Consider the following 62,725-nt stretch of genomic DNA (forward strand, 5'->3'; position numbering starts at 1 on the left):
CAAATTTGATCAAATTGTCTACTCAGATTATTGCAAACCAATAGTGTCACCAGGATTACCCTTTACATCTTGCTCTTAACTTTCCAGGTTGTTAACTTGTTGAATGCCTTGAACACGCTGTTCGACGCCATCATTTCCAACTATGACGTCTACAAGGTAAATATTCCATATGACCCAGCAGATTGTTTTAACCAGTTCGCGCTGGACTATTTTGACATTGACCAGACCAAGACTTGGGATTGTTTTCATGAATCTGGATGCCAGACGGCTTCAGGCTGTCATCTACGGGTAGCTCGCTGCAAGCCGGCCACTGACAGACATTTTAGGCCTCGCTTGTTGCGTGTTTATCCATCATCCATTCCGATTACTGCAAAACCTTGCGTGTATTCACATTGTCTGATGTGAACTGGTTAAGCCAAACGTGCCATATCACAGGAAGTTATTTTAAAGGGTACTTGCAATAGATTATACTTAGTACACTTATCCAGGTTCATTTATTATGGTTAATATGCAAACATGAAATGATCAACAATACATTGACAGAAAGCACCTTACCCGTTACTGCTTGGCTTGATTCTACCATCTTAGATCTGTTTTACTTTCAGAGTACTTTACAAGCTATGCTTATAATTTGTAGTCTTGCATATTGACTGCTTCAAGTGGCATTATAAAACAGGTCTAGGAGGCTACCGGTAGTTTGATTATGCCACTCAAAGTAGTCAGTATTAAAATGGAAGGTGCCATAGTCCTTTTAGCCATGAACATGTAGACGGAAAATAGCAAATACTATGTGATGCACACTCTCGGCCACTGAAAAACACAGAATCTGTGGGTGCGGTGATATCATTACAAAAAGTCACTTGCATTATCATTGTCAACATTACTCGGCTGTTCGCAGGCGTAGTCATGACAATCACTCAGAGGTTAAGTTGATGCTACCATGGTTACTAGTTCAGGCAAAAACCACGCAAATATGTATGTTCTATTATAATGTCTGAAAGCAAAATTAACCAGTGTTAAATAATAACATCTTGCCAAGGTTGAAAGCATCGACGATGCCTACATGTTGGTCTCTTGCCTACTGATCCGTAATGGCAGCCGTCATGCTGGTATGATTGTCTCCGCTGCATGGCATCTCCTGCAGGGCGTTGATAGTTGATCATGCCACACAAACTGACAAGATGAGAAACTCAAACTCCTCATCGGTATTCACTCAGGTAAGATCATTGTCTTTGCTTGTGGTCGAGATACTTAAGATTGATAAATCACAAGTACATCACAAGTCCAGTCACAAGTACATCACAAGTCCAGTCACAAGAACATCACAAATCTAGTCACAAGTACATCACAAGTCCAGTCACAAGTAAATCACAAGTCCAGTCACAAGTACATCACAAGTCCAGTCACAAGTGCATCATAAGTCTAGTCACAAGTGCATTACAAGTCTAGTCACAAGTACATCATTAGTCTAGTCACAAGCACATTACAATTTCAGTCACAAGTACATTATAAGTCTAGTCACACGTACATCACAAGTCCAGTCACAAGTTCATTCACAAGTACATCACAAGTACATAACAAGTCCAGGCAAAAGTACATCACAAGTCCAGTCACAAGTACATCATAAGTCCAGTAACAAGTACATCATAAGTCCAGTTACAAGTACATCACAAGTCTAGTCACACATGCATCATAAGCCCAGTCACAAGTACATCACAAGTCTAGTCACAAGTTTAGTCACAAGTACATCACAAGTCCAGCCACAAGTACATTACAAGTCTAGTCACAAGTACTTCACAAGTCCAGTCACAAGTACATTACAAGTCTAGTCGCAAGGATATCACAAGTCCAGCCACAAGTACATTACAAGTCTAGTCACAAGTACATCACAAGTCTAGTCATAAGTACATCACAAGTCTAGTCATAAGTACATTACAAGTCCAGCCACAAGTACATCACAAGTCTAGTCACAAGTACTTCACAAGTCCAGCCACAAGTACATTACAAGTCCAGTCTCAAGTACATTACAAGTTTAGTCACAGGTACATCACAAGTCCAGCCACAAGTACATTACAAGTCTAGTCACAAGTACTTCACAAGTCCAGCCACAAGTACATTACAAGTCTAGTCACAAGTACATCACAAGTCTAGTCATAAGTACATTACAAGTCCAGCCACAAGTACATCACAAGTCCAGCCACAAGTACATCACAAGTCCAGTCACAAGTACATTACAAGTCTAGTCACAAGTACTTCACAAGTCCAGCCACAAGTACATTACAAGTCTAGTCACAAGTACATCACAAGTCCAGTCTCAAGTACATTACAAGTTTAGTCACAGGTACATCACAAGTCCAGCCACAAGTACATTACAAGTCTAGTCACAAGTACATCACAAGTCCAGTCACAAGTACATCACAAGTCTAGTCACAAGTACATCACAAGTCCAGCCACAAGTACATTACAAGTCCAGCCACAAGTACATTACAAGTCCAGTCACAAGTACATCACAAGTCTAGTCACAAGTACATCACAAGTCTAGTCACAAGTACATTACAAGTCTAGTCACAAGTACATCACAAGTCCAGCCACAAGTACATTACAAGTCTAGTCACAAGTACATTACAAGTCCAGCCACAAGTACATTACAAGTCCAGTCACAAGTATATCACAAGTCCAGTCACAAGGACATCACAAGTCTAGTCACAAGTACATTACAAGTCTAGTCACAAGTACATCACAAGTCCAGTCACAAGTACATTACAAGTCCAGCCACAAGTACATCACAAGTCCAGTCACAAGTACATTACAAGTTAAGTCACAAGTACATCACAAGTCTAGTCACAAGGACATCACAAGTCTAGTCACAAGTACATTACAAGTCCAGCCACAAGTACATCACAAGTCCAGTCACAAGTACATTACAAGTCCAGCCACAAGTACATCACAAGTCTAGTCACAAGGACATCACAAGTCTAGTCACAAGTACATTACAAGTCTAGTCACAAGTACATTACAAGTCCAGTCACAAGTACATTACAAGTCTAGTCACAAGTACATCACAAGTCCAGTCACAAGTACATTACAAGTCTAGTCACAAGTACATCACAAGTCCAGCCACAAGTACATCACAAGTCTAGTCACAAGGACATCACAAGTCCAGTCACAAGTACATTACAAGTCTAGTCACAAGTACATTACAAGTCCAGCCACAAGTACATCACAAGTCCAGTCACAAGTACATTACAAGTCTAGTCACAAGTACATTACAAGTCTAGTCACAAGTACATTACAAGTCCAGTCACAAGTACATTACAAGTCTAGTCACAAGTACATTACAAGTCCAGTCACAAGTACATTACAAGTCCAGTCACAAGTACATTACAAGTCTAGTCACAAGTACATCACAAGTCCAGCCACAAGTACATTACAAGTTAAGTCACAAGTACATCACAAGTCCAGTCACAGGAACATCACAAGTCCAGTCACAAGTACATCACAAGTCTAGTCACAAGTACATCACAAGTCCAGCCACAAGTACATCACAAGTCTAGTCACAAGTACATCACAAGTCTAGTCACAAGTACATTACAAGTCTAGTCACAAGTACATTACAAGTCCAGTCACAAGTACATCACAAGTCCAGTCACAAGTACATCACAAGTCTAGTCACAAGTACATCACAAGTCTAGTCACAAGGACATCACAAGTCCAGCCACAAGTACATTACAAGTCTAGTGACAAGTACATCACAAGTCCAGCCACAAGTACATCACAAGTCTAGTCACAAGTACATCACAAGTCCAGTCACAAGTACATTACAAGTCTAGTCACAAGTACATTACAAGTCCAGCCACAAGTACATCACAAGTCCAGTCACAAGTACATTACAAGTCTAGTCACAAGTACATTACAAGTCTAGTCACAAGTACATTACAAGTCCAGTCACAAGTACATTACAAGTCTAGTCACAAGTACATTACAAGTCCAGTCACAAGTACATTACAAGTCCAGTCACAAGTACATTACAAGTCTAGTCACAAGTACATCACAAGTCTAGTCATAAGTACATCACAAGTCTAGTCATAAGTACATTACAAGTCCAGCCACAAGTACATCACAAGTCTAGTCACAAGTACTTCACAAGTCCAGCCACAAGTACATTACAAGTCCAGTCTCAAGTACATTACAAGTTTAGTCACAGGTACATCACAAGTCCAGCCACAAGTACATTACAAGTCTAGTCACAAGTACTTCACAAGTCCAGCCACAAGTACATTACAAGTCTAGTCACAAGTACATCACAAGTCTAGTCATAAGTACATTACAAGTCCAGCCACAAGTACATCACAAGTCCAGCCACAAGTACATCACAAGTCCAGTCACAAGTACATTACAAGTCTAGTCACAAGTACTTCACAAGTCCAGCCACAAGTACATTACAAGTCTAGTCACAAGTACATCACAAGTCCAGTCTCAAGTACATTACAAGTTTAGTCACAGGTACATCACAAGTCCAGCCACAAGTACATTACAAGTCTAGTCACAAGTACATCACAAGTCCAGTCACAAGTACATCACAAGTCTAGTCACAAGTACATCACAAGTCCAGCCACAAGTACATTACAAGTCCAGCCACAAGTACATTACAAGTCCAGTCACAAGTACATCACAAGTCTAGTCACAAGTACATCACAAGTCTAGTCACAAGTACATTACAAGTCTAGTCACAAGTACATCACAAGTCCAGCCACAAGTACATTACAAGTCTAGTCACAAGTACATTACAAGTCCAGCCACAAGTACATTACAAGTCCAGTCACAAGTATATCACAAGTCCAGTCACAAGGACATCACAAGTCTAGTCACAAGTACATTACAAGTCTAGTCACAAGTACATCACAAGTCCAGTCACAAGTACATTACAAGTCCAGCCACAAGTACATCACAAGTCCAGTCACAAGTACATTACAAGTTAAGTCACAAGTACATCACAAGTCTAGTCACAAGGACATCACAAGTCTAGTCACAAGTACATTACAAGTCCAGCCACAAGTACATCACAAGTCCAGTCACAAGTACATTACAAGTCCAGCCACAAGTACATCACAAGTCTAGTCACAAGGACATCACAAGTCTAGTCACAAGTACATTACAAGTCTAGTCACAAGTACATTACAAGTCCAGTCACAAGTACATTACAAGTCTAGTCACAAGTACATCACAAGTCCAGTCACAAGTACATTACAAGTCTAGTCACAAGTACATCACAAGTCCAGCCACAAGTACATCACAAGTCTAGTCACAAGGACATCACAAGTCCAGTCACAAGTACATTACAAGTCTAGTCACAAGTACATTACAAGTCCAGCCACAAGTACATCACAAGTCCAGTCACAAGTACATTACAAGTCTAGTCACAAGTACATTACAAGTCTAGTCACAAGTACATTACAAGTCCAGTCACAAGTACATTACAAGTCTAGTCACAAGTACATTACAAGTCCAGTCACAAGTACATTACAAGTCCAGTCACAAGTACATTACAAGTCTAGTCACAAGTACATCACAAGTCCAGCCACAAGTACATTACAAGTTAAGTCACAAGTACATCACAAGTCCAGTCACAGGAACATCACAAGTCCAGTCACAAGTACATCACAAGTCTAGTCACAAGTACATCACAAGTCCAGCCACAAGTACATCACAAGTTTAGTCACAAGTACATCACAAGTCTAGTCACAAGTACATTACAAGTCTAGTCACAAGTACATTACAAGTCCAGTCACAAGTACATCACAAGTCCAGTCACAAGTACATCACAAGTCTAGTCACAAGTACATCACAAGTCTAGTCACAAGGACATCACAAGTCCAGCCACAAGTACATTACAAGTCTAGTGACAAGTACATCACAAGTCCAGCCACAAGTACATCACAAGTCTAGTCACAAGTACATCACAAGTCCAGCCACAAGTACATCACAAGTCCAGCCACAAGTACATTACAAGTCCAGCCACAAGTACATTACAAGTCTAGTCACAAGTACATTACAAGTCTAGTCACAAGTACATCACAAGTCCAGTCTCAAGTACATTACAAGTTTAGTCACAGGTACATCACAAGTCCAGCCACAAGTACATTACAAGTCTAGTCACAAGTACATCACAAGTCCAATCACAAGTACATCACAAGTCTAGTCACAAGTACATCACAAGTCCAGCCACAAGTACATTACAAGTCCAGCCACAAGTACATCACAAGTCCAGCCACAAGTACATTACAAGTCTATAGTCACAAGTACATCACAAGTCCAGTCACAGGAACATCACAAGTCCAGTCACAAGTACATCACAAGTCTAGTCACAAGAACATCACAAGTTTAGTCACAAGGACATCACAAGTCTAGTCACAAGTGCATCATAAGCCCAGTCACAAGTACATCACTAGTCTGTTCACAAGTACATCACAAGTCTGGTGGCAAGTACATCACAAGTCGAGTCCAAGTATATCACAAGTTTAGTCACAAGTAAATCACAAGTCCAGTCACAAGTATATCACAAGTCCAGTCACAAGTTCATCTCAAGTCTGGTGGCAAGTACATCACAAGTCCAGTCACAAGTACATCACAAGTCCAGTCATAAGTAAATCACAAGTCCAGTCACAAGTACATCACAAGTCTAGTCACAGGTACATCACAGGTCCAGTCACAAGCATATATCACAAGTCTAGTCACAAGTACATCACAAGTATTGTACTTTAATATAGCTCTATGAGAACATCAGAGTCCAGCCACAAAGGATCGAGACCCAAGTAGGAAAATTACTATAAAAATAGAAAAACAACCCTTAGTACAGCTAGTCGGACTGCCTGTGAAATTATTCTCTCTGGCATTACATGTTGTCATTGTGAAGAACACAATAAAAGAAGGCCATTTCTAAATAGTGTGTCAAACGACACATTTTTTTGAAGTTTTTGTTTAGTTGGTTTGTGATCGGACTAATCTGTGAATGGGTGTGCACACGCGTTGACATGACTCATTCAGCGGTTTAGTGTGCAACATTGCAAAGCTTCAATCAGCTGAATGAGAACAAACGTGTCTCAGCAACTTTTGAATAGAAATTGAGATCCTAGAATATTGTTTCCTCTGAAAACACAGCATTCAAATATCTTTTATCATTTGGGGTAGTTGTTAAGCACTTATCTTTAGATTTTGAGCACGTTTGTTGCTTCAAATGGGAAAAAAATCACAAATGACAAATGATCTACCCTTCCTTCAATTTTCACTGCTGCAAATTCTCAAGTCCATCATATTTCAAAGGAAACATGAGATAACTGTTTCAATCAATCTCTTATCTTTTTCCTTTCTTTTATTTCAGGGCAAAGGTGAAAGCCTGACGTACTGGCTCGAGGGACATGATCCAAGCTACAAGATCGACCGAATCAAGCCACCCAAACAAAACTTGTAAACAACCAGAATATTATCCCAACATTATCTGCAACGCATTTGGATCAGCAATTTTTTGTAAAGAGGTAAAAAGCATAATCAGCTATTATATCACAGCGTTTGTTTGTCTATTTGAAAAACCTAACAACAAATTCAAATTAACACCCAATTGTGTGTTTACCAACAGATTTGTTGTTCGCGATTACAGCTTTCATTTAGCAACTTTAAGAAAAAGATTCAGGAAAAAAAAGGTTTAGGCCTAATCGCACTTGTACAATAAGTAACTTTGATCAAGTCGCCTATTTTTTTTTTTACACAGACTGAAGTATTTTGTAGTCGCCTTTTAATCTACTACCATGTGGAATTTGTAACAAAAATTCCGTCATCAAACAAACATTTAACTATACTGTTGAGAGTCACTAATTTGGTATTAAATTGTATTCAAACTAGTGATGCGTTTAAAAAAATATTCTTTGTCTGTACCATCCAAGCTTGGGAAAAAATAGCAAAGTGGTACTGCTTTGTTTGTTTGAGTTCTCATATGGGCTTACATCATTTGACTTGGTGCCCTATCATTTGCCTTGTTGCCCTTGTGCTCCTTAGTGCTAAATATTTGAGGCAGTGCAGCACTAAAGGGCACTGTTGTAGCTACAGAAAATTTTAAAGAAAAAAAGAAATTGACTTAACAGATCAAAATTGACGCGCAACAATTTTTTATGGCTGAATGGACAATAATGTAAGTGGGGGATTTTTGTTTTCTTTTTATTTTCAGATTGAGTGATATTAATAACCTTTGATAGTTACTACTTATGTTTTAACTTTTTTTAAGGAAATTGTATAAAAAATATGGAGTAAGGTCTAAGGCATGTTTAAAGTAAAACCAATGGGCTTTTTTCATTGTTTTTGTCATGTAATGCTGCGGCCGGGTGAGGTGGCGTAGAGGGCGCTATTCAGGACTTTCTTTTGTCACCTTGCAAGATGTAATGATGCCAAGTCACTATAAATTTATATTTCCCGGATTCGTTTGTATCAAAGATATATAACCAGGCATCCTATCCTATGTACAAGGATGGGACTAATAAGGGAGCAAAGACACTTCTTCTTCAGTGAAACAATAATTTATTCTTAAAAACTCTAAGAGTTCTCTGAACCAATTTGACATCTGTATTTATAGGACTCAGCTATCATTCTTGTTCATCTGGCATCCGCTACGAATACCGCAAAATCTTTGTTTGTATACACGTTATCCGATGCAAACTGGTTAACCTATTTTTTTTTAACCTTGTTCCACTCGAATTTGCAGGATAGCTAATAATGAATACAAGTAAATGTCTCAATCAGTATCAAACATTTTTTCCCAAATTGACAATATTCAAATTTCTTGACCAGGTGATGGCAGATCTACCAGCTCACTTCACATCAGAGAGCTCTCTTGAGAAGCACTATAGAAGCACTATAAGGCCCAGGAGAAGGACTGCTTCTCACGGCTAGAACAGACTCAGACCAGAGCTCTCTTGAGAAGCACTGTACGGCCCAGGAGAAGGACTGCACCAAGTACATCACTACCTTGCTGATGCTTCACAGGGATGGAACAGACTCAGACCAGAGCTCTCTTGAGAAGCACTGTACGGCCCAGGAGAAGGACCGCACCAAGTACATCACTACCTTGCTGATGCTTCACAGGGATGGAACAGACTCAGACCAGAGCTCTCTTGAGAAGCACTGTACGGCCCAGGAGAAGGACCGCACCAAGTACATCACTACCTTGCTGATGCTTCACAGGGATGGAACAGACTCAGACCAGAGCTCCCTTGAGAAGCACTATACGGCCCAGGAGAAGGACCGCACCAAGTACATCACTACCTTGCTGGTGCTTCAAAGGGATGGAACAGACTCAGACCAGAGCTCCCTTGAGAAGCACTATACGGCCCAGGAGAAGGACCGCACCAAGTACATCACTACCTTGCTGATGCTTCACAGGGATGGTACAGACTCAGACCAGAGCTCCCTTGAGAAGCACTATACGGCCCAGGAGAAGGACTGCTTCTCACGGCTAGAACAGACTCAGACCAGAGCTCTCTTGAGAAGCACTGTACGGCTCAGGAGGAGGACCGCATCAAGTACATATACATCACTACCTTGCTGGTGCTTCATCACAGGGATGGAAGAGACTCAGAACAGAGCTCCCTTGAGAGGCACTATGCGGCCCAGGAGAAGGACTGCACCAAGTACACATCACTACCTTGCTGGTGCTTCACAGGGATGGAATAGACTTGAAGTACTGCAAAGTAAGACTTTTCATATTTGAAGAGAAAATCATACTGTACTTTAAAACGGTTGAGGGATTAACAGCAAAAGATCTTTCTTCAGTGCTTAAGGGTTATTCAGGTAAGCTTTGCTTAATTTTAGTGCGTTCGATTACTTCCCCCACGCTTACTCGTGCAAGCACGACAGCATTCGATTGACCTCTCACGTGACTTCTCGTGCTTACTCAAGCTTGGCCCAAGTAACCGACTCACCGAGCCAGTCACTTGGGTAAGTATCCCATAAGGCCATACAATGAACACGGCTGCCAACGTGACGTTCGGCGGGCGCCTCAGGCCGTGTCCGAAACAGGCTTCCAGAGCCACGGCTACGTCTATTGTCAGTGCGTACCCGCCGCTATTTTCAGTGGGCGCAGAGCTAGACACTTGATTCGGATGCAGCCTCAGTGTCATGTCAAAGTTCAACTTTCCAGCTCCTTGCACAAAACTTAACCCGGAACCGTTCGTTTATTTAGCTCCACTGCGCATGTCTGTCATCACGCGAGCCAAGTGCGAGTAAGCTGGGGAAAATAATCAAACGCACTCAGTGTGTAACATACAGTCATCCATATTGTTGAAATGAGGCTGATAGATGTGCATTCTGATGGTTATGTAACACTCCAGACTTCAACAGATTCCAAAATTATTTATTTCATAAGTCTCTAGTTTTATAAGTAACTATAAAGTATCTGTGGTTTCATGGTTTGAACGGAAAAAAAGAGGTAAATTTATTTCCCAGATGCGAAGGGAAATGTGTAGAGAAGAAAACTATAATTGGGATAACACTGAAATTATGTTTGATTTTTTTTATGAAAAAATGACGTTTAAGTTTTGAGGTTAGTTGAAAAACACCTAACATGCCTAATGTTAGAAACTAAGTGCATTTGTCAGAGGAATCAACAATAATGTACATTATATTGTTTTTGTTCAGCGAAACAAGCAAAATGTGCCTTTAAACGTTAACAGGAAATTAGCAATAATGAATGGGACAGTTTTCAGTTTAAATCTTACACTTTTTTGAAGGATTAATATTTTATGGACCAAAAAATGACCAACCATAGCTACACATGGAAGTATTTCAAATGATTTTATTGAAATTATCCGTTAAAATTAACTACCAATGCTGTGTTTATGCACATTTGTATAAAAGCTGTAAATAGTACTGTAGAATAATTTCAGAGTACATATTAACAATGTATGAAGTCTGTACTATGTAACATTATTGAAACTGCCTTTCTAACTATCCATGGCATTGCAAGGCAGTGGTTTTCTGTACAAATTATTCCTGTTATTATTTACTTTTCTCTTGTGTATGAATTGTTCTGTCGGTCATAATTATTTCAATAAATCAAATCAGTCATCAGTAATTACAATGTTTTTGTTAATGCGTCTTCTCTCGAGATGTGTGGAATTGAACTGTAGCCAGCTGAAAAACATGATCTGTTAAGTTCCAATGCACTATTAGAATAATTATGATTGGATCAAACAATTTGATTTGTAGCTCCAAAAAAACACAATTGTTTGCCTTTTTTTGTTTGTCAAAAAAAAAGAAAGAGCAATCTGGATGGTAGATTTTTTTTTTTTCAAAAAAATAAATAGACAGGAAGTTGAAATATTAGAATTTGTAAGAGAGTTTCAGAGTTGTGTGTGGCTAAGTGTGGAAGCACTGTTATTGAAATTTATTTAGGGAACCTAAGAGCTAAGTTTATAAAATAGGGAAATGTACTGGGGGGACCCAAGTAGTGCCCTGGTTAGTAGTTGTGACTGGAAACCCAGGCGTTGTGGGTTCAGGTCCTGCATGCATCAAATTTTGGGTCCGAATTTTGGGTCCGAATTTTGGGTCCGAATTTTGGGTCCGAATTTTGGGTCCGAATTTTGGGTCCGAATTTTGGGTCCGAATTTTGGGTCCGAATTTTGGGTCCGAATTTTGGGTCCGAATTTTGGGTCCGAATTTTGGGTCCGAATTTTGGGTCCGAATTTTGGGTCCGAAACCACTTTTCAACTATATCATCATTTTTTTCATACTCATTATATATTTCGCCTTATGAATATTCATTGATTTCCTGATGAATATTCAGTGGTGAAACCACTTTTCAGCTATACCATCATTTGTTCATACTCATTATATATTTCGCCTTATGAATATTCAGTGGTGAAACCACTTTTCAGCTATACCATCATTTGTTCATACTCATTATATATTTCGCCTTATGAATATTCAGTGGTGAAACCACTTTTCAGCTATACCATCATTTGTTCATACTCATTATATATTTCGCCTTATGAATATTCAGCTATACCATCATTTGTTCATACTCATTATATATTTCGCCTTATGAATATTCAGTGGTGAAACCACTTTTCAGCTATACCATCATTTGTTCATACTCATTATATATTTCGCCTTATGAATATTCAGCTATACCATCATTTGTTCATACTCATTATATATTTCGCCTTATGAATATTCAGTGGTGAAACCACTTTTCAGCTATACCATCATTTGTTCATACTCATTATATATTTCGCCTTATGAATATTCAGCTATACCATCATTTGTTCATACTCATTAGATATTTCGCCTTATGAATATTCAGTGGTGAAACCACTTTTCAGCTATACCATCATTTGTTCATACTCATTATATATTTCGCCTTATGAATATTCAGTGGTGAAACCACTTTTCAGCTATACCATCATTTGTTCACTCATTATGTATTTCGCCTTATAAATATTCATTGATTTCATGATGAATATTCAGTGGTGAAACCACTTTTCAGCTATACCATCATTTGTTCATACTCATTATATATTTCGCCTTATGAATATTCATTGATTTCCTGATGAATATTCATTAAATCATTCTTTTTCCTTATTTTAAGCTATTAAACAATTGCTATTGGACAAATGCTAAATAAAGTGAACACACAAGGTATAAAAGCTTTTATTTCCATTTTGTTTCTCTTTATTTCTTCAATAATCACATCATTACTCTGACAAGTTCTTGAATTTTAAGCACCAAAGCACAAGGTAAAAACACATTTTTATCCAAAATTTACAACGGTAAGGGGTTAGCCTTGCATTTTTATCCAAAAGAGGCAAACTAACACGTTTTTATCCAAAATTTAAAACGATAAGGGGTTAACCTTGCATTTTTATTAAAAAGGGGCAAAAACACGTTATTATCCAAAATTTTAAACGGTAAGGGGTTAGCCTTGCATTTTTATCAAAAAGGAGCAAAAACACATTTTTATCCAAAATTTACAACGGTAAGGGGTTAGCCTTGCATTTTTATCCAAAGGGAAACACTTTTTTATCCAAAATTTAAAACGGTAAGGGGTTAACCTTGCATTTTAATCAACAAGAGGCAAAAACACTTTTTATCCAAAATTTACAACAGTAAGGGGTTAGCCTTGAATTTTTATCAAAAAGGGGCAAAAACACAATTTTATCCATAATTTACAACAGTAAGGGGTTAGCCTTGCATTTTTATCCAAAAGAGGCAAACTAACACGTTTTTATCCAAAATTTAAAACGATAAGGGGTTAACCTTGCATTTTTATTAAAAAGGGGCAAAAACACGTTATTATCCAAAATTTTAAACGGTAAGGGGTTAGCCTTGCATTTTTATCAAAAAGGAGCAAAAACACATTTTTATCCAAAATTTACAACGGTAAGGGGTTAGCCTTGCATTTTTATCCAAAGGGAAACACATTTTTATCCAAAATTTAAAACGGTAAGGGGTTAACCTTGCATTTTAATCAACAAGAGGCAAAAACACTTTTTATCCAAAATTTACAACAGTAAGGGGTTAGCCTTGCATTTTTATCAAAAAGGGGCAAACACACATTTTTATCCAAATTTTAAAACAGTAAGGGGTTAGCCTTGCATTTTTATCTAAAAGGGGCAAAAACACGTTATTATCCAAAATTTAAAACGGTAAGGGGTTAGCCTTGCATTTTTATCCAAAGGGGCAAACACACATTTGTATCCAAAATTTTAAACGGTAAGGGGTTAGTTAGCCTTGTATTTTTATCAAAAAGAGGCAAAAACACATTTTTATCCAAAAATTTAAAACGGTAAGGGTAAGCCTTGTATTTTTATCAGAAAGAGGCAAAAACACATTTTTATCCATAATTTACAACAGTAAGGGGTTAGCCTTGCATTTTTACCAAATAGAGGCAAAAACACATTTTTATCCAAAATTTAAAACGGTAAGGGGTTAACCTTGCATTTTTTATTAAAAAGGGGCAAAAACACGTTATTATCCAAAATTTAAAATGGTAAGGGGTTAGCCTTGCATTGTTATCAAAATGGGGCAAAAACACATTTTTATCCAAAATTTACAACGGTAAGCATGGTAAGGGGTTAGCCTTGCATTTTTATCAAAAAGGGGCAAAAAAACATTGTTATCCAAATTTTAAAACGGTAAGGGGTTAGCCTTGCATTTTTATCAAAAAGGGGCAAAACACATTTTTATCCAAAATTTAAAACGGTAAGGGGTTAGCCTTGCATTTTTATCCAAAAGAGGCAAAAACACATTTTTATCCAAAATTTACAACAGTAAGGGGTTAGCCTTGAATTTTTATCAAAAAGGGGCAAAAACATGTTTTTATCCAAAATTTAAAACGATAAGGGGTTAACCTTGCATTTTTATTAAAAAGGGGCAAAAACACGTTATTATCCAGAATTTAAAACGGTAAGGGATTAGCCTTTCATTTTTATCAAAAAGGGGCAAAAACACGTTTTTATCCAAAAATTTAAAACGGTAAGGGGTAAGCCTTGCATTTTTATCAAAAGGGGCAAAAACACATTTTGATCCAAAATGCCCCACCCGCGGCCGGACGGACTACCCAGCTTTCCTAACGCTCGATACCGATTCCGAACATTCCGAACATCATTCCTAACCGATTCCTAACCAATTCCTAACGCTTTCCTAACGGCGCGTTAGGAATTGGTTAGGAATTGGTTAGGAATTGGTTAGGAATTGGTTAGGAATTGGTTAGGAATTACAAGTGGGCGTTAGGAAAGTGATATCGGATTTCGGCAAACGTGACCTTTAACCCGAGTAAAAGATGGCGGCCTCCATGAGTCCGCCATTGCTCCGTGATTCAGGTAAGAGAACGTATATTTTAACTAAATGTTCACACTTCCAAATACATTAGGATTCATTTTTATCCGGTGGGTTATTGTTGGATGTAATTTTGGGTTGACTAATATGCAGAGATGTTGAGACTAGGATAGGTAAGAGCGATGTTTTTGTAGGGAAATTAAAGTAATGCTGCGGCCGTCATGGCGGCGTAAATCAGCGCGCATAACGCAATGAAGGTGAGTGCGTACCGCGTAGCTTCAGGGGGATTGACGATATCGGGAACATGAATCGCTGTTGTTTTTATGGAATGGACATGAACTTTACTGCTCTTTTTTGGTGCTCCTGCCGTTTTACTTGTACATGCTTTTTTATTATCAGCAGTCGCATGGTTGGTACTTTTTGGGGGAAAGACTGTTGCAACCTGACGCTACTTTTTTCTTCATACATCTTCTCAATGAAGGTCATAATGGTTATTCATTGCAAAAATGATGATAAGACTTGAATCTGGGACTGAAAAACATTTTCCAATTTTGTTAAGAAATACCGGCACATACCGGCACATGATAGATTTTTCACACAATCGCAGAAGTGGCATCCGGTTGCAATATTTTGGTTTTTACTTTTTGGTAGGGCATGTAGGGATAAACCTATTACTACTAGATTTGGTGCTAGTCTGTGCTTGGTGAGATATGTTCTAACCATAGAATGATAGAGTTATGATATTAATTACTATATTACTAAATTACTAGAGCGCTGACTCGGTCATAGTCATACTAGGCCTACTACTACTACTACTACTACCGTTTCACGGATACCGTACACCCCTCTTTGAATTACTTTGGGGGGGGGGTCATAACAATTTTCGAGGGCATAACGACGACGATACTAATTCTCATCATGCAACTGTAGATGAGCCTGATGGGACGTGTATTTTCATTTTGATGTTCCCCCCTCTCCACTCCCCACCAAATTTCAAAGATGCATGCGGTACAAAGTGATGCCTGCTGGGTGCACTGTGCACAAACATATGGAAAACCTGAAACTTTGTAAATATCTTGTATAAGTAATTTCCTCTCCCTTCCATCCCTGCATCAGAATTTGGCTATACACAAGTCACAAGTGAGGCGAGGTCATCATGTCTAAGATGGGGCGGCTACATGATGCTGCATGTATAGATGAAGTGATGTTGGTGTTCAGCGTGTTTGGTGAGTCCTATTTAGTCACGTTCATATAGGAAATTTAAAAGACCCTGGAGATCTCCCCTCCCAGTCTTGGTAGTGTGCCCCCCCTGTTTGTTTACTTTAGCCCACAAGTCCCCCTAGACATGCTAGATTATAGTTCTTGCCTCCCATTTTTCCTTGGAAAGAATGTTGCAACCTGACGTGATGCTATTTTAGAAACAGAAAAGTCACAATTTTTTGGGCTTTCCTTGTACCTCAGATATTAAATTCATTTCAGCATTGTAAGGAATGTCTGGATGAGGTCTTTCTTTAGGAGAGATTTTTAGACGAAAAGTTGACCTGCAAATAGAAAACGTAGGCCTTCTGCGGTTAGCAAGGTTGGAGGAGCGCCTACACAGAAAGATATACATTTTCAATCTGCCTAAATCTCTCTTAAACTGTCTTAAACAATAATAATAATAATTTCATTCAGTAATAACATAGTCTTTATGTTTGTTTCTTTATAGCTATGCCTATAAGAAAGGAAGAGGTGATGCATATTGGTGGCATATCATGCAACAATATGCCAATGGTTGCTACCAATTTGGCATTGGCCAAAAGCCGGGCAGTAAGAGATGGATGGCGGAACTAAAGAAGGTTGAGAGTTGCCCGCGCCACTACACCCCCAGACCACAGATCTGACGGGGCGCAGAATCGTCTGCAACTGCTCTTACCATGAGGTATGTTATTTACAAATCATTCTTCATGTTTCTATAGAGGACTCAATTTTTTTCATAGAATTGTCCTAATGAAAAATTGTAGGCACTTTTGTTTGGCGAATATTGTAGTGCCTTGGAGTGTCAAATAGAGCAAGGGTTAACAATTTAAAACTGCGGAAGGACCCCATGCCATCCATCGAGAGGAGACTGCAAAGCAAGCTCCTTTCTGTTCAGCGTTCCAGCATCATCCCACAGCCTCTGTACAGACAGCTACGACCATCTAGCTCCAAGTGCCCCAGGTTCTTCGAACAGCCCAAGATCCACAAGAAGGATGTAGGGGGTCCTACATACATCACAGCCAGGCATCTTGCAAAGATCCTCCACCCCTTGGTAGCAAACACCGAACACCACATCAAGAACTCCGACCAGTTTGCAGCATTCATCCAAGACCTCACCCTCCAGCCGGACGACATCATGGTCAGCTTTAATGTCGTCTCCCTCTTCGCCAGCATTCCCACCTCGGACACCTGCACCATCGCCAAGGACAGACTTCAAGCAGACACCACTCTCCAAGACCGCACCAACCTCACCCCTGACCAGCTTCAAGATCTGCCCCTCACATGTGTCAACTCATCCAGCTTCAGATGGCGGGACAAATCAAATTCTTCGAACAGTCGGCTGGAACTTCCATGGGATCTCCTATATCCCCGTTGCTGGCTGACTTGTTCATGGATGAATTTGAACAGACCGTCATCGCAACAGCAGATCACCAACCCAAGGTTTGGCTCCGGTACGTGGATGACACCTTTGTCATCTGGCAACATGGGCAAGACAACTTCCAGCTCTTCTTGGTACACTTCAACAAGCTTCACAGCAGCATCCAGTTCACCATGGAACAAGAAAGAGATCGCAACATCTCATTTCTTGACGTTGAGGTGTCCAGAAAGCCAGACGGAAGTCTTGCTCTCAGTGTCTACCTGCACAGCAGCTCTTTCCACCACCCAAGAATCAAGTCCTCTGTCAAACGAGCCCTCATCCACAGAGCATACAACGTCTGTGACGATGAATGCCTACCTCAAGAACTCCATCACATCACCACAGCACTGCAGCACAACGGATACCAGCCCAGCCAAGTCAAGACACAAGACCCAAGAACCATTCCCGGCCGTAGGGTCTCCTATACCCAAAGCCAACTAGTTAGGGCCCCTAGTTCCATCACCCTCCCCTACTTAGGCACCACTTCTCATCACATCCAACGCATCCTCCAAAAGCATGAAATTCGAGTCTTCCACACAGCCCCTCTGAAGATGCAGAACCTGCTGGCTTCACACAAGGATCGGTGTGACCCAGAATGCAGACCAGGGGTGTACAAGATTCCATGTCAATGTGACAAAGTGTATTTTTCAGTCATAAACGTATTTTGGTGTTTTATTTTCTGTACAGGATACTACAACCTAACCACAAGTGGTCCATCCAGGCCAGCCACAAGTGATGCGTCCAGGCCAGCCACAAGCGGTGCGTCCCCCCCAGCCACAAGTGGTGCGTCCGGGCAAGCCGCACGCCGTCTGTCAAGGCCAGCCACCGGATGTCCATTCAAGCCAACCAACTTTTGAATGCCCGCAGTGTTTCTAAAGAGTAGGAGTGGATGCATTTACTGACCACCACAAGAGTCAGCAAGTGAAAAGCACACCCTCCCGTCAGGTGAGCCAGCCCCCCTCTCGCCAGGAGAGCCAACCAGGAGAGAGCAGCCCCTATGTCCCACCGCCTTCTCGTCAGGTGAGCCAGCCAGTCTCTTGCGAGGAGAGCCAACCAGGAGAGAGCAGGCCCTCTGTCCCCCTGCCCTCTCATCAGGAGAGCCCCCCCCCCCTCTCGCCAGGAGAGCGAACTAGGAGAGAGCAGGCCCTCTGTCTCCTGCCATCCTCCAGTCCTCCCCTCCAACCAATTGTATCGCCAACTTTCCAGATGAGGCAGCCTTCATTGGACTGGGCCAGGTTTTTTTTTTTACATCGGATTGACACTTGATACACCGGTGTGTAGAATACTCCTTTACATGTTCATTCGACTTGGATGAAACTCCTTTAAGGCAGTTATTAATAAAACAATTAATAAAACAGTCGAAACAGCTCAGTGCTTGTCCACAAAACACATTTCTAGCTGAAAATTTGATATTTTCTTCTAATTAGCAATACGGTCCTAGACCAGGCCGAATGTGGTAAATTCCAAATTCTTGTTGCAAAAGGTTCATTAGGTCGTAGATAGATACAGAAAATTTCGAAGAATGTGTGACATCACCATGACGTCATGAAAATTTGTTTTTTTACATTGGATCGACACTTAGACCACCATGTATAGAATGTTCATGTACTTGTTCTTTTGACTTGGATGAAACTCCTTTACTGCAGTTATTGCTAAAACCGTCGAAACAGCTCAGTGTTTGTCCACAAACACATTTCTAGTTTCATCATGAAACTAGAAACTGGTGTTTCCTTGATTTCTCCACGATTATTAGCCCTGTCATGCCTGCAGTTGAGCATTTTATAGGGTCATATTTCAAGATTTCTTTGACGTGAACCATAATATGCAAGTGGGGAATGATTTTATTCCGAATAAATGTTTTTACTTGATTGGTGCATCAGTAATTAAAAAGTGTATAAGAAGTGTTTTAAAACTTGCATGTACACACAAACATATAGTTAGATTATGTATAGTATAATTATAATTGACACTTATAGCAGTCTTATCTCATGCTGTTGAAAGCATAGGCTTTTGCAACTGATCAGTAAATTGTGTTGTCCCTTATTTTTGGGGTTCTGTGATGTAACTTTTGATTTTCTGAAAATGTTGAAATTGCTTCTCTCGATTTGTGGCGTCTGCAACCCTCTGAAAAAAATGGTTTTCAATGGTTTACTTTATGCTTGTACATTGCATATTAGATCACATTAACTAATAAATGTTTGGTATTATTACACTACACAAATTCTTCTGTTTTACCTTTTGGTGTCCATTCACACCCCCCCCCCCATTTTACACATAATACGATTATAGAAAATATACAGAATAGTTTCCAATAGAAGAGCGCGGTGTTCAAAAAGACAACTTGCAGCCCAAACTGTATAATTATGAAGTTATACTTATTGCAAAGATATAATTTATTCGGAAATATTAATAATTAACAGTAGGGGTCACTAATTTGCTGTTAATTTGATGGGGGGGGGGGGGGTTAGGGCAAATGCTCTCACGCTCGGAAAAATGATGAATTGAGAATATAATGAAAAAGTTAAGGAATTTTGGGGACATATTTGCTTTAGGGCCCCCCCCCCCCCGAAAAATCCTGACAACACCCATGAATATTTATGCCAAATTAAAAAAAAAAATAACATTTTCATCAATTTAACTAAAACTACTGGTTTGCACTAAATTTATTAGATTTAACCTCAATTTACGCCCCCAAAAATATAATTTACATTAATTTTGCAATATATATGCAACAAAGTACAATTAATTTACCTGACATTGCATTAAAATCCATTAAATTTAAATAATTTACACCAAAAAGTACTCGTTTTACACTGAATTTTTCACGATTTAACACCATTCTGTCAACAAAAAGCAGTTTTCTTCATTTTCTCTTACTTCTCTCTTTCCCCCTCCTTTTCCCCCCTTTCCTTCCCCTCTTCCCCCGGGAGGGTAGTCCACTATGCCCCTTTTCATGCCCAAACGGTAAGGGGTTAGTTAGCCTTGTATTTTTATCAAAAAGAGGCAAAAACACATTTTTATCCAAAAATTTAAAACAGTAAGGGGTTAGCCTTGCATTTTTACCAAATAGAGGCAAAAACACATTTTTATCCAAAATTTAAAACGGTAAGGGGTTACCCTTGCATTTTTATGAAAAAGGGGCAAAAACATGTTATTATCCAAAATTTAAAACGGTCAGGGGTTAGCCTTGTATTTTAATCAAAAAGAGGCAAAAACACATATTTATCCAAAATTTAAAACGATAAGGGGTTAACCTTGCATTTTTATTAAAAAGGGGCAAAAACACGTTATTATCCAAAATTTAAAACGGTAAGGGGTTAGCCTTGCATTTTTATCAAAAAGGGGCAAAAACACATTTTTATCCAAAATTTACAACGGTGAGCATGGTAAGGGGTTAGCCTTGCATTTTTATCAAAAAGGGGCAAAAACACATTGTTATCCAAATTTTAAAACGGTAAGGGGTTAGCCTTGCATTTTTATCAAAAAGGGGCAAAACACATTTTTATCCAAAATTTAAAACGGTGAGGGGTTAGCCTTGCATTTTTATCCAAAAGAGGCAAAAACACATTTTTATCCAAAATTTACAACAGTAAGGGGTTAGCCTTGCATTTTTATCAAAAAGGGACAAAAACACATTTTTATCCATAATTTACAACAGTAAGGGGTTAGCCTTGAATTTTTATCAAAAAGGGGCAAAAACACATTTTTATCCATAATTTACAACGGTAAGGGGTTAGCCTTGCATTTTTATCAAAAAAGGGCAAAAACACATTTTTATCCAAATTTTAAAACAGTAAGGGGTTAGCCTTGCATTTTTATCTAAAAGGGGCAAAAACACCTTTATTTATCCAAAATTTACAACAGTAAGGGGTTAGTCTTGTATATTTATCAAAAAGAAGCAAAAACACATTTGTATCCAAAATTTACAAGGGTAAGGGGTAAGCTTTGCATTTTTATCAAAAAGGGGCAAACACATTTTTATCCAAAATTTTAAACGGTAAGGGGTTAGTTAGCCTTGTATTTTTATCAGAAAGAGGCAAAAACACATTTTTATCCAAAAATTTAAAACGGTAAGGGGTAAGCCTTGTATTTTTATCAGAAGGAGGCAAAAACACATTTTTATCCATAATTTACAACAGTAAGGGGTTAGCCTTGCATTTTTACCAAATAGAGGCAAAAACACATTTTTATCCAAAATTTAAAACGGTAAAGGGTTACCCTTGCATTTTTATGAAAAAGGGGCAAAAACACGTTATTATCCAAAATTTAAAACGGTAAGGGGTTAGCCTGGCATTTTTATCAAAAAGGGGCAAAAACACATTTTTATCCAAATTTTAAAACAGTAAGGGGTTAGCCTTGCATTTTTATCTAAAAGGGGCAAAAACACGTTATTATCCAAAATTTAAAACGGTAAGGGGTTAGCCTTGCATTTTTACCAAATAGAGGCAAAAACACATTTTTATCCAAAATTTAAAACGGTAAGGGGTTAACCTTGCATTTTATTAAAAAGGGGCAAAAACACGTTATTATCCAAAATTTAAAACGGTAAGGGGTTAGCCTTGCATTGTTATCAAAATGGGGCAAAAACACATTTTTATCCAAAATTTACAACGGTAAGCATGGTAAGGGGTTAGCCTTGCATTTTTATCAAAAAGGGGCAAAAAAACATTTTTATCCAAATTTTAAAACGGTAAGGGGTTAGCCTTGCATTTTTATCAAAAAGGGGCAAAACACATTTTTATCCAAAATTTAAAACGGTAAGGGGTTAGCCTTGCATTTTTATCCAAAAGAGGCAAAAATCACATTTTTATCCATAATTTACAACAGTAAGGGGTTAGCCTTGCATTTTTACCAAATAGAGGCAAAAACACATTTTTATCCAAAATTTAAAACGGTAAAGGGTTACCCTTGCATTTTTATGAAAAAGGGGCAAAAACACGTTATTATCCAAAATTTAAAACGGTTAGGGGTTAGCCTGGCATTTTTATCAAAAAGGGGCAAAAACACATTTTTATCCAAATTTTAAAACAGTAAGGGGTTAGCCTTGCATTTTTATCTAAAAGGGGCACAAACACGTTATTATCCAAAATTTAAAACGGTAAGGGGTTAGCCTTGCATTTTTACCAAATAGAGGCAAAAACACATTTTTATCCAAAATTTAAAACGGTAAGGGGTTAACCTTGCATTTTATTAAAAAGGGGCAAAAACACGTTATTATCCAAAATTTAAAACGGTAAAGGGTTAGCCTTGCATTGTTATCAAAATGGGGCAAAAACACATTTTTATCCAAAATTTACAACGGTAAGCATGGTTAAGGGGTTAGCCTTGCATTTTTATCAAAAAGGGGCAAAAAAACATTGTTATCCAAATTTTAAAACGGTAAGGGGTTAGCCTTGCATTTTTATCAAAAAGGGGCAAAACACATTTTTATCCAAAATTTAAAACGGTAAGGGGTTAGCCTTGCATTTTTATCCAAAAGAGGCAAAAACACATTTTTATCCAAAATTTACAACAGTAAGGGGTTAGCCTTGAATTTTTATCAAAAAGGGGCAAAAACATGTTTTTATCCAAAATTTAAAACGATAAGGGGTTAACCTTGCATTTTTATTAAAAAGGGGAAAAAAAACGTTATTATCCAGAATTTAAAGCGGTAAGGGATTAGCCTTTCATTTTTATCAAAAAGGGGCAAAAACACGTTTTTATCCAAAAATTTAAAACGGTAAGGGGTAAGCCTTGCATTTTTATCAAAAAGGGGCAAAAACACATTTTGATCCAAAATTTTAAACGGTAAGGGTTAGTTAGCCTTGTATTTTTATCAAAAAGAGGCAAAAACACATTTTTATCCAAAAATTTAAAACAGTAAGGGGTTAGCCTTGCATTTTTACCAAATAGAGGCAAAAACACATTTTTATCCAAAATTTAAAACGGAAAGGGGTTACCCTTGCATTTTTATGAAAAAGGGGCAAAAACATGTTATTATCCAAAATTTAAAACGGTCAGGGGTTAGCCTTGTATTTTAATCAAAAAGAGGCAAAAACACATTTTTATCCAAAATTTAAAACGATACGGGGTTAACCTTGCATTTTTATTAAAAAGGGGCAAAAACACGTTATTATCCAAAATTTAAAACGGTAAGGGGTTAGCCTTGCATTTTTATCAAAAAGGGGCAAAAACACATTTTTATCCAAAATTTACAACGGTGAGCATGGTAAGGGGTTAGCCTTGCATTTTTATCAAAAAGGGGCAAAACACATTTTTATCCAAAATTTAAAACGGTAAGGGGTTAGCCTTGCATTTTTATCCAAAAGGGGCAAAAACACATTTTTATCCAAAATTTACAAGGGTAAGGGGTAAGCTTTGCATTTTTATCAAAAAGGGGCAAACACATTTTTATCCAAAATTTTAAACGGTAAGGGGTTAGTTAGCCTTGTCTTTTTATCAGAAAGAGGCAAAAACACATTTTTATCCAAAAATTTAAAACGGTAAGGGGTAAGCCTTGTATTTTTATCAGAAAGAGGCAAAAACACATTTTTATCCATAATTTACAACAGTAAGGGGTTAGCCTTGCATTTTTACCAAATAGAGGCAAAAACACATTTTTATCCAAAATTTAAAACGGTAAAGGGTTACCCTTGCATTTTTATGAAAAAGGGGCAAAAACACGTTATTATCCAAAATTTAAAAAAAAGGTAAGGGGTTAGCCTGGCATTTTTATCAAAAAGGGGCAAAAACACATTTTTATCCAAATTTTAAAACGGTAAGGGGTTAGCCTTGCATTTTTATCAAAAAGGGGCAAAACACATTTTTATCCAAAATTTAAAACGGTAAGGGGTTAGCCTTGCATTTTTATCCAAAAGAGGCAAAAATCACATTTTTATCCATAATTTACAACAGTAAGGGGTTAGCCTTGCATTTTTACCAAATAGAGGCAAAAACACATTTTTATCCAAAATTTAAAACGGTAAAGGGTTACCCTTGCATTTTTATGAAAAAGGGGCAAAAACACGTTATTATCCAAAATTTAAAACGGTTAGGGGTTAGCCTGGCATTTTTATCAAAAAGGGGCAAAAACACATTTTTATCCAAATTTTAAAACAGTAAGGGGTTAGCCTTGCATTTTTATCTAAAAGGGGCACAAACACGTTATTATCCAAAATTTAAAACGGTAAGGGGTTAGCCTTGCATTTTTACCAAATAGAGGCAAAAACACATTTTTATCCAAAATTTAAAACGGTAAGGGGTTAACCTTGCATTTTATTAAAAAGGGGCAAAAACACGTTATTATCCAAAATTTAAAACGGTAAGGGGTTAGCCTTGCATTGTTATCAAAATGGGGCAAAAACACATTTTTATCCAAAATTTACAACGGTAAGCATGGTAAGGGGTTAGCCTTGCATTTTTATCAAAAAGGGGCAAAAAAACATTGTTATCCAAATTTTAAAACGGTAAGGGGTTAGCCTTGCATTTTTATCAAAAAGGGGCAAAACACATTTTTATCCAAAATTTAAAACGGTAAGGGGTTAGCCTTGCATTTTTATCCAAAAGAGGCAAAAACACATTTTTATCCAAAATTTACAACAGTAAGGGGTTAGCCTTGAATTTTTATCAAAAAGGGGCAAAAACATGTTTTTATCCAAAATTTAAAACGATAAGGGGTTAACCTTGCATTTTTATTAAAAAGGGGCAAAAACACGTTATTATCCAGAATTTAAAGCGGTAAGGGATTAGCCTTTCATTTTTATCAAAAAGGGGCAAAAACACGTTTTTATCCAAAAATTTAAAACGGTAAGGGGTAAGCCTTGCATTTTTATCAAAAAGGGGCAAAAACACATTTTGATCCAAAATTTTAAACGGTAAGGGGTTAGTTAGCCTTGTATTTTTATCAAAAAGAGCCAAAAACACATTTTTATCCAAAAATTTAAAACAGTAAGGGGTTAGCCTTGCATTTTTACCAAATAGAGGCAAAAACACATTTTTATCCAAAATTTAAAACGGAAAGGGGTTACCCTTGCATTTTTATGAAAAAGGGGCAAAAACATGTTATTATCCAAAATTTAAAACGGTCAGGGGTTAGCCTTGTATTTTAAATCAAAAAGAGGCAAAAACACATTTTTATCCAAAATTTAAAACGATACGGGGTTAACCTTGCATTTTTATTAAAAAGGGGCAAAAACACGTTATTATCCAAAATTTAAAACGGTAAGGGGTTAGCCTTGCATTTTTTTTCAAAAAGGGGCAAAAACACATTTTTATCCAAAATTTACAACGGTGAGCATGGTAAGGGGTTAGCCTTGCATTTTTATCAAAAAGGGGCAAAAACACATTGTTATCCAAATTTTAAAACGGTAAGGGGTTAGCCTTGCATTTTTATCAAAAAGGGGCAAAACACATTTTTATCCAAAATTTAAAACGGTGAGGGGTTAGCCTTGCATTTTTATCCAAAAGAGGCAAAAACACAATTTTATCCAAAATTTACAACAGTAAGGGGTTAGCCTTGCATTTTTATCAAAAAGGGACAAAAACACATTTTTATCCATAATTTACAACAGTAAGGGGTTAGCCTTGAATTTTTATCAAAAAGGGGCAAAAACACATTTTTATCCATAATTTACAACGGTAAGGGGTTAGCCTTGCATTTTTATCAAAAAAGGGCAAAAACACATTTTTATCCAAATTTTAAAACAGTAAGGGGTTAGCCTTGTATATTTATCAAAAAGAAGCAAAAACACATTTTTATCCAAAATTTGCAACGGTAAGGGGTAAGCTTTGCATTTTTATCAAAAAGGGGCAAAAACACATTTTTATCCAAAATTTTAAACGGTAAGGGGTTAGTTAGCCTTGAATTTTTATCAGAAAGAGGCAAAAACACATTTTTATCCAAAAATTTAAAACGGTAAGGGGTAAGCCTTGTATTTTTATCAGAAAGAGGCAAAAACACATTTTTATTCATAATTTACAACAGTAAGGGGTTAGCCTTGCATTTTTACCAAATAGAGGCAAAAACACATTTTTATCCAAAATTTAAAACGGTAAGGGGTTAACCTTGCATTTTTATTAAAAAGGGGCAAAAACACGTTATTATCCAAAATTTAAAACGGTAAGGGGTTAGCCTTGCATTGTTATCAAAAAGGGGCAAAAACACATTTTTATCCAAAATTTGTATTTTTATCAAAAAGGGGCAAAAACACATTTTTATCCAAAATTTAGAAAGATAAGGGGTTTACCTTGCATTTTTATTAAAAAGGGGCAAAAAACACGTTATTATCCAAAATTTAAAACGGTAAGGGGTTAGCCTTGCATTTTTATCAAAAAGGGGCAAAAACACATTTTTATCCAAAATTTACAACGGTAAGGGGTTAGCCTTGCATTTTTATGAAATAGGGGCAAAAACACATTTTTATCCAAAATTTAAAACGGTCAGGGGTTAGCCTTGTATTTTAATCAAAAAGAGGCAAAAACACATTTTTATCCAAAATTTAAAACGGTATGGGGTTAACCTGGCATTTTTATGAAAAAGGGGCAAAAACACATTTTATCCAAAATTTAAAAGGGTAAGGGGTTAGCCTTGCATTTTTATCAAAAAGGGGCAAAAACACATTTTTATCGAAAATTTAAAACGGTAAGGGGTTAGCCTTGCATTTTTATCAAAAAGAGGCAAAAACACATTTTTATCCAAAATTTAAAACGGTCAGGGGTTAACTGCATTTTTATGAAAAAAGAGGCAAAAACACATTTTTATCCAAAATTTACAACGGTAAGGGGTTAGCCTTGCATTTTTATCAAAAAGGGGCACAAACACATTTTTTATCCAAAATTTAAAACGATAAGGGGTTAGCCTGGCATTTTTATCAAAAAGGGGCAAAAACACATTTTTATCCAAAATTTGTATTTTTATCAAAAAGGGGCAAAAACACATTATCAAAAATTTAAAACGGTAAGGGGTTAGCCTTGTACATGTACATGTATTTTTATCAAAAAGAGGCAAAAACACATTCGTATCCATAATTTACAACGGTAAGGGGATAGCCTTACATTTCTATCAAAAACATGAATAAGGGTAAAGCTTTGCATTTTGATCAAATGGGGGGAAGTTAAGATTTTATCACAAAGTTGTAATGGTAAGGGGTTAGCCTTGCATTTGTATCAAGAAAAGGATGAAAACCAACTTTTTTATCCAAATTCAAAACGGGCAAGAGTAAACTTTTATCACAAATTCAAAACAGTAAGGTGCCTTGCATTTTTATCGAAATGGGGGAAGTTACATTTTTATCACAAATTCAAATCGGTAAGGGGTTAGCCTTGCATTTTATCAAAATGGGAGAAAAGTTAATTTTTATCACAAATTCAAAATGGTAATGCGTTAATAGTCTTGCATTCTGATTAAAATTGGACAAAAATTTAGTTCATTATAAAAAAAATTGAAATGGTAAGACCTTGTTTTTTCTTTGTTAAACCGAACTCCATCAACAGAACATCAAAGAAAGAGAAATAACATTGTAAAGTACGGGTCAAAAGTTAACTTTTTATCACAAATTCAAAACAGTAAGGGGTTAGCCATGCATTTTTATAAAAACTGGTCAAAAGCAAATTTTTATCACAAAATCAAAAAGGCTAGGTGTTAGCTTTGCATTTTTATAAAAATGGAGGGAAATGTACTTTTTAACACAAATTATAACGGTAAGGGGTTAGCATTGCATTTTTTTTCAAAACGGGGTAAGCGTTAACTTTTGATCACAAAATCAAAACGGAAATGGGTTAGTTAGTGCAAGTTAGCCTTGCATTTTTATCAAAAACGGGGCAAAAAAACCTTTTTATCCTTGCATTTTTATCAAAATGGGGGAAAGCTAAGTTTGTATCACATATTCAAAACGGTAAGGGCTAATGAAGGGGTTAGCCTTGCATTTTATCAAACTGGGGGAAAGTTAACTTTTTATCACAAATTCAAAACGGTAAGGGCTTATGAAGGGGTTAGCCTTGCATTTTTATCAAAATGGGGGAAAATTAAGTTTTATCACAAATTCAAAACGGTAAGGGGTTAGCCTTGCATTTTTATCAAAATGGGGGAAAGTTAACTTTTTATCACAAATTCATAACAGTAAGGGCTAATGAAGGGGTTAGCCTTGCATTTTTATCAAAATGGGGGAAAATTAAGTTTTTATCACAAATTCAAAACGGTAAGGGGTTAGCCTTGCATTTTTATCAAAATGGGAGAAAGTTAAGTTTTTATCACAAATTCAAAACGGCAAGGGGTTAGCCTTGCATTTTTATCAAAATGGGGGAAAGTTACGTTTTTATCACAAAATCAAAACGGTAAGGGGTTAGCCTTGCATTTTTTTTTTCAAAACAGGGCAAAATTTTTTTTATCACAAATTCAAAGCGGTAGTGGATTAGCCTTTCATTTTTATCAAAAAGGGACAAAAAGAATTATTTATCACATATTCGAACCGGTTCGTGGTTAGCCTTGAATTTTTATCATAAACTGGTCAAAAGTTAACTTTTCATCAGATATTCAAAACTGTAAAGGATTAGCCTCGCATTTTTATCAAAAAGGGGCAAAAACAAACTTAGTTTTTATGGTAGTTTTTATCAAAAAATAGCACGAACGTAAATTTTCATCAAAATTTCAATACGGTAAGGGTTAGCCTTGCATTTTTATAAAAATGGGGAAAGTTAAGTTTTTATCACAAATTCAATACGATAAGGGCTTACCATTTACTTTTTATCAAAACATGTTCAACTTATGCCTGTGCAAATCCGAAGGTAAAAGTGGCGAACAAGACATTGTTTAGACTTACCACTTAGACGACTTGCATGATGTCAGACTTCTTGGGTGTATTGTTTCAAAATGAATGTGTAAATTGCAAGTTTGCATCGACAGGTCTCGCATATTACCAAGAAAAATTACCGCAAATAAATGTTTAACTGGAAAATACAAGACTACCTAGTCGAGCCTTAAGCCGAACTGTTTACAAAATCAGTCACAAGTCATCACAAGTTAACTAAGAGTCATTCAGTCTCAAATCTATTCAACGTGACTGATCTGGTTACATCTCTGCCCAAAACAGCCAAGTCCAGTTCTGCCCTCTGCAAATCTTGGGTGTCGGCAAGCTCACCTTGGCCCCCTCTCCAAGTCTCTTGTCCAGTTTTTCACACTCCTTGTTGACAATGTGATCAACCTCATTCTCATCAATCTGAATGGAAAAAAAGTAACAAAAGTTTCATTTAAAACAACATTTTCTCTGTATCTCTGGTAACTGTGATTTTACAAAACTTGCCACAAATTTGTTTCCATGTGATACTTCAAATGCTTGGCACTGAAAGCTTAGTTCTTTATTTTTCTGCTCCTGTAGTATTGAATAGTTATCTTTGGTTCAAGTTAGGGCACATCTTAAAAGTTGAAATGTTCCAATTCCATAAGCTTCTTTTTGGAGCACTGTGTGTTCCCAATGTGTTCCCAACTGTGGCCTAATTACAGAAGTTATTTCTGCACCAGGCGATTTTGACTTTGACTCAACCATGTGTCCCGTCCGAAATTTCAAGTTAGAATGATTTGCTCTTCTTTTGACATTGACCTTCAATACTTTAAAACATAAATCAAATGGCCATTTGTGCTCGTTTTGTTTTGGCATGGTACAAAAACCTGGCTACACTTTTAAAACAATTTGGAACAGCGACTCAACTTCAAAGTGGCATTTGAAAGGACCATGGCACATCTTGATTTTAGACGTAAATCCACTCATGAGCTAGTATATAATATTTGAGCAGATTCGCTGATTAATTATGCAACACCTCTAGATTTTGACCAATCAGAGGGCACTTTCTATATCAGGCCTTCGGTCATTCACCAATTGTCGCATCATATACATGATTAAAAAAAAACCTCCAGACACAACATGGGATACGCTGTGAATTGAGCACACAAAGGCTGTGGTCAGGCACTCTGTGTTATGTTACGCGATACACCCCTAGCTTGTCTAGATTCTATAGATCTAGGCCCGGCCGTTGTTTTAGTATAAAACACTGCATCGGAATCAACCAATCACACTTGTACATGTTGTCAAGATTTCTGAATGAAATTACGTCCTGATTTAACGTTGACTCTGATTGGCTACCGTAGCTCATGGCACAGCACACATTTGCATTCCTAGACGTTTGAATGGAGTTAGGGCTAGAACGGGTGATACTCAGACTACTCATGAGCTGAACCTAATGCAAACTGCTGCAAATCTACAGCAGGTTTGCCTGTCTGAGACATGAGGATAAAATTACGACTGTTGGACAAAAACTCAGTTTTGAGCCGCCATCTACACTTTTAGTGTAAAATTTGTTTGGACAAACATGGTCAGTGATTGGTAATTATCTGTTCAATGGTAATTTCACCTTTGTGAAATGAAAATCTAGTTGGGCTTACTGATTTTTGGGATGGCTTGACTCTTGATCGCCAGTCGGAACCATGTGGATATGAATTGCCAAATAAACACAAGATGTGAGTAAACTTACTTGTTGAGTTCTCTGGGCATGTTTGCCCTTTCCAGCAACTGGCACAGCAATGGTTCCATGTTGCTAGACTCCAGCCCATCAAGCTGGACGTCGATACACAGCAGACTGTTCAAGATCTCCCTCCCTTCCAGAGCCTCAAACTCCGCCCCCTTCCCGAGCCCTCCCATGCCTACAACAAAGAGTAGCCGCCGAAGAAGCGTAAGTAAGCCCAGGAGTCATCATTGATGCATTGGACATCATGGATCGCTATCAGCGGGGCCGTTTTGGTGTCTAGTTGGGTGTCTTGGACGAAACGACTCAGGAGACGTTGGAGGATTTAGTGCGGCCTGCTGGGGAGAGGCTTGCGACGGACTCATGAGAGAAAAGCTGGGGAGAACCAAGAAGGAACACTCGGTGTCAGGTGGCTTGGAATTTATGCTAGCAGTAACTCTGCATTTGGGTTTCTAATAAAGCAGTTTAACCCATTCATAAAGACATGAATGATTTCAAGTGAATCGATCTGGAGCAAAACATTACCTAAACATGGGCACAACAAGCCAATAACCTATAATGAAATTGAGTACAATCAAATCGTCTTTTACTGAATCAAATACGACTCTTCTGAAAAGCTATTTTAACAGGTTTTTAAAAATAATATTAAAGGCGTATAGGATCATTTGCATCTAATCAGATCAGACTGGTTTTTAAACGTGTACATACCGGTACAAACATGTACATGTATACCGTACAAAATTTTCTTTTGCTGTAATTTTCAGATATAGAAGGATTTGGGGGGTAAGTATTTAATAGCAAGTATTTTAACACTGACCTATTTAAAGTTTTGTGTTCATAGATGCTGGGAAAACCAAGAAAAAAATGCTGTTCTTGTCTTGTAGTATGGTTCCTCACCCTACTTCAGACAAAACAGCGTCAGGGAATTGTACCGATAGGGTCAAGGAACCAGACTAGCTGGCTTGCTCGCACTCACGGATGTGTAACCGATTGCAAACAAAATGTGTACTTACTATAATTGGCAAATTGGGGGAGTATTGAAAACAGTCAGGTTTTTCCAACGATGGTCGGCCGACAATCATTGGAAATTGATACAAAAATTCCACTTTTCTGGAAAATGACAGCACACCAGGTGCCATGATTTCATAGGACACTTGAGACTATTATTCACTGAAATTTCATAATTATTTAGTAATTTTGTTTTTTGATGTTTGCAAATGTTGCATACCGCGGTATTAACTTTTACACCCCACAAAATAATTCCGTCTGTCTTGCCTTTTAAAATAAAGATCTTCCCTTTTTTTACAATGACCTTTTTATTTTCTAAACGGACTTTCCTACAATGCAGGTGATATTATGCCTCTTCTGTCAATAAAGTCAAGTACTTAATCGCAGATCGGTGGTACATTTCCGCCAAACGAACAGCCCCTAGGCTTAGTCCGCCGTTCTTTAACTATATCCCCCCTTGCGTCAGGGTAACCGCTCATCCTTGTGCGAGGTTAATAAATATTTGTGTGGGTTAAGGCCAGGTCCAATTCCATCCTTCAATCAGGTCAGACTGTCGGGTCACCTAGTTATTCCCGCCACAAAGGGTGTAGGCCTATAGCTCGTTTCGCCACAATACTGATTGAGACATTTACTTGTATTCATTATTAGCTATCCTGCAAATTCGAGTGGAACAAGGTTAAAACAAAATAGGTTAACCAGTTTGCGTCGGATAACGTGTATACAAACAAAGATTTTGCGGTATTCGTAGCGGATGACAGATGAACAAGCAATGATAGCTGAGTCCTATGCATACAGATCGTCAAATTGGTTCAGAGAACTCTTGGAGTTTTTAAGAATAAATTATTGTTTCACTGAAGAAGAAGTGTCTTTGCTCCCGTATTAGTCCCATCCTTGTAGATACATGTAGGATAGGATGCCTGGTTATACAGGTATCACAAGTCCTAAGTTCCCCCCAACATTATTCTTAATTAATGAAATAGAAATGCATGATTTCAACAATATAACAAATGCAAATGACAGAGGACACTCTTCTGCCGATCTTGTGAGAAAATGATAGAAATCCAATCACGCATACCAACACGAAGCTCATTTGAATGAAAAAAGTGCCAATAAAAAAAGTCTCAGTACATAGCATTGCTCCAATGTACCGTACTGGTTTGAGTGATCCTGCAAGGCAGGGTAGACTTTCATTAATTAATAACTTTACCTTACAAAAGTTTCCTTGTTTAAAAGGATGTTTAACTAAACAAGACACAATCTTGGTAATCTAACAGATAATGACAGACCTTTTAATGCAAAGGTGACAAAGAAAATGCTGTGTAATCCTATTTCTTTTAGATTAGATACGAAAGGGATTAACATTCTATCTTTTAAAGCATGATCAAACCAGTACATTGGAGCAATGCTATTTACTGCAACTTTTTTTATTGGCACTTTTTTCATTCAAATGAGCTTCCGTGTTGGTATGCGTGATTGGATTTCTATCATTTTCTCACAAGATGGGCAGGAGAGTGTCCTCTGTCATTTGCATTTGGGATATTGTTGAAATTGTGCTTTTCTATTTCATTAATTAAGAATAATGTTGGGGGGAACTTAGGACTTGTGATACCTGTATATCTTTGATACAAACAATCCGGGAAATATAAATTTATAGTGACTTGGCAATCATTACATCTTGCAAGGTGACAGAAGAAAGTCCTGAATAGCGCCCTCTACTCCACCTCACCCGGCCGCAGCATTACATGACAAAAACAATGAAACAAGCCCATTGGTTTTAGTTTAAACATGCCTTAGACCTTACTCCATATTTTTTATACAATTTCCTTAAAACATAAGTAGTGACTATCAAAGGTTATTAATATCACTCAATCTGAAAATATAAAGAAAACAAAAATCCCCCACTTGCATTATTGTCCATTCAGCCATAACAAATTGTTGTGCGTCAATTTTGATCCATTGAGTCAATTTCTTTTTTTCTTTAAAGTTTTCTGTAGCCACAACAGTGCCCTTTAGTGCTGCACCGCCTCAAATATTTAGCACTAAGGAGCACAAGGGCACCAAGGCAAATGATAGGGCACCAAGTCAAATGATGTAACACCATATGAGAACTCAAACAAACAAAGCAGTAGGCCTACCACTTTGCTATTTTTTTCCCAAGCTTGGATGGTACAGACAAAGAATATTTTTTTTAATGCATCACTACATCAATTCAAGAACTTTGGTCTGACCAGAGACCCATTATTATTTTTTTGTTGGCCAAACGGCCTGTGCTTAATTCTGTCTCATGTTGGATGAATGCCCCGTACATGTAGAGTCCCCAATTTTTGGACTAGGCATGAACCAAGGACTCCTCAATTCATACTCCTAGAACTATGAGGCGCCACGTAGTGGAGCCTCATAGGCAGATTACCCCGCTAAACCGTTTGCTATACAAAACACCAACTTAGTACAAAAACGTCCATCCCAAGCAAGCATTTTCCCACAGAACCGCTGCACAGTTTGCCCCTAAACTCCGTAAAATACCTCATGACATACTCACGTTATGTGCACCAAACAAACATCGGTGGATTCTGTCGGTTTTTCGGCAAAAATGATGAAAAATATGCCCTTTCCGCACTGAGCCAACCTGACACTTGAAACGTGCACGCGCGCAGAATGATAGCAGTCGATTTTCGGTTCGATCCCTCAGAGCGCGTCGCAGGGGGTATGGTAGGAGCGAAACGATAATATGCGCATGCGTACAAGTTCAAGTACGTACCCCCCACGGCGCTCTCCGAGCGATCGCGATTGAACCGAAAATGACTGCGATCATTCTGCGCGTGTGCACGTTTCAAGTGTCAGGTTGGCTCAGTGCGGAAAGGGCATATTTTTCATCATTTTTGCCGATAAACCGACAGAATCCACCGATGTTTGTTTGGTGCACATAACGTGAGTATGTCATGAGGTATTGTACGGAGTTTAGGGGCAAACTGTGCAGCGGTTCTGTGGGAAAATGCTTGCTTGGGATGGACGTTTTTGTACTTAGTTGGTGTTTTGTATAGCAAACAGTCATAGTGGGGTAATCTGCCTATGAGCCTCATCATAGTTCTAGGAGTACTCAATTCATACTAGGATAACTGAGATTACAACTTGAAATTAAAAGGAATCAAACCAAAGAAGCAGTAGGATCTGAACCAAAAACTTTTCAATTCATTCAAGGGTAACTAAGGCTACACCTTGGAACAAAAGAGGAATCGAACCAAGGTCAAACCCATGTACAGGACTCAAACTTGCTACTTACTTTAATCATCAATGATCTAAGTCAGCACAACTCCGTCAATGAGTGGAGGTTGATCCATGTCTCAATGGTGTGCTCGATTGATTGCCTCGTCCACTGCTTCGTTACCACCCAAATAACTCCCCAACCAAGAGAACTGGTTGGTTGATTTTTATCAGCTGTTGAGCAAAAAATAACAGTAATCAGTAATCATAGGAAAATGAGACATTTTCTGTCTTTGTGCAGTTCTCTCTTGAAGGCATTACTAGTGTTCAAAAATTACCAACATTCAAAAAGGTGTCATTACATTGAGAGAAGTCTGCTTTAGGTTGACAACATTTTTTAGCCATAAAAAAAAAATTGATTCGAATTTGATCAAAACAAAACAGGGGCCCTACACTTTACATGATCGCCAAAATGATGATACTGAGTGATACTAACAACATAAATCTGGGACTGCATGCACTGAGAATTAACATTCCCAATTGTGTTAGGAAAATAACTTACAGCATTTTTTTCTTGACTCTCATTCGTGTCCAAAGACCTTTATACACACACACACACACACACAAGTTTACGTTACATACCAAGTGTGGACTTTCCATTGCTTTCGTGTAGTTGAGAAAAACCAGTGAAAAAACTCATTTTTCTTAAACTGTGATAACTCTTTCAACCCATTTTTTTTCTATGATTCCCTTTACTTTAGTGTTTCTCTTCATTCTGCTACGGATAAACCTAACCCAAAAATGCCTCTAAACCTGTTTTCCAGAAATGGGGAAACACTGTGTGGACTTGCCCAAGTCCGCACAGTGTCTCCTCTACCTGGTTTATGTGGACATCTTTTGTTCAGAAGTCCACACAGTGAATGTAATGCCTGTACACCCACACACACACACACAATCGCAGAAGTGTCGTCAGCTCAGGATGCAACATTTTTTCCAGTAAGGCAAACACTGACATCAAGGGAATTTGTCTACCTTGGGAAAGTTGGTTGACTTCCCCCCTGCACCGCCGTCATGACATCCGAAATGATGCGATCGGCGATGACATTGGCTATGGCTCATCCAACAACAACATCGATGATCACCCCCACGTCATGCACGTGAAGGTTTGCTAGCTACACATGCCAGAGGTAAACGCGAGTTCATCCAAAGACTCCTCAATATTCCAAAGGAACGGAGAGACAGAGGTTGTACACCATGTCTGCAGTCCTATGAATATTAGAAATATGATAATGAAATAAGAGCATGAAACTGGAGTGGGAGGGTCTCAACCAAAGACCCATAATCACAAACGCAGAAAGGTAATTAAACAAACTACATGTACACACGTAGCAAGACAGCTGCGTGTTTGGCAATTAAACTGTGTTTGGCGCCCTCAATATTGAGGGCGCCAAACACGTTTCATTGACTGCACCAAACCATTGTGTACACAGTCTGAGATCAATGGCACAAACCACCAAAGACATAAACGCAAAAAAAGCAAGCTGTGTAGAAAACATGTACCTGTGTTTCCCCAAGAGTGGATCCAGAACACAATTTTTTGGGGCTGGGCGAAAAAAAAATTGGTCCCACAAAAAGTGATTCCAAAAATTACGGCGTTTGGAATATACAACATTTGCAAACACCAAGTTTTTACGAAATACCTCACTAGGATCTTGGTTAATGACAGTCTAAAGCATCCTGTAAAATTTTGGCACTTAGTGTGAAGTCATTTTCAAGAAAATTGTATTTTTGTATAAATTTCCAACGGTGGTCGGCCGACCACCGTTGGAAAACCTAACTATTTTTCAACTACTGCTCCAAATTTACCATTTTGTTCAGTCAAAATTTTGTTTGCTATTGGTTACATGTTCATGAACGGGTGCAGCCCAGCTAGACTGGTTCCCTGACCTAACAATTTTCCGGCATCTATAAATTGATCCATTTCATCTTTAGTGGAGTCAGGGAACCAGACTACTTGAACGTTTTTGTTTTCTTGGCTTTTTCAGCATTTTCGAACACAAAACTTCAAACATGTCTGTGTAACAATATTTGATCTATTATACTAACCCCTCAAATAGTTCATTTTTAAAAAATAACAGCAAAAGCCAATGATGTACATTCCCTTTAAGGGCCCCGAAAAACTTTTGGATTCTAGATGCTCTTTGGTGCGATCTGAGGGAATTTCTGACCACTTTAGCCAACGCCAACGTTTTAGGAGGAAAAGATGGTGGTGTACTCAGTGCCTGCCTGCCTTAATTGCGACGTCACATAAAAACAAAAACAAAAATGTTTTCATTTTGAAAAAAAAAAACACACTCTCGAGATATATACAAAACCGCATGCACAGGGCGCGCCGCCATTTTGAATTTCGATGGCTTCAGACCTTTCAATCGGCCCCATAGAGTGATATTTACACGTGATAATTGTGTCACATATCGTGTTAAATAATGTATTTCTAAGAGTTAGTGTCTGGATCCGTGTGTGTTGTCCACTTAAAATCGCATGGTGTTTTACGCCATTTGAGCACACTACGTTGCTTTGTTTCAATAAATGTTATTGTTTGACGATTTTTCTTCAAATTAAAGAGAGTTATGTCATATTATCATATTGAACAAACACACTAAATGTCAACTTAATACAGCAAGTATTTCTTGAGTTATTGTCCGGAAAGTGTGTTGTTTATGTTCTGGGAAAGTTGACTTCAATTCACCTGGTATTTTAAGCGCTATTACAATCTACATTGCTTTGTCTACATTATTTTTTTTATTGTTTGACGATTCTTCTTTAAATTCAACAGAAATCGGTCACATACAATGTTTAGAAAGTGTATGAAATGTCAATTTAATGCAACAAATATTTTTTGAGTTATTGTCTGGAAACCGAGTGTGTGGTTTTATTCTGGGAAAGTTGACTTAAAAGTGCCTGGTATTTTACGCATTTAATACACTAAATTGCTTTGTTTACATTATTTTTGTTTGTTTGACAATTCTTGTTTAAATTAGACAGAGAGGGGTCACTTATCATCTTTAATGAGCGTATGGAATTTCACTTTCATTCAACAAATATTTCTTGAGTTATTGTTTGGAAACCAATTGTGTTGTTTTTGTTATAGTAAAGTTGACTTAAAATCGCCTAGTATTTTACGCTCTTAATACACAACATTGATTTGTTTATTATTTTTTTTTTATTGTTTGAGGATTCATCTACAAATTAACAGACTTGTTTTATATATCACGTTTTATCAACATAAAAAACCTGCAATTCAATGCAAAAAGTAATTGTTTGAGTTATTGCCTGGAAGCCAAGTGTGTTGTTTTCATTACAGTATAGTTGTTTTCAAATCGGCTGGTATTTTACACGTTTTACAATCCTACATTTCTTTCATAGGCGTCGCGAGGGGGGGGGGGGGGGGGGCAAGGGGGGCACTTGCTCCCACCCCCTGGAAAAGCAAAAAAGAAAAAAGAAAAAAAAAAAAAAGTGAAAAAGAGGCACGAAGACAAAGTGGTGTAAATTTAATGAGTTGGGGGGGGGGGCAAAATGTCCCTGTCCTCCTCTAAAACTGACAAATCGAGATTGTGTTGAGAAATACAAACATTGTTTGGCAAAAAAGATTGTTTTGCCCCCCTCTAGAAAAAATCCTGGCGACGCCCATGATTTCTTTGTTTATATTATTTAAAGTGTTGGATGATATTCCTTCAAATTCAACAGAATGAGGTCAAATATCATGTTTAACAAGCGAATGATATGTCAATTTGATGCGACGAATGTTTCTTGATTTATTGTCTGGAAACTAAGTGTGTTGTTGTTGTTATAGTAAAGTTTACCAACAATCACCTGGTATTTTGCGCGCGCACTACACTAAATTGTGTTGTTTATTATTTTTTTCATTTATAACGATTCGTCTACAAATTCAACAAACTTGTATCAAATATCACGTTTAATTGTAATTAACGAAATTGTAATTAAGTGCAAAAGGTATTTCTTGAGGTTTTGTCTGCAAACCAAGTATGTTGTTCTGCAATAGTAAAGTTGACTTAAATTCGCCTAGTATTTTACGCGCTTTACAATCTACACTGCTTTGTTCATAACTGTTTGACTATTCTTCTTCATGTCCGTAAATTGCGCCGTAATTTTACGGACTTTGCGTAATTGCAGATATTAATTATGCTTATTAGCATGATTACAATCAACCACATCGGCCCAAACACCTACACATTATAGTAATCCAAGTGTACCGTGTACACATGTCCAAACTCATGTTAATGGTCTGTTTATTTTACGAAACGAAAAAACTTTTCCGGAAATTTTGCTGCCAGCAAAAAAAGCGTTCCGTATTCCTGCAGTAAAATGTATTTAGTATATATTTACTTGCTTTTACAGTAAGACGTCGGTGGCAACTTAAGACGTCGGAGTGCGGTGAGCAGTGTTTGTGCAGCACCCTCTTTTGTAAGAAATTGTTGCATGACGATAACATACGGAGTGTTCTTCGTACTGCAATTCCCTTAAATTGTATTACATTATTCTTCGGCGGTTTCCGTCAAGTTTCTAGAGTTTCGTGTCAAATACCATGACAAAATAATACAGGAAATGTCATTGCAATACAATGTTTTTATCTCGAGTTCCCAATTTCACAATAACTGTGTTGACATGACGAGAAAATACAGAGTGTCCTTCATACTGCAATTTCCTTTTGAGCCCCCCCCCCCCAAGAGGTTGTCATTTTTGTTGTTAGTCCCACGATTGGCTGTTGTCAAAATAGGCCGGCCCTAACAAATTTGTAAACCAAAATATTTTGTCGGAACGCGGTGAGCAGTGTTTGTGTAGCGCGCCCTCTTTTGTTCGAAATTCTTGCATGAGGATAAAATACGAAGTGTCCTTCATACTGCAATTTCCTTTACTTATATTACATTCCACCTTCGGAGGTTCGTGTCAATTTTCTAGATTTTCGTGTCAAATACCATTGCAAAACATTACATGAAATTTCAATGCAATACAATGTGTTCATCTTGAGTTCCCTTTTTGCACAATAACTGTGTTTACATCTCGAATGGCCAGACGTCGGAGCGTGGTGAGCAGTATTTGTGTAGCGCGCCCGCTCTTTGAAAAGAAATAATTGTTATAAAATCTTTTTAAAATACTCAGAACTCTTTAGTCCCACGATTTTGGCCTTGGAGATTATTAATGTGGTCTGTTTTCGAGTAGTTTAATAGGGGTGTAAGTGGCGCCACTAACGTCAAAATAGGCCGCCCCTAAAAAAAAACACCATTTTTTTATGCGGCCAAAAAATTTGGGAAAAATTTTTGAAAACAAAAACAAACAAAACTGTATTTTGTAAATAGACATATTTTGAGCCCCCCCCCCGCCCTAAAACCAAATCCTGGGTGCGTCACTGGTTAATATTATTTTAACTATTTGACGATTATTCTTGAAATTCAACAGTAAGGGGTCGTATATCATGTTTAATAAGTGGATTCAATGTCATTTTAAGGTACGGGATAAATCTTGAGTTATTGTCTGGAAATCAAGTTGGTTGTTAATGTTACAGAAAAGTTGACTTCAAATCGCCTGGTAGTTTACGCGCTTAGCAATCCTACATTGCTCTGTTTGATATTATTTTAACTGTTGATCGATTCCTCTTCAAATTCAACAGAAAGGAGTCACATATCATGTTTATTAAGCGTGTGATATGTCAATTTAATGCGACGAATACTTCTTGATTCATTGTCTGGAAATAGTAAAGTTTACCGAAAATCGACTGGTATTTTTACCCGCTTATTTCACCACATTGCTTTGTTTATAATGGGTTTTTTTTATGACAATTTGTCTACAATTTCAACAGAATTGTATTAGATATCACGTTTTATCAATATACGAAATTGCAATTCATTGCAAAATGTATTTCTTGAGTTTTTGTCTGGAAACCAAGTACATGTATGTTGTTTTGTTATAGTAAAGTTCACTTGAATTCGCTTTGTATTTTACGTGCTTTATAATCTGCATTCCAGAATCGCCTGGTATTTTACGCGCTGAATACAGTACATTGCAATGTTTTATTATTTAACTATTCGACGATTCTTCTTCAAAATGTTCAAATTCAACAGAAAGGGGTCACAAATCATGTTTAATAAGCGTATGAAATATCAATTTAATGTAACGGATATATCTTGAGTTATTGTCTGTAAATCAAGGTTGTTGTTTATGTTACAGTAAAGTTGACTTAACTACTGGGAATGGGATCAGCCGTCAATTTCTTTTGTAATAAGCCACAATGAATCCTCAAACCCACTAAGCAACTTAAATTGACAAGAACCGTGGAAAAATTCAAACCCCCCAAAAATTGATTGCAAATTTAAGTCACATTGAATTGAAAAACGTAAAACACTATTTATAGAGACAATAATCCCCCACCCAAATAAATTGTATTGATATGAAAACTTGACAATAATTAGTCATGATGTACTGACACACACAAAAAACCCGACGGAAACCTGGGAAGAAACAATAAAAGACAATAAAACAATTGTTTGAACGCTCCGTACGTAGCTTTTGCTACCGTCGATTTCTTCCAAAAGAGGGCGTCCTACACAAACACTGGTCAGCACCTTTAAGATTTTTGTATAATGCAGATGACAATCTGCGAACAATAAAACATGTTTTTTAAGACATAATGACTGCAGAACACATCGCATTTAATGAAAATTGCGTCCTATTATTGTCCATTATATTTTACACAAGTTTGAAAATTGATGAAAGCCATTGCGGAATAAATTTAATATGATTTATAAAAATCACGAAAAATTCATAACGAAAGTCACTTTTTATTGAACAAAAATAAATCACTCTTTCTAGAGACAATTATTGCAAAATAGCTCATCGCTTTTTTGACACAGAAAGTAAGAAACTTGACAGGAACAGAAGAAGAATAAAATAATGTAATGTCATTTAATGACAATTTAGTGTTTTAATCGCAAAAAACAATTAATTGGGAATTAAAGTAACTTTATAATAATTGAATGAAAGTAACATGCTACCTATGGATACAATTACTCCAGAATAATAGATATTTGAACATATCAGTCGATAATTAGTCGTCACGTAATGACATAAAAAATACCTGGACGGAAACCTCGTCGGAAAAAAATACACGACAATAAAGCAAAAAGTGTCGACGCTATACAGGGTGTTTCAATAAAAAGGAAACCCAACTTTGAAGAACAAGTATGGACAGACTAAATGTTTACTGGCTGTGAAACCGCTTTCATATAAAAGCGTAATCTCTATGCTTTTCAATGATACCTTGTTTACATTTCCAGGGCCTTGCATCACTGAGCATCATTATCTTCAAAACTGGATGCAAAATTGCAGTTGGTTCACTTTCATGTCAAACACAATAGGCATGGTGTGCATGGGAATAAGTATTCAAGAAGATAACACGGGTGCATCAAAAGAAATAAAAAAACAAGTCGGGTTGGTTTCAAAAGTGGATTTTGTTTGTCATTAATTCTCGTTTTGACCAAGCCACGTTCAAAACAATCTGCCATTTTCCCGAGAATTGACATTCAAGCCATTTCAAAGACATTTCCGTAACAATAGGCACACCGTACCCAGTGGTTTTTTTTTTTTATGAAAGTGAACCAAGTGCATTTTTGCATTCAGTTTTCAAGACAATGATGCTCAGTGATGCATGACTCAGAAAACCTAAACACGGTATCATTGAAAAGCATAGAGATTACGCTTACAGATGATACCAGTTTTATAGCCAGTAAACATATCGTAAGTCCATACTCATTCTTTGAAATTGGGTTTCCTTTTTTGGAAACACCCTGTATACGTACACCATGATTGCTTCCTTCAATTTCTTGCAAAAAACGAAGACGTCCGTCAATGTGTGTCACGATGTACCCATTTGACAAAAATACCACACTCTCTGTGGAGATAATATTGCAGAATAACGCATCCCATATGATTAAAATTGCGTCGCATTACTGGCCGTGATATGTGACGCAACATGATTGAAAATTTAAGGGAATCTTGGGAAAATTTTATTCTTATATGATTGAAGAAAGCAGTATTTTTATCGTGAAAAAAACTTTGTTAATTGGAATTACTTTTGAAGGAAATTTTGTTGAATATTTAGTCGCAATGTAAAGATTTGAAGAAAAAAAATCGACTGAAATCTCGAACAAAAAATATCCACTCTTTGTTAATGGTTCCGATACCTAAAGGAAAGCGCGTTGAATTGAATTGAAATTTCGTCCAATAATTATTCATGATGTATAACAAAACAGTTTTGAAGAAAAAAAATGACAGGAACCTTAAAAAAAAAATGCCACAATAAAAACTACAACGTGTAAGCAAACTCCGTTTTTTGCTGTCATCTATTTCTTCCAACAGAGGGTGCACTACTAAGTGTAAAAAGGTCCCACTTTAGATCCATAATAATTATGTTGTTTTCCTATGGATTCAAACTAAAATTGTAGATGATGTACACGAGGAATTAACTTTTTGAGCGATTTTCTTCAGTTTTGTATATACGAGAAGGTAACATTTAAACGCCATCCAAAATAATACTCACTTTCAGAATTTGCTACAGTTGACTTGGCGTCCCCAAATGTCCATGCAGCGCTGGACACCAAGCTGAAGCCCGTGCTGGTTTGAAGCTTCTGAAGGAATGCAGAATCACCACTGGTGTCGTTGCAAATGATCTAGGACAATCCAGGAGGTGTGCAAAATAGTGTATTAATTGCGAAAAGTCCGATTCAAAGGAAAGTCACTTTTAATTGCAGAAAATGAATGAAGAAAACACATTCCAATATTTGATCATGATATTATAACATAAAAAGATTGTAACAAATTTACAGATACCGTGATAAACCAAAAACATTGCGACCATAAAAACTAGACTATGTTCCCACCATCAATGTAATCGTCAATGCCGACCCTGACATGCCCATTTATGATCATAACAATTGAGCTCGAAATAGAAGAAAAACAATTCTCAGTCATAATCACAAAATGTGAACTGTTATTTTATGTCCCCGAGTTATGACAAACGAAAGAGTCCAAAATTACAAGAAGGAACTTACGGTCTGTACAACAGGTTCGCCCTTTAGCAAAGGAAGTCTTAGTCAACACGACGAGGGTGACACTGCAATAGCTGTGAACTGAAGGCACGTGGCGTTTCTGTTGTTGTTGTCAAGCAGATGACAGGTTCGGTAATGAGCGTATTTGTATAGATTCTAAACACAAAGCACCCACTAGAACATTACAATGCAAATTCCTACCATTCACTGACCATGCCTGTAACTAACCTTCGACGTTTTGAAGTCTGAAAAGGATTTATTTTCTCGACTGTAATACCCTTAAAGCGTTGAGAAATTTGGTTTGTTTGGTTAGAGTGCCAAAAATAATATCTTGGGTAATTAATTCTGTACTGTTCCATAAATTTTTTTGGCGAAACTGCTTTAACTTTATAAACACTTCCCAACGGGTAATATTTTGGTTGAAATGCAGTACTTTGTTAGGATTTTGTTAGGACAGTCACTCTTCAAGCCCAATCTTCCCTGATCATTTATTTAGTCTCCCCAACAGAACTGTAAAAGTAACTACATTCGACTAAAAAGAAAGTCCCCACCTTAGAATTCTTCTTTGTTTAACCCTAAAGGGGCCGGGGCGGAATCCGCCGCCTCGACTTTTTCTGCGATAGCCTTGAATTTCTTTCCGCCAAACGAACTGTTATGACTTTTTAGCCCCGAGCCTTGCGCATCTTTTGATACCAAAAACATAAAAATCGGACCACGGGTTGCCGTCCGGCGCTACTCGCCTTAAAAACTGAATTTCCCCATATTCGTCGTGTACACAGAGCAAAATTACCATTTGTGCATATGAATAATTAATTACCCATCAATCCAAAAACCCTTTGACCAATAGTTATGAAATTTCTTGGGTATGTTTATGATAAGTTGTTTTACAATTTTTCGTCGCTCGAAGGTCGAGTTTTTAGGGCGGGGGGGGGGCAGAATCCACCAAACCCCCGGCTGAGAGGTGGTCAAACTAACCCGACCCTTTAGGGTTAAAGGAAATTATACAACGTTTGCTTTTGCTACAATTTTCAAGAATAAATGAATTCGGAGGATCATATTGTTACGGATGCTGCACAACTGAACAAAAAGAACAACCTCGTTTCCGAAGAACTACTCAAGAAATACAAAATGGATTAAATTGAAATTTGGTGCAATTAGTTTTCACGATGTGTAGCATATGTAGTTTGAATGGCGTGAGAAACCGTGGAGCTATAAATATAATATGATCGTAACAATCTAATGTTTTAAACGTTAAAAATCCATGTTGACTTCCATTAGGATTGTACTTGTCGCAAATAAAACCCTATATTGTTACGGTCATAATATCTTGATTATTTTGACGTTTTTTAATGAAATTAAATCTTTTGATGTCAAACATCATGACAAGTGAGTGTGCGAAAATTCATTTTAATGTAACGTGTATATCTTGAGTTGTTGGCCCCAAATCGAGTTTGGTGGTGGAGATCGAGACCACTATAATAGAGGGCGCGCCACATAAATAGTGGTCTCAACAACGCATCAACACAGTGGAGCTATAAATATAATATGATCGTAACAATCCAGTGTTTTAAACGTTAAAAATCCATGTTGACTTCCATTAGGATTGTACTGGTCGCAAATAAAACCCTGTATTGTTAAGATCATAATATCTTGATTATTTGACGTTTTTTTAATGAAATTAAATCTTTTGATGTCAAACATTATGTAAAATGAGTGTGCGAAAATTCAGTTTAATTTAACGTGTATATCTTGAGTTGTTGGCCCCAAATCGAGTTTGGTGGTGGAGATCGAGACCATTATAATAGAGGGCGCGCCACATAAATAGTGGTCTCAACAACGCATCAACACAGATGCTGCACAACTGAACAAAAAAAAACAACCTCGTTTCCGATGAACTACTCAAGAAATACAAAATGGATTAAATTAACATTTGGTGCAATTAGTTTTCACGATGTGTAGCATAAGTAGTTTGAATGGCGTGAGAAACCGTGGAGCTATAAATATAGTAATGATCGTAACAGTCTAGTGTTTTAAACGTTAAAAATCCATGTTGACTTCCATTAGGATTGTACTTGTCGCAAATAAAACCCTGTATTGTTACGATCATAATATCTTGATTATTTGACGTTTTTTTTATGAAATTAAATCTTTTGATGTCAAACATTATGTAAAATGAGTGTGCGAAAATTCAGTTTAATGTAACGTGTATTTCTTGAATTGTTGGCCCCAAATCAAGTTTGGTGGTGGAGATCGAGACCACTATAATGAGAGGGCGCGCCACATAAATAGTGGTCTCAACAACGCATCAACACAGATGCTGCACAACTGAAAAAAAAGAACAACCTCGTTTCCGATGAACTACTCAAGAAATACAAAATGGATTAAATTGAAATTTGGTGCAATTAGTTTTCACGATGTGTAGCATAAGTAGTTTGAATGGCGTGAGAAACCGTGGAGCTATAAATATAATATGATCGTAACAATCTAGTGTTTTAAACGTAAAAAATCCATGTTGACTTCTATTAGGATTGTACTTGTTGCAAATAAAACCCTGTATTACACTCAGACACGAATACATGTACAATCAAAACATCATTAACCAATATATTAGATTTGCCGCAGCCTGAAATTAAATCTTTTGATGTCAAACATCATGACAAATGAGTGTGCGAAAATTTAGTTTAATGCAAAGTGTATTTCAAGCGTTGTTGGCCCAAAATCGAGTTTGATGGTGGAGATCGAGTCCACTATATTAGAGGGCGCGCCACATAAATAGTGGTCTCAACAACGCATCAACACAGATGCTGCACAACTGAACAAAAAGAACAACCTCGTTTCCGATGAACTACTCAAGAAATACAAAATGGATTAAATTGAAATTTGGTGAAATTAGTTTTCACGATGTGTAGCATAAGTAGTTTGAATGGCGTGAGAAACCGTGGTGCTATAAATATAATATGATCGTAACAATCTAGTGTTTGAAACGTTAAAAATCCATGTTGACTTCCATTAGGATTGTACGTATGAGTGTGCGAAAATTCAGTTTAATGTAACGTGTATTTCTTGAATTGTTGGCCCCCAATCTAGTTTGGTGGTGGAGATCGAGACCACTATAATGAGAGGGCGCGCCACATAAATAGTGGTCTCAACAACGCATCAACACAGATGCTGCACAACTGAAAAAAAAAGAACAACCTCGTTTCCGATGAACTACTCAAGAAATACAAAATGGATTAAATTGAAATTTGGTGCAATTAGTTTTCACGATGTGTAGCATAAGTAGTTTGAATGGCGTGAGAAACCGTGGAGCTATAAATATAATATGATCGTAACAATCTAGTGTTTTAAACGTTAAAAATCCATTTTGACTTCCATTAGGATTGCACTTGTCGCAAATAAAACCCTGTATTGGTACGGTCATAATATCTTGATTATTTGACGTTTTTTTAATGAAATTAAATCTTTTGATGTCAAACATCATGATAAGTGAGTGTGCGAAAATTTAGTTTAATGTAAAGTGTATTTCAAGAGTTGTTGGCCCCTAATCGAGTTTGATAGTGGAGATCGAGACCACTATAATAGAGGGCGCGCCACATAAATAGTGGTCTCAACAACGCATCAACACAGATGCTGCACAACTGAAAAAAAAAGAACAACCTCGTTTCCGATGAACTACTCAAGAAATACAAAATGGATTAAATTGAAATTTGGTGCAATTAGTTTTCACGATGTGTAGCATAAGTAGTTTGAATGGCGTGAGAAACAGTGGAGCTATTAATATAATATGATCGATCGTAACAATCTAGTGTTTTAAACGTTAAAAATCCATGTTGACTTCCATTAGGATTGTACTTGTTGCAAATAAAACCCTGTATTGTTACGGTCATAATATTTTGATTATTTTGACATTTTTTTATGAAATAAAATCTTTTGATGTCAAACATCATGACAAATGAGTGTGCAAAAATTCAGTTTAATGTAACGTGTATTTCTTGAATTGTCGGCCCCCAATCTAGTTTGGTGGAGGAGATCGAGACCACTATAATGAGAGGGCGCGCCACATAAATAGTGGTCTCAACAACGCATCAACACGGATGCTGCACAACTGAAAAAAAAGAACAACCTCGTTTCCGATGAACTACTCAAGAAATACAAAATGGATTAAATTGAAATTTGGTGCAATTAGTTTTCACGATGTGTAGCATAAGTAGTTTGAATGACGTGAGAAACCGTGGAGCTATAAATATAATAATGATCGTAACAATCCAGTGTTTGAAAAGCTAAAAATCCACGTTGACTTCCATTAAGATTGTATTTGTCGAGAATGATACCCTGTATTGTTACGGTCATAATAGCTTGATTTTTTTGACCTTTTCTTCTGAAATTAAATCTGTTCATGTCAAACATAATGACAATAGAGGGCGTGCCACATAAATAGTGGTCTCAACAACGCATCAACACGGATGCTGCAAAATTGAACAAAAAAGAACAAACTCGTTTCCGATGAAATACTCAAGAAATACGAAATGGATTCAATTGAAATTTCGTGCGATTACTTTTCACGATGTGTAGCAGAAGTCTTTTGAATGGTGTGAGAAACCGTGGAGCTCCTAATATAATATGATCGTAACAATCTAGTGTTTGAAAAGCTAAAAAATCCACGTTGACTTCCATTAGGATTGTATTTGTCGAGGTTGAAACCATGTATTGTTACGGTCATAATAGCTTGATTGTTTGACCTTTTCTTCTGAAATTAAATCTGTTCATGTCAAACATAATGACAAATGAGTGCACAAAAATTCATTTTAATATAACGTGTAGTTCTTGAGTTTTTGCCCCCAAAACGAGTTTGTTCTGTATTTCAAAATTGAATATTCAGTGATTTGTCATGATGACTGTGTTACATTATGAGATTTAATTCCATGAGAAACCATCAAACAATGAAAAAGAGTATACCCGAAACAAATACAGTATTTTAAACGTGAAAAATACTAACCAAATGAAAAATGAAAAGTCAACGTCTATGGAAAAATAATAATACACTCGTTGTTTGAGCAATAACCCGAGCTCACCAGGTCAAGCTATATTAAGTTGTAAGTTCAGCAAGTGATCGGTCTTGATGTCTTACACGAGGAGATAAAATTTCGTGAGAAACAGTCAAACCACTACAAAAATTAATTCGAGAAGGGGCGCGCTGAATCAAACTAGTGGTCTCGCACCGCCAAGACATTCATCCGCACGCCGTAGAATTTTTTTTAAATTTTCCTTCAATAGAGGGCGCGCCACATAAATAGTGGTCTCAACAACGCATCAACACGGATGCTGCAAAATTGAACAAAAAAGAACAAACTCGTTTCCGATGAACTACTCAAGAAATACGAAACGGATTCAATTGAAATTTCGTGCAATTAGTTTTCACGATGTGTAGCAGAAGTCGTTTGAATGGCGTGAGAAACCGTATAGCTCTTAATATAATATGATCGTAACAATCTAGTGTTTGAAAAGCTAAAAATCCACGGTGACTTCCATTAGGATTGTATTTGTCGAGAATGAAACCCTGTATTGTTACGGTCATAATAGCTTGATTGTTTGACCTTTTCTTCTGAAATTAAATCTGTTCATGTCAAACATAATGACAAATGAGTGCACAAAAATTCATTTTAATATAACGTGTAGTTCTTGAGTTTTTGCCCCCAAAACGAGTTTGTTCTGTATTTCAAAATTGAATATTCAGTGATTTGTCATGATGACTGTGTTACATTATGAGATTTAATTCCATGAGAAACCATCAAACAATGAAAAAGAGTATACCCGAAACAAATACAGTATTTTAAACGTGAAATATATTAACCAAATGAAAAATGAAAAGTCAACGTCCATGGAAAAATAATAATACACTCGTTGTTTGAGCAATAACCCAAGCTCACCAGGTCAAGCTATATTAAGTTGTAAGTTCAGCAAGTGATCGGTCTTGATGTCTTACACGAGGAGATAGAATTTCGTGAGAAACAGTCAAACCACTACAAAAATTAATTCGAGAAGGGGCGCGCTGAATAAAACTAGTGGTCTCGCACCGCCAAGACATTCATCCGCACGCCGTAGAATTTTTTAAAATTTTCCTTCAATAGAGGGCGCGCCACATAAATAGTGGTCTCAACAACGCATCAACACGGATGCTGCAAAATTGAACAAAAAAGAACAAACTCGTTTCCGATGAACTACTCAAGAAATACGAAAAGGATTCAATTGAAATTTCGTGCAATTAGTTTTCACGATGTGTAGCAGAAGTCGTTTGAATGGCGTGAGAAACCGTATAGCTCTTAATATAATATGATCGTAACAATCTAGTGTTTGAAAAGCTAAAAATCCACGTTGACTTCCATTAGGATTGTATTTGTCGAGAATGAAACCCTGTATTGTTACGGTCATAATAGCTTGATTGTTTGACCTTTTCTTCTGAAATTAAATCTGTTCATGTCAAACATAATGACAAATGAGTGCACAAAAATTCATTTTAATATAACGTGTATTTCTTGAGTTTTTGCCCCCAAAACGAGTTTGTTCTGTATTTCAAAATTGAATATTCAGTGATTTGTCATGATGACTGTGTTACATTATGAGATTTAATTCCATGAGAAACCATCAAACAATGAAAAAGAGTATACCCGAAACAAATACAGTATTTTAAACGTGAAAAATACTAACCAAATGAAAAATGAAAAGTCAACGTCTATGGAAAAATAATAATACACTCGTTGTTTGAGCAATAACCCGAGCTCACCAGGTCAAGCTATATTAAGTTGTAAGTGCAGCAAGTGATCGGTCTTGATGTCTTACACGAGGAGATAAAATTTCGTGAGAAACAGTCAAACCACTACAAAAATTAATTCGAGAAGGGGCGCGCTGAATCAAACTAGTGGTCTCGCACCGCCAAGACATTCATCCGCACGCCGTAGAATTTTTTTAAAAATTTTCCTTCAATAGTGGGCGCGCCACATAAATAGTGGTCTCAACAACGCATCAACACGGATGCTACAAAATTGAACAAAAAAGAACAAACTCGTTTCCGATGAACTACTCAAGAAATACGAAACGGATTCAATTGAAATTTTGTGCAATTAGTTTTCACGATGTGTAGCAGAAGTCGTTTGAATGGAGTGAGAAACAGTGGAGCTATAAATATAATATGATCGTAACAATCTAGTGTTTGAAACGCTAGAAATCCACGTTGACTTCCATTAGGATTGTATTTGTCGCAATTAAAACCCTGTATTGTTACGGTCATAATAACTTGATTGTTTGACCTTTTCTTATGAATTTAAATCTGTTCATGTCAAACATCATGAAAAATGAGTGCACGAAAATTCATTTTAATGAACCGTGTATTTCTTGAGTTGTTGCCCCCAAAACGAGTTTGTTCTGTATTTCAAAATTGAATATTCATTGATTTGTCATGATGACTGTGTTACATTATGAGATTTAATTCCATGAGAAACCATCAAACAATGAAAAAGAGTATACCCGAAACAAATACAGTATTTTAAACGTGAAAAATACTAACCAAATGAAAAATGAAAAGTCAACGTCTATGGAAAAATAATAATACACTCGTTGCTTGAGCAATAACCCGAGCTCACCAGGTCAAGCTATATTCAGTTGTAAGTTCAGCAAGTGATCGGTCTTGATGTCTTACACGAGGAGATAAAATTTCGTGAGAGACAGTCAAACCACTACAAAAATTAATTCGAGAAAGGGCGCGCTGAATAAACGTAGTGGTCTCGCACTACCAAGACATTCATCCGCACGCCGTAGAATTTTTTTAAATTTTCCTTCAATAGTGGGCGCGCCACATAAATAGTGGTCTCAACAACGCATCAACACGGATGCTACAAAATTGAACAAAAAAGAACAAACTCGTTTCCGATGAACTACTCAAGAAATACGAAAAGGATTCAATTGAAATTTCGTGCAATTAGTTTTCACGATGTGTGGCAGAAGTCGTTTGAATGGCGTGAGAAACCGTATAGCTCTTAATATAATATGATCGTAACAATCTAGTGTTTGAAAAGCTAAAAATCCACGTTGACTTCCATTAGGATTGTATTTGTCGAGGATGAAACCATGTATTGTTACAGTCATAATAGCTTGATTGTTTGACCTTTTCTTCTGAAATTAAATCTGTTCATTTCAAACATAATGACAAATGAGTGCACAAAAATTAATTTTAATGTAACGTGTATTTCTTGAGTTGTTGCCCCCAAAACGAGTTTGTTCTGTATTTCAAAATTGAATATTCAGTGATTTGTCATGATGACTGTGTGACGTTTTGAGATTTAATTTCATGAGAAACCACAAAACAATGAAAAAGATCAGTCGTTAGTTGAGCGAGAGGTGCTAAAACGTGAAAAATACTAACCAAATGAAAATTGAAATGTCAACGTCCATGGAAAAATAATAATAGTACACTTTTTGTTTGAACAATAACCGGCGAGCTCACCAGGTCAAGCTATATTAAGTTGTAAGTTCAGCAAGTGATTTGGTCTTGATGTCTTACACGAGGATATAAAATTTCGTGAGAAACCGTCAAACCACTAAAAAAATTAATTCGAGAAAGGGCGCGCTGAATAAAACTAGTGGTCTCGCACCGCCAAGACATTCATCCGCACGCCGTAGAATTTTTTAAATTTTCCTTCAATAGAGGGCGCGCCACATAAATAGTGGTCTCAACAACGCATCAACACGGATGCTGCAAAATTGAACAAAAAAGAAGAAACTCGTTTCCGATGAACTACTCAAGAAATACGAAATGGATTAATAATTGAAATTTCGTGCAATTAGTTTTCACGATGTGTAGGAGAAGTAGTTTGAATGGAGTGAGAAACAGTGGAGCTATAAATATAATATGATCGTAACAATCTAGTGTTTGAAACGCTAGAAATCCACGTTGACTTCCATTAGGATTGTATTTGTCGCAATTAAAACCCTGTATTGTTACGGTCATAATAACTTGATTGTTTGACCTTTTCTTATGAATTTAAATCTGTTCATGTCAAACATCATGAAAAATGAGTGCACGAAAATTCATTTTAATGAACCGTGTATTTCTTGAGTTGTTGCCCCCAAAACGAGTTTGTTCTGTATTTCAAAATTGAATATTCATTGATTTGTCATGATGACTATGTTACATTATGAAATTGAATTTCATGAGAAATCATCAAACAATGAAAAAGAGTATACCCGAAACAAACGTGAAAAACAAACCAAATGCTACAGTTGACTTGGCGTCCCCACATGGCCATGCAGCGCTGGAAACGAAGCTGAAGCCCGTGCTGATTTGAAGCTTCTGGAGGAATGCAGAATCACCTCTGGTGTAGTTGCTAATGATCTAGGACAACCGGTGGTACCCGGTGGGTGGATGGGTCACACCCACCCACCAAGGGGGGGGGGGGGGGGGGTGACTCGTATCATAAGTTCAATGGGGCGCTGTTCAAATATGACAGTTACTAACACTGTAATTACATCATACTGTACAAAATACCCCCTCACCAAGCTGGCTGTGTGTCCTTTCTCTATGCTCTAACCGCGTTTTGTGCACAGGCGCACATTATTACATAATTTTTTGCGTGTCAGAATGAAGGGGGGGGGGGATACACATTATTAGAAATGAATTTCTATGAAACGATTTTCTTGGACAGAGCTGGGGGAGGGGGATTGACCCCGCCCCCCGTGCCCCCTGAGGGCCTGCAGCCAGTGAGCGCAGTGTACATGTATACGAACGACCCTAGCTGATGATAGAATCTGCCATATCTGTGGTTCCCCATTGCACGTAGTATGTATGAACAAAACTGTTTAGAAAAACCTGCCATAACTAAGTTTCCCTATTGCACGTGGTGTATATGAAACAAGATGATCAGACTATCGGTCATGTTTCGCCTGTTCCACGCATGGTATACAAACTAAGCAGGGTATGAAACCTGCCATAACTACATTTCCCCATTGCACGTTTTGGGTATGGACGAATTAGCTGTTTAGAAAATCCTGGCATAACGTTGTGGGTATAGTTCAAGCTGTTCAGAAAAACCTGACATAAATGCGTTTCCCCATTGGACGTTGTTGGTATGGACCAAGCTGCTTAGAAAAAAGGCTGACATAACTGCGTTTCCCTCACTGCACGTTGTAGGTATGGACCAAGCAGTCTAACAAAAACCTAGCATAATTGCGTTTCCCCGGCCCATTGCACGTTATAGGTAAGGACGAAGCTGTTTCCGATGAACTACTCAAGAAATACAAAATGGATTGAATTGAAAATTCGTGCAATTAGTTTTCACGATGTGTAGCATAAGTAGTTTGAATGGCGTGCGAAACCGTGGAGCTATCAATACAATATGATCGTAACAATCTAATGTTTTAAACGTTAAAATTCCTTGTTGACTTCCATTAGGATTGTATTTGTCGCAATTAAAACCCTGTATTGTTACGGTCATAATATCTTGATTATTGGACGTTTTTTTATGATGAAATTAAATCTTTTAATGTCAAACATCATGACAAATGAGTGTGCGAAAATTCAGTTTAATGTAACGTGTATTTCTTGAATTGTTGGCCCCAAATCGAGTTTGGTGGTGGAGATCGAGACCACTATAATAGAGGGCGCGCCACATAAATAGTGGTCTCAACAACGCATCAACACAAATGCTGCACAACTGAACAAAAAGAACAACCTCGTTTCCGATGAACTACTCAAGAAATACAAAATGGATTAAACTGAAATTTGGTGCAATTAGTTTTCACGATGTGTAGCATAAGTAGTTTGAATGGCGTGAGAAACCGTGGAGCTATAAATATAATATGATCGTAACAATCTAGTGTTTTAAACGTTAAAAATCCATGTTGACTTGCATTAGGATTGTACTTGTCGCAAAGAAAACTCAGCAGTGTTACGGTCATAATATCTTGATTATTGGACGTTTTTTTATGAAATTAAATCTTTTGATGTCAAACATCATGAAAAATGAGTGTGCGAAAATTCAGTTTAATGTAACGTGTATTTCTTGAATTGTTGGCCCCAACTCGAGTTTGGTTGTGGAGATCGAGACCACTATAATAGAGGGCGCGCCACATAAATAGTGGTCTCAACAACGCATCAACACAGATGCTGCACAACTGAACAAAAAGCACAACCTCGTTTCCGATGAACTACTCAAGAAAAACAAAATGGATTCAATTGAAATTTGGTGCAATTAGTTTTCACGATGTGTAGCATAAGTAGTTTGAATGGCGTGAGAAACCGTGGAGCTATAAATATAATATGATCGTAACAATCTAGTGTTTTAAACGTTAAAAATCCATGTTGACTTGCATTAGGATTGTACTTGTCGCAAATAAAACCCAACAGTGTTACGGTCATAATATCTTGATTATTGGACTTTTTTTATGAAATTAAATCTTTTGATGTCAAACATCATGAAAAATGAGTGTGCGAAAATTCAGTTTAATGTAACGTGTATTTCTTGAATTGTTGGCCCCAACTCGAGTTTGGTTGTGGAGATCGAGACCACTATAATAGAGGGCGCGCCACATAAATAGTGGTCTCAACAACGCATCAACACAGATGCTTCACAACTGAACAAAAAGAACAACCTCGTTTCCGATGAACTACTCAAGAAATACAAAATGGATTAAACTGAAATTTGGTGCAATTAGTTTTCACGATGTGTAGCATAAGTAGTTTGAATGGCGTGAGAAACCGTGGAGCTATAAATATAATATGATCGTAACAATCTAGTGTTTTAAACGTTAAAAATCCATGTTGACTTGCATTAGGATTGTACTTGTCGCAAAGAAAACTCAGCAGTGTTACGGTCATAATATCTTGATTATTGGACTTTTTTTTATGAAATTAAATCTTTTGATGTCAAACATCATGACAAATGAGTGTGCGAAAATTCAGTTTAATGTAATGTGTATTTCTTGAATTGTTGGCCCCAAACTCGAGTTTGGTTGTGGAGATCGAGACCACTATAATAGAGTGCGCGCCACATAAATAGTGGTCTCAACAACGCATCAACACAGATGCTGCACAACTGAACAAAAAGAACAACCTCGTTTCCGATGAACTACTCAAGAAATACTAAATGGATTAAACTGAAATTTGGTGCAATTAGTTTTCACGATGCGTAGCATAAGTTGTTTGAATGGCGTGAGAAACCGTGGAGCTATGAATATAATATGATCGTAACAATCTAGTGTTTTAAACGTTAAAAATCCATGTTGACTTGCATTATGATTGTACTTGTCGCAAATAAAACCCAGCATTGTTACGGTCATAATATCTTGATTATTGGACGTTTTTTTATGAAATTAAATCTTTTGATGTCAAACATCATGCAAAATGAGTGTGCGAAAATTCAGTTTAATGTAATGTGTATTTCTTGAATTGTTGGCCCCAAATCGAGTTTGGTTGTGGAGATCGAGACCACTATAATAGAGGGCGCGCCACATAAATAGTGGTCTCAACAACGCATCAACACAGATGCTGCACAACTGAACAAAATGAACAACCTCGTTTCCGATGAACCACTCAAGAAATACAAAATGGATTAAATTGAAATTTGGTGCAATTAGTTTTCACGATGTATTATATTACATTCATTTTTCGGCAGTTCCTGTCAAGATTCTAGAGTTTGGTGTCAAATACCATGGCAAAATATTACAGGAAATGTAATTGCAATACAATGTGTATATCTTGAGTTCCCAATTTCACAATAACTGTGTTGACATGACGAGAAAATACGGAGTGTCCCTACGGGTGCAACAGTGTATTAAAATTCCCATAGACACTAGTGCTAAATGCCCATACTTCTAAACTCTTTTAAAAATACTCAGAACTCTCACATGTATTTAAGCTGCACACAGAAATGGTGATCGAAATGTCAGCTCAGTTTTCTTTTCTTTTCAATTTTTGGTGGGTTGACCCGTTACTGTCTTTTCGTGAAATTCTTACCCAAAGAAGACGACCCCTATTTTTCCCAAAGCGGAAAAAAGTAGCCATCTTGAAAAACGATCCCTCTACATCATGAAAAAAATAGCGCCACTTTCGAGCTCCATTGCATCCAAAGTGCTCAGAATTGGAAGTCCCAAGTCTGGGCCAGTGGTTCATTGCCATATTTTTTTTAATTCCCCAATTTTACGGCCCTCAGAACTCTCTAATATAGAATATTTTGAGGGTATAACTGCTTTTCATGAGCTCGGCGGATGGGTTTAGGCCTATTAACAGGTGTGCACCCTGACACGTCACCACTGGTGTTGCAAATGATCTAGGACAATCCAGGAGGTGTGCAAAAAAGTGTATTGATTAAAATTCCGATTCGAATGAAAGTCACTTTTAATGGGAGACAATGAATGAAGAAAACACAGTCCAATATTGGATCATAATATCATAACATAAAAAGATTGTAATATATTTAAGGAAACCGTGGCAAACAAAAAACATTGCGAGAATAAAAACTAGTCTATGTTACCACCATCAAATGTAATCGTCAATGCCGACCCTGACATGCCCAATTAAGGTCATAACCATTGAGCTCGAAATAGAAGAAAAATAATTCCGTCATCATCACAAAATGTTAACTTTTTGTCACCGAGTTAATGACAAACAAAAGAGTCCCAAAGTGCAAGAGGGAACTTACGGTCTTTACAACAGGTTCGCCCTTTAGCACAGGAAGTCGTAGTCAACATGACGAGAGTAGCGCTGCAATAGCTGTGAACTGAAGGCACCCGGCGCCGCTGTTGCTGTTTTCAAGCGGATGACTGGTTCGAAAATTGGAGCGTATTTATATGGATCCTAACACAAAGCACCCACGAAAGCATCACAATACAAATTCCTACCATTCACTGATCATGGCTATAATAACTGACCTGAGACGTTTTGAAGTCTGGAAATGATTATTTTCTGGACTGTGACTTCCTTAAGGCGTTGAGAATTTTGGCTTGTTTGGGTAGAGTGCCAAAAATAATATCTAGCGTAATTAATTATGTGTTGTTCCATTAATTATTTTGGCGGGAGGGGATGAAACTGCTTTAGCTTCTTAAAAACTTCCCAACGGGCAACACTTTGGTTGAAATACAGTACTTTGTTAAGATTTTGTTGCGAGAACAGTCACTCTTCCAAGCCCAATCTTCCCTGATAATTTGTTTTCTCTCCATCAGAACTGTAAATGTAACTAGAAAGTCCCCGCCTTTCAATCCTTTTTTAACTCAAAAACTACTGAGCACCTCTCGCTCAACTAACGACTAATCAGTACAGACATTCCTGATCATTCCAGCCATACTTTCTTATGCCCAAAAGAGTGATGATGTGTACGAATTCATGCAATTTCTGACAAATGATACCGAAAACAGTTGCACTTTTGTATACGTGCAAGTTGTGGTTGACACTAAACTCACACGTATACAAAAGTGCACGTTTTTTCTCGGTACCATATTTTGTCATCAATTGCATTTGGTACACTATTTTGGCCAAACAAAGATAATGGCTGGATGATACTCTGCTTGTGTAATGTTTACGCAAATGCTCATTATTGTGCTTGGAAATGGAAAGTACACGTTTGGTGGTTTTGTGAAGGAGTTATGAGGAAAATGTTTGTCAGTAGATGAAGAATACTCAGTCTGTTTTAAATGCAACAATTGATGCTATTGTGACGAAAGATGACAAGCTAGTGTACTTTTGAAACTGTTGTTCAATAAATGGTAGAATATAGCGCAGTATTAACAAGACGGATATTGTCGAGTTATAGCCTAAGAAGGGTAAGAAAGGATAGGGACTTGTTGATCAAAGTGGGAGTTGAAATTGAAATAGGTAATGAATATTAACAATGTCACCGAGCATGCGCAGTTGTAGAATAAAAGCTAGTGTCTATTGAAAAAAAAGGCAAACAGTGATTTGAGAACAGGAAAAAAAGGGGCATATATATATGAACTTGACATGGGGTGGGTGGGTGGGGCGAACGAGAAGGGGGAATTAAGCAGTTGAGGGAAGTCCTGGGAGGAAGTCCTGGGAGGAAGTCCTGGGAGGAAGTCCTGGGAGGAAGTCCTGGGAGGAAGTCCTGGGAGGAAGTCCTGGGAGGAAGTCCTGGGAGGAAGTCCTGGGAGGAAGTCCTGGGAGGAAGTCCTGGGAGGAAGTCCTGGGAGGAAGTCCTGGGAGGAAGTCCTGGGAGGAAGTCCTGGGAGGAAGTCCTGGGAGGAAGTCCTGGGAGGAAGTCCTGGGAGGAAGTCCTGGGAGGAAGTCCTGGGAGGAAGTCCTGGGAGGAAGTCCTGGGAGGAAGTCCTGGGAGGAAGTCCTGGGAGGAAGTCCTGGGAGGAAGTCCTGGGAGGAAGTCCTGGGAGGAAGTCCTGGGAGGAAGTCCTGGGAGGAAGTCCTGGGAGGAAGTCCTGGGAGGAAGTCCTGGGAGGAAGTCCTGGGAGGAAGTCCTGGGAGGAAGTCCTGGGAGGAAGTCCTGGGAGGAAGTCCTGGGAGGAAGTCCTGGGAGGAAGTCCTGGGAGGAAGTCCTGGGAGGAAGTCCTGGGAGGAAGTCCAGGGAAGTCCAGGAAAGCCAGGGAAGAAGAAGTCCAGGGAAGTCCAGGGAAGTCCAAAGAAGAAGTCCAGGGAAGAAGAAGTCCAGGGAAGAAGAAGTCCAGGGAAGAAGAAGTCCAGGGAAGTCCAGGGAAGTCGTGGGAAGTCCAGGGAAGAAGAAGTCCAGGGAAGAAGTCCAGGGAAGTCCAGGGAAGTCGTGGGAAGTCCAGGGAAGTCGTGGGAAGTCCAGGGAAGTCCAGGGAAGTCCAGGGAAGTCGTGGGAAGTCGTGGGAAGTCGTGGGAAGTCGTGGGAAGTCGTGGGAAGTCGTGGGAAGTCGTGGGTTGTGGTAAGTCGTGGGTTGCTGTTGGAAGTTGTGGGTTGTTGTGGGTTGTTGTGGGTTGTTGTGGGTTGTTGTGGGAAGTTGTGGGTTGTGGGTTGTGGGTTGTTGTGGGTTGTTGTGGGTTGTTGTGGGTTGTTGTGGGTTGTAGGAAGTTGTTGGAAGTTGTAGGAAGTTGTAGGAATTTGTTGGAAGTTGTTGGAAGTTGTAGGAAGTTGTTGGAATTTGTTGGAAGTTGTAGGAAGTTGTAGGAAGTTGTAGGAATTTGTTGGAAGTTGTTGGAAGTTGTAGGAAGTTGTTGGAATTTATTGGAAGTTGTCGGAAGTTGGAATTTGTTGGAATTTGTTGGAAGTTGTTGGAAGTTGTAGGAAGTTGTTGGAAGTTGTTGGAATTTGTAAAAAGCTGTTGTAAGTTGTTGGAATTTGTTGGAATTTGTAGGAAATTGTAGGAAGTAGTAATAAGTTGTTGGAATTTGTAGGAAATTGTAGGAAGTTGTAGGAATTTGTTGGAATTTGTAGGAATTTGTTGGAAGTTGTTGGAAGTTGTAGGAAGTTGTTGGAATTGATTGGAAGTTGTTGGAAGTTGTAGGAAGTTGAAGGAAGTTGTAGGAATTTGTTGGAATTTGTAGGAAGTTGTTTGAAGTTGTTGGAAGTTGTTGGAAGTTGTTGGAATTTATTGAAAGTTGTAGGAAGTTGTAGGAAGTTGTTGGAATTTGTTGGAATTTGTAGGAAATTGTAGGAAGTTGTAGGAAGTTGTAGGAAGTTGTTGGAAGTTGTAGGAATTTGTAGGAATTTGATGGAATTTGTAGGAATTTGTAGGAATTTGTAGGAAGTTGGAATTTGTAGGAAATTGTAGGAAGTTGTAGGAAGTTGTAGGAAATTGTAGGAAGTTGTAGGAAGTTGTTGGAATTTGTAGGAAGTTGTAGGAAGTTGGAAGTTGTTGGAAGTTGTAGGAATTTGATGGAATTTGTAGGAATTTGTAGGAAGTTGTAGGAAGTTGTAGGAAGTTGTTGGAATGTGTAGGAAGTTGTAGGAAGTTGTTGGAAGTTGTATGAATTTGTAGGAATTTGATGGAATTTGTAGGAATTTGTAGGAAGTTGTAGGAAGTTGTTGGAATTTGTAGGAAATTGATGGAATTTGTAGGAATTTGTAGGAAGTTGTAGGAAGTTGTAGGAAGTTGTAGGAATTTGTTGGAAGTTGTAGGAAGTTGTAGGAAGTTGGAAGTTGTAGGAATTTGTAGGAATTTGGAATTTGTAGGAATTTGTAGGGAGTTGTAGGAATTTGTTGGAATTTGTAGGAAATTGTAGGAAGTTGTAGGAAGTTGTTGGAAGTTGTTGGAAGTTGTAGGAATTTGTAGGAATTTGATGGAATTTGTAGGAAGTTGTAGGAAGTTGTAGGAAGTTGTTGGAAGTTGTAGGAATTTGGAATTTGTAGGAATTTGTAGGGAGTTGTAGGAATTTGTTGGAATTTGTAGGAAATTGTAGGAAGTTGTAGGAAGTTGTTGGAAGTTGTTGGAAGTTGTAGGAATTTGTAGGAATTTGATGGAATTTGTAGGAAGTTGTAGGAAGTTGTAGGAAGTTGTTGGAATTTGCAGGAACTTGTAGGGAGTTGTAGGAATTTGTTGGAATTTGTAGGAAATTGTAGGAAGTTGTAGGAAGTTGTTGGAAGTTGTTGGAAGTTGTAGGAATTTGTAGGAATTTGATGGAATTTGTAGGAAGTTGTAGGAAGTTGTAGGAAGTTGTTGGAAGTTGTAGGAATTTGTAGGAATTTGGAATTTGTAGGAATTTGTAGGGAGTTGTAGGAATTTGTTGGAATTTGTAGGAAATTGTAGGAAGTTGTAGGAAGTTGTTGGAAGTTGTTGGAAGTTGTAGGAATTTGTAGGAATTTGATGGAATTTGTAGGAAGTTGTAGGAAGTTGTAGGAAGTTGTTGGAATTTGTAGGAACTTGTAGGAAGTTGTAGGAAGTTGTAGGAAATTGTAGAAAGTTGTAGGAAGTTGTTGGAATTCGTAGGAAGTTGTAGGAAGTTGTTGGAAGTTGTAGGAATTTGTAGTAATTTGATGGATTTGTAGGAATTTGTAGGAAGTTGTAGGAAGATGTTGGAATTTGTAGGAAATTATAGGAAGTTGTTGGAAGTTGTAGGAATTTGATGGAATTGGTAGGAATTTGTAGGAAGTTGTAGGAAGTTGTTGGAATTTGTAGGAAATTGTAGGAAGTTGTAGGAAGTTATAGGAAATTGTAGGAAGTTGTAGGAAGTTGTTGGAAGTTGTAGGAATTTGTAGGAATTTGATGGAATTTGTAGGATTTTGTTGGAAGTTGTAGAAATTAGTAGGAATTTGATGGAATTTGTAGGGAGTTGTAGGAATTTGTTGGAATTTGTAGGAAATTGTAGGAAGTTGTAGGAATTTGTTGGAAGTTGTAGGAATTTGTAAGAATTTGATGGAATTTGTAGGAATTTGTAGGAAGTTGTAGGAAGTTGTTGGAATTTGTAGGAAGTTGTAGGAAGTTGTAGGAAGTTGTAATAAGTTGTTGGAAGTTGTAG

The 62,725-nt window shown here is 37.6% G+C and overlaps 2 long non-coding RNA genes across 3 annotated transcripts in view; one reads left to right on the forward strand and one right to left on the reverse strand.

The window, feature by feature from the left end:
- LOC119719888 overlaps positions 1–8,897 on the forward strand; it is a 10,792-nt gene extending 1,895 nt beyond the window's left edge. The window contains exons 2-5 of the long non-coding RNA XR_005270013.1: positions 88–156; positions 1,040–1,217; positions 7,379–7,532; positions 8,836–8,897. This is a non-coding gene — a long non-coding RNA (uncharacterized LOC119719888). The remainder of the gene's footprint in view (positions 1–87; positions 157–1,039; positions 1,218–7,378; positions 7,533–8,835) is intronic.
- A 19,901-nt stretch (positions 8,898–28,798) lies between these two features.
- On the reverse strand, positions 28,799–58,128 carry LOC119720822. 2 transcript variants are annotated; one of them, XR_005270123.1, is made up of 7 exons: positions 57,987–58,128; positions 44,302–44,398; positions 43,791–43,920; positions 36,209–36,442; positions 35,256–35,410; positions 30,977–31,342; positions 28,799–29,667 (listed from the first exon to the last, which is right to left on the reverse strand). It is a non-coding gene; the product is annotated as an uncharacterized LOC119720822 (long non-coding RNA). The 2 variants fall into 2 exon arrangements; XR_005270122.1 differs by lacking the exons at positions 43,791–43,920; positions 44,302–44,398; positions 57,987–58,128 and having other exon boundaries at positions 28,800–29,667; positions 36,209–36,580.
- Between the last annotated feature and the right edge of the window lie 4,597 nt (positions 58,129–62,725).

This window comes from Patiria miniata, unplaced genomic scaffold, assembly GCF_015706575.1.
Source record: "Patiria miniata isolate m_02_andy unplaced genomic scaffold, ASM1570657v1 HiC_scaffold_9, whole genome shotgun sequence".
Lineage (NCBI taxonomy): Eukaryota > Metazoa > Echinodermata > Asteroidea > Valvatida > Asterinidae > Patiria > Patiria miniata.